This window comes from Coffea arabica, chromosome 3e, assembly GCF_036785885.1.
Source record: "Coffea arabica cultivar ET-39 chromosome 3e, Coffea Arabica ET-39 HiFi, whole genome shotgun sequence".
NCBI classification, from domain to species: domain Eukaryota; kingdom Viridiplantae; phylum Streptophyta; class Magnoliopsida; order Gentianales; family Rubiaceae; genus Coffea; species Coffea arabica.
Genome location: NC_092315.1, coordinates 47,933,545 through 48,005,633, shown reverse-complemented (window position 1 = coordinate 48,005,633; position 72,089 = coordinate 47,933,545). Strand labels below are relative to the sequence as shown.

The 72,089-nt window shown below is 35.3% G+C and overlaps 4 protein-coding genes and 1 long non-coding RNA gene across 9 annotated transcripts in view; 1 reads left to right on the top strand and 4 right to left on the bottom strand.

The window, feature by feature from the left end:
• The first annotated feature begins 600 nt into the window (after positions 1 to 600).
• On the top strand, positions 601 to 2,946 carry LOC113737828 (uncharacterized). Of its 2 annotated transcripts, none has more exons than XR_011842152.1 (3): positions 601 to 1,041; positions 1,130 to 1,193; positions 2,682 to 2,946. It is a non-coding gene; the product is annotated as an uncharacterized lncRNA (long non-coding RNA). The 2 variants fall into 2 exon arrangements; XR_003459987.2 differs by having other exon boundaries at positions 609 to 1,041; positions 1,145 to 1,193.
• A 532-nt stretch (positions 2,947 to 3,478) lies between these two features.
• LOC113737012 (2-oxoglutarate-dependent dioxygenase 19-like) lies at positions 3,479 to 5,739 on the bottom strand. The gene is made up of 4 exons (XM_027264258.2): positions 5,382 to 5,739; positions 4,866 to 5,134; positions 4,000 to 4,327; positions 3,479 to 3,889 (listed from the first exon to the last, which is right to left on the bottom strand). Exons 1-4 carry the CDS (start codon positions 5,595 to 5,597, stop codon positions 3,773 to 3,775), a joined length of 930 nt encoding a protein of 309 aa, XP_027120059.1. The 5' UTR covers positions 5,598 to 5,739; the 3' UTR covers positions 3,479 to 3,772.
• Positions 5,740 to 30,243: 24,504 nt separating this feature from the next.
• On the bottom strand, positions 30,244 to 32,171 carry LOC113737011 (anthocyanidin 3-O-glucosyltransferase 2). Its single transcript, XM_027264257.2, has one exon. It carries the CDS (start codon positions 32,054 to 32,056, stop codon positions 30,611 to 30,613), a length of 1,446 nt encoding a protein of 481 aa, XP_027120058.1. The 5' UTR covers positions 32,057 to 32,171; the 3' UTR covers positions 30,244 to 30,610.
• A 19,426-nt stretch (positions 32,172 to 51,597) lies between these two features.
• LOC113736210 (anthocyanidin 3-O-glucosyltransferase 2-like) lies at positions 51,598 to 53,357 on the bottom strand. The gene has a single exon (XM_027263066.2). It carries the CDS (start codon positions 53,265 to 53,267, stop codon positions 51,822 to 51,824), a length of 1,446 nt encoding a protein of 481 aa, XP_027118867.1. The 5' UTR covers positions 53,268 to 53,357; the 3' UTR covers positions 51,598 to 51,821.
• A 12,709-nt stretch (positions 53,358 to 66,066) lies between these two features.
• Positions 66,067 to 72,089, bottom strand: part of LOC113737010 (pentatricopeptide repeat-containing protein At5g27270-like) — a 6,083-nt gene continuing 60 nt past the window's right edge. The window contains exons 1-8 of one of the 4 annotated variants that reach the window (XM_027264253.2): positions 71,373 to 72,089; positions 69,718 to 71,119; positions 69,250 to 69,561; positions 68,680 to 68,793; positions 68,519 to 68,606; positions 68,309 to 68,430; positions 67,818 to 67,882; positions 66,067 to 67,414 (exon numbers count right to left, since the gene is read on the bottom strand). The exon at positions 71,373 to 72,089 is cut by the window's right edge and continues 60 nt beyond it. In XM_027264253.2, the coding sequence (XP_027120054.1) occupies positions 66,866 to 67,414; positions 67,818 to 67,882; positions 68,309 to 68,430; positions 68,519 to 68,606; positions 68,680 to 68,793; positions 69,250 to 69,561; positions 69,718 to 71,119; positions 71,373 to 71,957 (3,237 nt within the window). In that variant the 5' untranslated portion in view covers positions 71,958 to 72,089 and the 3' untranslated portion in view covers positions 66,067 to 66,865. Of the gene's footprint in view, positions 67,415 to 67,817; positions 67,883 to 68,308; positions 68,431 to 68,518; positions 68,607 to 68,679; positions 68,794 to 69,249; positions 69,562 to 69,717; positions 71,136 to 71,372 lie in introns of all 4 variants that reach the window. The other 3 variants (XM_027264255.2, XM_072083585.1, XM_027264256.2) reach the window with 3 other exon arrangements.

Sequence of the window (72,089 nt, the reverse complement as noted above, 5' to 3'; positions counted from 1 at the left end):
GTTTTTTCACATAACCCCCCAGTGGTTTCAAAAGCTATACATAACCCCCTTATGGTTTGGATTAAAGTGTCAAAGTGACGGAAATGATCATTCATAACGGCGTCATGTAAAATGTCAAAATTACCCTTATGTAAAGTTGAAAATTATTTATTAACCAATGGGGGTTATGTGTATATTTTAAAAATCATAAGGGGGTTATATGGTAAAGTACTAAACCATAAGGGGGTTATATGGTAAAATATAAAAAGCATACGGGGTTAATGTGTCATGTATTTATAAGGGTAATTTCGACATTTTTAAAAGTTCCGTTACGAGTGACTATTTCCGTCACTTTGACACTTTAATCCAAACCATGAGGGGGTTATGTATAGCTTTTGAAACCATAGGGGGGTTATGTAAAAAAGGGTAAATCACAGGGGGGTAAAATGTAATTTGCCCTTCATTCTATAGTTGTTCATCTTCGTGGAACTGTAAATTCAAAAGGAATCTGGAATCTGGCATATCTTTATTATTTATTTAAAGAATGTATATAAACCGGGAAGAGGATGCCAAAACATGGTCGTCCTCCATGTGCATTGCACGTGATTTTGTGTGAGAATTTTTTTGTTTTGATGAATATTCGTGTGTTGGAATCCAAAAGAGACTAATAGAAAGGCTCTTCTTTTGTTGTCTTGGAAGTTGGAACGAAAAAGGTTTTGCATGTATGTATGAAAAGCATAAAAAAGCAAAGCATGCATCTGTTCGGACTCTCTGTCCAATGTGCCAAGTAACACGTTTCACCGCCTCCCCTCTCAGAAACTTTCTCAAAGTCTCTCACTTCTCAAATTTTTTTCCCCTGCTCTTCGGTTGCCCACCAGAACAGAATAGAAAAAAGGCAGATGACTCCTTTGTCTCACCCATTTCTCCTCACTTCTTCGTTAATGGTCGATTCCTCTCAAGCTCTCTATTCAAATAATAGTAAAGAGGAAAGAAAGATGAAGGGGGAAGATGTTTGATTCATCTCAGTCATCTGAATCATTTTTTTCCCCAAATGTAATCATGGTAAACTTTCACCCTTTTTGCCTATGTTTAATGTCCCTGTTTTCTTTCTTTTTTTTCAGTAACATTTTCCTTCTTTGTTTTGATTCAGTCTCTCCAAATGCAGGAGCAAGAACCATTGTCCCTCTACTAAGATGTGGAAAAATCTGATATAGGTACCCAAAATATCTAGAATTTTTTCCCTTCATAAACAATTTTGTTGACAGATTTCATTTTTTGTGGGTTTTGTTGGAACTTTTTTTTCAGAAATATGTGTCCATTTATTGTTTATTTAAAGTTTGTGATTTAGGTTTGAGAATTTATTAAAAGGTAAGGTTTGTATGACCTCATTTCTTATTTTATTGCGCATATATTTTATCTATTTTTTTCTTTCTTCTACTTTCTCCTGAGCTTAGAGCATTTCAAACCATTAATGAAAAATTTTAGGAGGTCTAAAAGGAAAAAAGGGAAAAATTTGAAAGGTTCTTCTCACGTGAGTTGTTTACTATTTTTAATTTCCAATGGTAAAATTCAAGCTGAACAAATAATTTATTGTTTGACAAGTAAATATGAATCAAAATTTTTTCTTTCCATTATGCCCTAATTACTTACTCTCTTGCAGTATTTCCTAATATTTCTTTGGCACGTAGCATCTCAGACCATTATTGACAAATTTTAGATAATTTCTTCTCACGTGAATTTCTACCCTATTCTTATATATCAATGGTGGAATTCAAGTTTAAAACGTAATACCTTAACCTTTCAACCAATATTTTTTCTTCAGCAAGAATAACATGCAAATGTCTCGCTGTTGGAGATCCTGTTTTCTTGGCACCTTTTTTTTCCTTTTAGATTTGTTATTAGTTTTTTTTTCCAGTGTTGTAGTTGCATGTTTGAAGATTTTGTCATGGATTACTAACATTCCTTAGTGGATGAATGGTAAGTTTTATGGAACTGAAAAGTACTTGTTATATATTTTCTTTTGATCGATAAAGAAAATAGTTAGCCATCTTTCTTTAAATTTGAGGGATTTCTAAGGCTGTAAATTTTGGCTCTTGTGCAATATAGCAGAAGGTTACTCTATTCCCTAAGTTTGTTCTTGAGCATGGTAAATGTTCAATGCATTTTGGTTGGCTTTGCTTTAGGTGGTTTTACTCCCTAGCTCTTTGGAATGATCAAGAACAAATGGTCGTTTTTGCAAGGGGGCGAGGACCTTTTTGCTTGCATGGTGCTAGATAATTATCCCATTTACCAAGCTTTTATTGTCTCCAAACGAGGCTATAATCATTGGAGTTCATAGTCAGCTTTCCTAATACAACCTGAGAACCTATATTGTATCCTACCCTATTTCTTTAGCAAATGCTCTCTCTACCTCTCTCTACATCAGAGACACACACTACATCCTGTTTTTTTTTTATTTTATTTCCTTCTATAGTTTCCTTTTTTTCTGTTTTTAAATAGACTAATAGGTCATCTGCATGGTTTTCTAAACACCATCAAATGTTCAAACATGTTAGAGATGCTACTTCGATTTTGTTGACTTGATATATGATGAATCAAGAAGCCAATTATATTTTAAGAGATGCTATGCACCTACTTAGATCAGAAGTTGTAGTGGTTTTACTGAAAAATGTTGTTCACATTTTGGTTGTTGATTATTATAGAAATTGACTACTGTCACATTGGCTAAGGCCCTAAGGATGACTTGAGACGTGGTGAAGAGGAGGATGATGATGATGTTGCTATTCAAGAAAAGGCAAGGCAGTGAGATGATTGGAAAAATGATAACCTACATCGAGTTGGCAATAAGAAGCTCAATTCTTATAGAGATTATTTTCATGTGGATGGTAATTCTTGTAATGTTAGTCTTGTATCTTAAAGATAAATAGATAATTTTAACTTCAGTAGCAGTGAAAGTCTAATTATCCATTTCTTAGCTTTTATCATACATTTGTTTTAGTAAATAATAATTCAAATACAACAAACTTACTCCCTCCGTCCCACTTTGATAGTCCTGGTTCTTTTTTCACACAGTTTAATAAAAAGTAGTTAACTTTGTTGGAACAATCAATTTAGGTAGCTATTTTCCTAAAATACCCTCACATTAATTAGAGTACAACTTTATGGGAACTTGAATTGATGGTAAAAAAAGAATCAACTCTCATTAAATGAGGTAAGTTTATAGTAACAACAACTTACATTGAATAAGGGTATTTTAGGAAAATTAAAATACAACTACATTCTTCAATTGGAAAGTGGACTACAATTTGGGACAGACGAAAAAGGAAAACAGGACTATCAAAGTGGGACGGAGGGAGTATTTCTTTTCTGTGAATATCAAAATTGACCTGTGTCCAGCTATTATTCAATTGTGGATTAACCCTACTAAACATCCTATAACAAAAAATATTATTCTAATTTATGACTTAGTTTTTGTTAAAAGATTAACACATTAACACACTTAAAAAATATTATGCAATTTTTTTCATATATAATATTTATAACTATTAGCCAAAACTGGGTTGGGCATAATTATGATTTTCCACCATGCGCAAGCATGGTGAACATCTGCTAGTCGGAATAAGTATGGAGCACAAAATGTAGCGTACACAGGAAGGCAGGCACGAAAAAGGCGCCGGAAACAAAGATCATAAGCAGCTCATTCAATTAGTGAAACTTGAGCTGTTCCAAGGATTGAGTCTGGAACTCTGTTGCAGCTGCACATATTCCATTGGACCATTATGAGGGTGGAGTTTTATGCGGCAATGGTATCGGGTGATGGACCATTGCCCACCACCAAGGAAATTCTTGTCTTCTTGTTATTCAACACAGCTCGGTGGCAAACGCTCTTGTACTTTCCGTTGCTTATTATCTGTTAATGACCATCAAATCCACAAGTATAATATCAGTCTCTTCTTCCTGATATTTTTTTTTTCCAATTTAAATATCTACACGTTCAAACTATATATAATTCGAACTTACCTCAAGCTGATCCGCAGTGTTGACGAAAATGGCGCCCGGAATGCCAGTAAGACGAACCCACTTTCCCTTATTCTGTATCTCGAGGCCTTCAACTCCATTCTGAAGAAGAAAGGTCAAGAGGCCAGGATCGGTGTGGGGTGGAATGCCTATTGCTAAGTCCGGCTGGGGACAGGGAGGATAGTAGTTTGCGGCGAAGAGTTGTGTACCCGAGTCCAATTCCATTGCTTTCTCAATGTAATCTTCTTCCAGGCCAAGGCTTTGTGATATCCCTCTAAGTAATTTCCTCGCCAAATCTCGGGTTCTTCGAGAATATTCCAGTACAATGTCACTACAATAGGAGTAGAGGAGTCGAGGATTTTTTTATGAGCAGAAAATTAGTGTAGTAGTATGTATTAGTTTAATGGATAAGATATTGGGGAAAATCCCACTTTTCGTCCCTAAACTTTGAGTTAGGGACACATTTCGTCCCTAAATTTTTAGACGCATCACATTTAGTATATAAATTAATTATTTTGGGCCACATTTAGTCCAAAAATAGTAAAATATTCAATTTGGATGGAGAAAGCTGACGTAGCCGTTGATTTTGACTAAGCAATTTTTTTTTACTTAATGGCTACATGCTAAATACATGACTTTCTCCATCCAAAATTAAGCAATTTACCGTTTTTGGACTAAATGTGGCAAAAAATAATTAATTCATATACTAAATATGGTGCGTCTAAAAGTTTGGGGACGAAATGTGTCCCTAACTCAAAATTTAGGGACAAAAAGTGAACTTTTCGCTAAGATATTGGAACCCCAAAACTTAAAGGTCTTCTGAAAAAAAAAAGAGTGTAGTCGTCCGTACAAAGAAAGAGCATCTCTACCTCATTTCTTTGGGTTTAGTGGGACAGTGATACTCTGGATGCACGAAAAACCTCAAATAATCCCTCCATAACTTGACTTGCTGGTTGGGATCATTGCCACCAAATTGTTCGTTGTCATTCCCACCAGTGGTGCCAGACCTGACCGTGACGGAATATAAAGGATTTTTGTTGTCAAATTGCAACTTGTCCTCCTCCGGCATGTCAAAAAACTCGTTACACACATTAAACAATGCACTGATTAAGTTTTCCGGTATGCCATGATTTACCACCTGCATGGATGGAGATACTCAGGCACGCCAACCAATATGTTATAAAAACCATAACTAGCATATGCAAAGAGCAAATATTGGTTCAACAAACAACACTGGTAAGAAAGCATTCGCATGGATATTATTATTCTCAAGCAACAGCACGCATATATATATATATATATATATATATATATATATATACACACAAAAAAAAATTCACGATTAATGGTAATGAATTCAATGGAGAAGAGGGTTGGTTAATTACCAAGAAGAAGCCCCATTCCTCGCAGGCTTTACCAAGGTCCAGGATGACTTTGGCACGTTCATCAGGATTAGTTGAGCTGAGCAGCGAAAAATCAATGACGGGAACTGAAACGTCAGGTCCCGTTTGAATGGATTCTTGGGTATCCCTAAAATGAGCAAGATCAAAAGGGATGGACGTGAAGTCTCTTGCTTGAACAAGGGTTCTAAAACTTGCCATTTTTCTACAGGATGGTAATTATTAGCAAAGGAAGCCGGAATAATGGCAAATGGAGATGGGAGATTTGAGTGGAGTGGCAAGCATGAACGGAGGATGTGTACCTACTTATGCACAGCGTTATGCGCTCGACGAATCTGACTGTCAAGTGTGCAGGGTTTGGGAATTAAGGAAATGAGTACATGAGACAATACAACGAGTGACACGGAGTCAGGATTTTTTTCCTGAGGGGTCAAAATTTTTCTTAACAAAATTACTTTAATATGTTATGTTCAAAATAATTTTCATCTATTTAATTATATGACATCTTAAAACATCAAAATATTATCTTTAATTATAAAGGCATGTAAAAAATATATAAATTTTTTTGAAGAAAAAATTTAATTCAAAAGTGGTTAATTTATATATATATATACACACACACACATACATATACATATGAGTAAATCTTATATACATTGACAGTGTATATACTATCATCGTTTGATTCATGACATGCGTATAAAAGTTGAATTTCAAATTCAAATTTCACATAGTTATTATTCATCCAATACTGACAATGTATACACGGTCAGTGTGGAAAAAATTAATTCTATACACACACATATATATATACACACATATACATACACACACACACATATATATAAACTCTCATAATATAAATTAAAATTATAAAAAATTAGGGAGGCAAATTTGTTTTATACATATATTTACACACTATAAATTAAAATTTTTAAAACTTAGGGGGCACGATGCCCCCCTCAGCTCCCTGGCTCCATCATTGAACATAACATAACAGCCTCCCTAGTCAATAATTTACTCCAATTTCGCTTTCAATCTCACTTTTCAGCTTTGTCCAGCACTAAGACTCATCTAGAATTCTGGGTATTGATAATTTTGGATGGCCGAGACGGAACAGCTTATATTTAACAAACAAAAAACTACAAAACGTTTTGTAGGGAATCAGAAGCAATGAGCTCACTTACTTGTTGTACGATGTATCCCAGCAGCTACGGGTTTTGTTTTTGTTTTTGTTTTTTTTTTTAAAGTTATAACAAAGTTGTGATAGTTGATCAAACTCAAGAAAACTCCGCAGGAATCATTTTCTTGTTTTCTAGCGGGACTTTTTTTTTTTGGTTTAGTGACGAGGTTAGAACACTTTGGCCCCTTATTCTCCTTAGACTTGGCACTTTTTCTTTCCCTCACATCCACTGTGCTGTTAAACGGAATGAGTAGTTCGAAAACTCAAATGGATTCGGCTCGATAATGCTCAAACTCGATTCATTAATTTCAGTAAACGAGTTGAGTTTGAGTTAAAAATATACTCGATTAATTAACGAGTTGAGCCAACTCGAATCGTTTGTTATTCGCGCACCTCGTTTGGATTCGATAAGAAAGAGCATATATGTCATTTCATAAAACTTGTGTGATTGAATTGTGACATTTGTATGAATATATATCACCAAAATTGACAATAAAAACTGTCTGAGATATTGAGTTCAAGCTCGAACTTGTATGAGGTCGGCTCATATGTGATAAACTAGTCGAGTTCGAGCGAATCATAAGTCCCATTCGTCGAGCCGATCTTGAGCACACTTCAAGATTCGTCCACTTAGTTGAGCAAACTCGAGCCTGACTCGATAGAAGCACGAGTCGAATTCGAGAATCAAATACTTAACTTGACTTAATTCGATTAACGGCATTACCGCTAGGTCATCAAGCTGGTAGATGAGATTTTATTAGTCCCATCTGTCTCTGCTCATCAAGCAGGTAGATGAGATTTTATTAGTCTCATCTATCTCTGCGGCGTGACATGTTTTTATTTGTCGCATTGCCGGGGGGCCATCAAAGGTTGCAGGAGCAATTTTATGAGGATCTGAGATTGTAGAGAACAAAATCAGGCCAACAAAGGTGTACTTTGAATATCTGGATTTTTCTACAACCAAAGAAAACCGAAAAAATTCGTAAGGAATTGTTTGGTAACTAAAGAGAAACGTATCTAGTAACGATTGATAGCATGATCAGCAGCTTCCAAGTTCTGTATCGATTTCCTTAAGAAATGAATAAAATCCCACTTTGTGACCGGAAGTTTAGGTCGAGCAACTCGCGTACGAGAGGCTTCACAATAAATGTCCCATTACTGCAGGAGGCAATTACCAAAAAAAAAATAAAAAAATCGAAATAGCTAAACTACCTTTCAGAAAAATGTCAATTTTCTAATGCAGTAAGATTGAAGTCTATAAGTGGTTAGGTTTCCCCACTAATAATAAATGTCAAAAATAGAAAGCTTCATTTCTGCCTCCCGATTTTAGGTTTTTAGGTCCCTCCATACACCCATTCTAGGAGCAACGTAACTAAATAGCAGAAAGGGTAAAAATCTACAATAATTAGTGTACTACTGTCAACTTTGATAAAAGTATGCACCCACGTCCACGTCAAGTGCAATAGAAGGATATAATTCCTCGAGTCAATTTCACTCTATGCTCTTTAACTAAAAAAGAAATCCACCTAAGTCGGTTGCAATGAAAAAAATTCAAAAACAATATCAGAACACTCATTTGATTTAATTGAGTGTGTATACCTGCTAACCCTTTTATACAATCTCCTTAGATTCCTCCTCCATGTAGAATAGAATAAATTAGATTATCGAATCTAAAATCTGTTCCACTTCCTCAACAATCTTACTTAAATGGGACAAAATTTATAATTTAGGAACTAAAGTGTCTCGCTTTAAAGTTTAAGGATCAAAGTGAGAGTTGGGATATAATTATAAGGTGCAAACTGGAATTAACTCTAATTCTCCTAGTGAAATCAATTTATTTTTTTTTTCAACAATCGAAATTAATTGAAACAACACAACAAAGTTAGATTAATACTCAGAGGTAATCGAAATCTTGGTGCAAAGCACAATCTAAGGTGGAGCCCACAAACCAACACTATCCAACCAATTGGTAACTGGAAGTGCGACTGAGAACCTTAAACCCAAGATAACTACCCCACAATCTTTCGATGTGGGATGGGTGACCCATCCCCTCCCAACCAACACCATTCAGCCAATTGGTAACTGGAAGTGCGGCTGAGGACCTTTAGTGAAATCAATTTATTTGCTTGCGCGCTTTCTAGGACCAAACCGTCTTTACTGTGCATGAAGTTGCCCACGTATACAATATACCTTCAAATTAATGAATATGATTGGGGGATATTTTGTAAACATCTTCCACCACAGGGCGCCAACTGGAGCCCCTCAAACACAAAGGCCCTTGCCCGTAAGATCTAAAGTCTCTATTTTTGGAGAAAAATTCTAAAATGTCAAAATTTAAAAGTGAAGAGGATAATTGGAGATCTAATATATACTTGTACCATATAAACGAAATAATAAACTTCGCTCCTCGTATTACATTTCCATTTGGTTTTTTTCCTAGAACCCACCGTTGTAGGTTTATCAATTTCTGTTTTAAAAATCATTCTTATAAACCAGAAAAGTCATCAAGTCTTTTTCTTTTTCTTTTTTGGTAAATCTTTTTCTTTGTAAATATCATCAAGTCGTTATAGTCTTCCAAGACTATTATGCTCCATGAAGCGAAAAGTCATAAACCTACGACGTGAAGGACAAAACCGTCGGCGAAGGATTGAATGGTGACGATGATAGTAATGGCATTTGCAACAGAAAAAGAAAAACACTACAAAATAATTCATCATAATTGACATTACCATGTCAATCACTTTCTCATCAGGTAGGTCATGCGGATGGGCCTACAAAATAATTCAAACATTCATGCATAAAGGTTCAGCTTTTCTCAAATGCATTTCAAAACCAATATCAGGTAGTAGTCATTATTGAAATAAAAAAAAATTCTAATCCTTCACGTTCACATTTCTATTTTCTTGATGTTGTTCATATCTACACGATGAGCAGTGGCAGGAATATTCCATAAGTCGTAGAGAGGGCATGATATATAGTGCGATGCAAGTTATAGGGAGGGAAGAACTATGCCATGATTTCTTCTGATAAAGTTGAATTATTTTGAGGAGCATTTCTGCCATGGATGGAAAGGTTTCATAATTTTGAGGGCACGATTACACAGTGTTTCACAAGCTAAAGAGATTGCAGACATATACGGTATCATTATCATCAACAAAATTGGTGAGGTTTCATAAGTTAAAAGGTTGGCACAACCATATTGCCATTTTTTTTTATTGTAACCAGTAACAGGTCATGTGCTTTGTGCGTGATTATAATATCATAAAATATAATATTTCGTATACATTAAAATTTATTTGTGAAAATTTTAAACAAATTTAATATTTGCATATTTTTCTATTTTCTTTTTATTTTTTTTAATAAGTAGGAGGTTTTAAATCTAAGACCTTCTACTTATAATCCCTTCCATCTTACTGCCCAACCCAACTCTCTCTCTATTTTCTTTTTTGTTTAATTTTTCATCTTCTTTAAATAATTGTCCTTAAAACCATTATTTTAAAAGGAAACAAAATGGTTCACTAAATGTTGTAGCAATTCATATAAAATCTCTAGAGGACTTTTAACAAATGGGATACATTTCTTTCAATTTATAATAACGGTTTTAAGGACAATTAAGTAAAGAAGATGAAAAATTAACATTTAAGAAAATACAGATTTGACCAAATATGAAATGATTTTTTTTTTGGGGTATCCTGCAGGGAGTGGACCCCGCAGACTATTTCCCATCCTCCATAATTTGCTGGCAGCAAGGTTCGAACCAGGAACCTAAGGCTCCATCTTCATCAACCTTAACCGCCAGACCAAGCCCTGAAGGGCAAAGAAAAGGAGGCTACGAAGGTTTTTTTTTTTTTTTTTTTTAGGGGTGTCTCGCAGGGAGTGGACCCCACAGACTATTCCCCACCCTCCACAACTTGCTGGCAGCAAGGTTCGAACCAGGGACCTAAGGCTCCATCTTCAGCAAGCTCAACCGCCAGACCAAGCCTCGGAGGGCAAAAGTATCAATATTTTGAATGGTAGTACAATATTGATAATAATAATTATTTCTTTTGGTTTTTCTTTTTTCCAAGACAAATAAATTATGATAATACAACTTATTTTTTTATTTTTAATTAGATATATGAATAGTTTTTATTTTTCGTTTGGAGTTAGGATGACCTAAATTTGCATGCTAACCAAAAGTTAATTGTTTTCCAACCATTGGGGTGGACCTAATGATCAGAAGAGAGTTTTTAGAGTTCTCTCTAATGTCAGGTTCAAGATTCGAATCCTATACCTAATAATTAGGGATGAAAAAGAGTGTAGGGAGGGATGGGAGCTAAAAATGAAATAAAAATAATTGTTTACAAAATATTAGTTGCATGCACTACGATTATTATTTTTCATGTTACATAAGTTGAATTTGTCAATTGCTTGATGAAATTCCTCAATATGAAATCTATTTTTGAAAATTGAAGAGATATATATTTTTTGAAATTGAACTCTTTGTATTATTTTGTGTACTATTTCTATTAACAATGGAGTGTAAATGTTCCACCATATATAAATTTTTCCATCTAATTGTTCATTTCTTGATAATTAAAATTTTATTAGTAGAGATAATTGAGTTTTTCTTTTCTTTTCTTTTTGAATTTTTTGGATAGAATCCAACATAAAGCACAATCGACAAAGATTCTTTATTTTGAGAGCACCTTATTTTTGTATCAATAGTAATATTTTTGATGATTTGAAAATTTAATTAGGCTGTGACTAATCAAGAATTTATAATGGAAATGAAAAGGTGAAAATAGAATGCAAAGAGACACATTAGTTTGGAGTGTTATATTTTGTTTATTATCTTCATAATTCAAATTTAATTAAGGTTACAATCTTTTTTCGTAACAGCTATAGTTATTGCTATTATTGAAATGCAATAAATCTAATTATGAGGAAGAAAGGTATTTTGGGCAAATAGAAAATAAAGACCAGATTTTGTTTAGCCTCTAATGCTTGACATTTTATCTTGTCATCAACCATTATTTTCCCTTAAATCAATAGCTATGACATAATGAATTTTAATCATCATAATAAATTAAAAACTAAAAAGTTCATAATGTAAAACTTCAATCATCAATTAATAAGGGCATAATTGGATTAATAAAAACTAAGATCACAATAATGCTTACACTAACACTCCAAAGTGCTAAAATTCATCTTACTTTTTGTATAGTAATAATAATGAACCGTTACTTTCTCCTAAATCAATAGATATTATATAATGAATTTTAATCATCATAATAAATTTTAAAAGAGCATAATATGAAACTTCAATTATCAATTAATAAGGGTGTAATTGAACTAACAAAAACTAAGATCACAATAATCCTTATATTTGCACTCTAAAGTACTAAGATTCATAATACCTTTTATATAGTAATGCTTCCTCAATATGAAGTTATATGCACCATTTTTTTGGAAAAATGAAGATATATATATATATATATACATATAGCGTTGGAAGTTGAACTCTTTGTATTTTTTTGTGTGCTATTTCTATTAACAATGGAGTATAAATCATCCATCACATATAAATTTTTTCTGTCCAACTATTCATTTTTTGAGAACTAAAATTTTATTGGTATAGATAATTGAGTTTTTCTTTTTTTTCTTTTGTTTTTTCATCTTTTAATTTTTTGGGCAAAATCTGGCATAAAGCATAAATGACAAAGATTCTGTTATCCTAAGAACACCTTCTTCTGATATCAATAGTAATATTTTTGAAGATTTAAAAATTTAATTAGGCAGTGACTAATCAAGAATTTTTAATGAAAATAAAAAACTGAAAATAGAATGCAAAAAGACACATTGATTTGGAGTATTATATTTTGTTTAGTGTCTTCATAATTCAAATTTAATTAAGGTTACAGTTTTTTCGCAACCACTACAGTTATTGCTATTATTGAAATGCAATAAATCTAATTACTAGGAAGAATGGTATTTTGGATGAATAGAAAACAAAGACAAAATCATGCTTAGTCTCTCTTAACATTTTGTCTTGTCATCAACCATTATTTTCCTTTAAATCAATAGCTATGATGTAATGAATTCTAATCATCATAACAAATTTAAAACTAAAAGACCAAAATATGAAACATCAATCATCAATTAATAAGGGCATAATGAGATTAATAAAAACTAAGATCACAACAATCATCATAAAAAATTAGAGTATAATATGAAACTTCAATCATTAATTAATAAAGATATAATTGGAATAACAAAAACTAACATCACTTACATTTATAGTTAGAACTCATGGTACCTTTTATATAATATATAGTATGAAGAGATCTATATTTTTTGAAATTGAACTCTTTTTATTATTTTGTGTTATTTTTATACCATTTAGGAGTCTTCGGTCAAGAAATATTGATGAATTAATGGTTGGTCTAATTGCCTTGGCTCTTGGGCACTTGGGCTGTCATCCAGTTGTAGATTCAGGCAAAACATATGGATATGAGTTCAGAATTACTAAATTCAAATGCAGTCTAATACTCCCCCGTCCCATTGAAAGTGTCATACTTTTTTTTTTATTTGTCCCAAAATGTATGTCATATACCCAAAATGGAAAACAAAATCTCTCTTGTTTCAATTTTTACCCTTCAAGATTTCCTCATTCTTTACTTTTATTAGTGGGTCCCTTGATTTTCATTTGCTATTAACAAAAGTTGCAAGACATTCGTGAGATACACACAAGGTTTGAAGTGATGCGTGAATATCACTCTCGTTGGTAGATTGGACTTCTTGTAGGTAGTTTTGAGCCCACATGTCATTCATGTCTCCTTGACCACTACTAACCACACATTCTTGTTTCTAACAGTGATTTTGAAGTGGCAAAATTGGAAAACAAAGCTGAAACTTAGTACTGTACATAAAAAATTAAACTCCCAAAGCACGACAAAGTTTTTGGGACGGAGGGAGTAACACTTACTAAAGATGTCTTCTTCAACAAAAAAATTTGAGTAAAGGCCACAATAGTCTCTAACTATTTATCAAAAGATGCAATTGTCCCTAAACTTTAATTGAGGCTAATTTAGTCGCTTAACTGTATATGTCTAGCCAATTTAGTCCTTTATAGCGTGAGCCACCAATGACACAAAATTCACTGGTGGACTGAGGGGCAAAAAAGGATGCTTACATTCCATGCCTCATTAAAGTTATTAAAAAAAGTTTTAATGGGACAACGTTTTTTTTTTTTTAAAGAAATTTTGCAATGTTTGCCCTGTCATACAAGCATTCCCAAACAACAACCAAACATATAATATCCCTAAATTAACATATTGAACAACAATCATAAAGAATAATTGCATCAGCCACCAAATTTAGTATATTATTTTTGCATCATCAAAGTAGTATATAATTTAACAATGCATATAATTCTGGTCATCAGAATATAAGTTTATATGCCAACAAAATAAAGTCTGTATTCAATTTCGGTTAAAATCCACCAAAAATATGCATAACTATAGGGAGTAATACAATGTCATAAACATATGTCAAAGATTTATAATTACAATAGAGTTTCCACTTCTAGCCAAAACTAAATTTCCCTTATACTGCAAATTGTTGGAATTTAGTTTGTAATATGAAAATTTATCATGACTTGTGACATGATCTTTCTTTTCATGTCTAGAAGTTTGATTTATGAATTTACTACAAGATTCATTAGTACATTGATGTATCTTTTCAAGTTCATTAGTTCATTCATGGAACCATTCAATACTTGTCTTTGGTATACTAAATTCATCAATGGACATTAAGTGAAGATACCTTGTTGTATCTTTTCAAGTTCATTAGTTCATATATGGAACTGCTCAATTCATGAATTTGGTGTACTAAATTCATGAATGGATATTAAGTGAAGTTCATGTACTTTTGCTCTTGTATTACCTATAAATAAGAGGTGGTCTTACCTCTTTTATTGGAACTTGTGCTTAAGGTACTTTGATTTGCAAAACCAACTTCTTGCATCCCTTTCTTGTGAAAACTAACCTTAAACTTGCTATAGGTTAGTTTTTGTTTCCATTGTATTCTAGAGGTAATTTGCCATTTCAACCCGGTTAGCAAGATAGTGGAAGCAAATAATACCTTAAGGTGAATGACTACGTGCCTTAAAAACTCTCTTGAATTCCCAAAAATTGGTTTAGTCAACTTTTTGAAATTATTCTTGTAATAGCTTTGTAGCAGATTCCATACACTTGTAATTCCCATTTTCTCCAACACAAATTTGTAGTTTCTGGACACTCATATCAAGATCGGTGCCAACATGTTTAATTAATACCGACAAATTCATTATTTCAGCATTACATGCACCTAAATTCTCAACATCTCCACTGGCATATTTATTGGTATTTTCCCCTACAACTACCCCACCATGATGTACAAACATTAGAGCTGTACAGTCTAGGACCATGAAAGCAACAAGGCTTAACAAATAGTCACGTGCCGTGGACCACAAATAATAATTCACATTTAACTCAATGATGGGCTCCTTTTACCTGTTACAAACGGTAGACATGTACAATCCAGGACCAATTTGTCTTAAAGAATATGACCATGAAAGCAACAAGAAGGCTAAACAATTAAACAAATAGTCACATGTCGAGGACACAAATAATAATTCATATTTAACTCAACTTTCGACCCACATCATACCCAGTCCCAGATCAATAATCATCAACATTGCCCCAAACCTAACACAGATTAACACAACCTTGTCATACTAAAAATTAAATATATTGATATTTCTAGTTACTTCTTTTGTTTTTTCTTTTTCTCATGACAAATAAATTATGATAATGCCACTGAAATTATTTGATTTTTAATTAGATATATGAACAATTTTTTTTTATTTTTTTGGTATTGGATGACATAAATTTGCATGGTAAGCAAAAATTAATTATTTGCTAACCATTGGGGTTAGCCCAATGATCAGGAGAAACCTATTCACGGTACTTGTTATATAATAATAATAATGATTAACCATTATTTTCTTCTAAATCAATAGATATGATATAATGAATTTTAATCATCTTAATAAATTAAAAAGAACATAATATGAAAGTTCAATCATCAATTCATAAGGGTATAATTGGAAAAACAAAAACTAAGATCACAATGATGCTTATACTTACACTCAAAAGTACCAAGACTCAAGGTAGTTTTTATATGGTAATGATAATGATAATAATTGTGAACCATTTGAGAAGGATTCTTGCCATGGGTAGAGTAGGTTTTGTAAGTCAATGCGTGGGCACAACTATAAGGTAACGATTGTACCTCTATATAGCTAAGAAATGGCTTGGTAACGTGATTATCCATTTTTCTCGGTACAAGAATACAAATGCTGTTGTGAAGATTCATATAACATAGAAAGCAAAACAGCCTCTACATTTTAATACTTTTAGATGATTAGGTAGAAGTTATATATCATGTACAGCTGAAAACAATTTGTGTTGTTTAGTAGGAGAAACTCAATTCATGTTCAATTCTTGTAAATTTGCTATTGGCTAACCCTCAATATGTTGTTAGCTGTCCTGATATATGTCATTATCTAATGAAGGAAATAATTTGACTCCCAGTGGTTAGGGGAGGACTCTTAGTGTTCTCTCCGTTACTAGGTGTAGGGTTCGAATCTTAGACTTGACAGCTAGGGTGGAAAGGGAATGGAAAAGGGAGGGAGGGGGAAAAAAATGAACTAACTTGACAATTGACATAGCTTGACAAATAATTAATCTTGTTGGCTAATAAAGGAAGAATTTGAGAATCGAACGAAGGACTTTATGATTACCTGCCTGATATCCCCACCAATTAGTGGGTTTTGGGCACATAAGTAAGGTAATCCAATGTTGGCTTCACGTTCTTGGCAATCCACATAATATTGGGTGAACCAACATTAAATATTTAATGTAGTTGTTTTGCTTGAGTGGAAGATCACTAAGTGATAAGAGTATATTTTACGTATTTTTAGTGTACTTTATTAATTAGTTTTGGTGTGTTTTATTTAGTTTTATAAATAATTAACTAAGATTCTAGTGAAAATATGCATTTTGTGGTTAAAGTGTGAAAATTGCATTTCTATTGATTTTTATGGTAAAAACTTCATATTTTGTAGGTTTAATGATTCAATCATCAAATGAAGTGCATTGAGAAGATATTTGGATGATTGAAGATGGATTAAAATGGTGAAAATAAAATATGAAGTGTAAAAGGAGAAATGCAATTTGAATCAAGAAAAGTCAGCTTTGACAACTCTGACACGTTTTGGTATTTTAACTATATCTAGAGCTACACAAATTGGATTAAGGTGATATTTATACCATTTTGAAGCTAAGAGATAGATCTAAATTTGGTATGAAGACATCAGAATCTAATTCAGCCGTTTTCATAGTCCAAAAGTTGAAATACCGAAATTCAACTCAGCTGAGAAATGCAATTTAAGAACAAAAGAATCAAACAAAAGTCAGCTTTGGCATCTGTTGGTATTTTGGCTATATATTGAGCTACATACATTGGATTGAGATGATTCTTGAACCATTTTTGAAGCTAAGAGACATATCTACATTTGGTATGAAGACATCAAAGTCCACTTCGGCTGTTTTCCTGGTCAAAATGTCAAAATACAGGAGTAAAAGTCTGCTGCTGAAAGCTGAAAACGCGGAAAACGCGGAATTGACCAGTCAGTGGTATTTTTATCATATCTTGGTCCTCAGAACTCCAAATTGGATGATTCTTGATGAATTGGAAAGCTAAGTCAAAGAACTACAACTTTTATGTTTTGCACAAGAGCCAATTCAGCTGCAATCATAGAGAAAATAATAGTTGAAGTAGCCAGATTCTAGTCAGAAATAGCTGCTCTCCACTGGTACAACCTGTTTTCTCCTTCAATAATTTACAGCTATGGATGAACGTATGACAACCAATTAGCAGATGTAAAAGGGATGTTTCAAGCCTCATTTCCTGATTGCATTCACCTATATATAGTCATGGACTTGCAAGATTCAGAATAACTTGGGAGAAGGCTAGAGAAACTCACCAGAAATGTAGTTTTCACTAGAGTTTCCTTTGTTCATTAATATAGTATAGGTAGAGTAGTTTATCCATCTTGTATTTGTAGTTAGATTTGGATGAAGATTGAGGAGCAAAGATGGAGAGGTTGATCTCATGTGACAAGGGTGATATCTCTTCTACTACTTTCTCTCTTGTATTGGATTTCATATTTAATTATAATACAAGTTGGCTTTGTGTTTTTATTATGTTTAGTTAAAGTTTATGGCTAGAGTTATGGTTGAACTTGCTATATTTTGTTTGTGATGTTTACTTGACTACTTGGTGATATTATTTTGAGAAAGTTATTTATCACTTTTGATTTTCTAATCATAATTAACTGGCCATTAATTGTGATTATCTAAAGGTGTTAAATTTGCAATGAGAATTGGAATTTAACACTAGTTCAAAGAAGTGATAAACCTAGGGAGTACACTCACGAGAGTAGAGGTGCACCAATGTGGCTTAAGTGATTTGTTCATGTAATTTCATAGAAGAAATGAGCTTGTATTTAATTCATAACCACGAGAGTAGGTATGACTTATTTACAAGTATAGATGATTCACTACGAGAGTAGGTTTCACATACATGAGGAAATTACGCCATAACTAGCCAAGATAATAACATTCACTTAATCGATAATTTCATTTGCAAGAGTAGTAAGGAATTCCATATCTCTAGGAGTTTTCTAGTGTTATTTTCATAAATTTTATATTTGTGGTAGTCTAAATAATAAAAGAGTTTGAAAAACACCGGTAATTGCACTCTTCCCTGTGGGATCGACCCTTAATACCCTATACTCGCTCACGATTCGTATACTTCCGATAAATCGCTTGTGGGGTATTTAGGAGGTTATAAATGTAAAACTTGATTGTGAATGAACTTATTGTATAAGTATACCCCGCGCACGTCACTAAGCTCAGGTATTAGCTATTCGTTGTAGTTACAACCACACTTGTTAAAAACGCATTAAGTGTATCAATTAATTATCAAATACCACTACAAATGGATGAACCTTGAATGAGTGGAAGAAAGTAGAAAAGAAATGTGCATGGCGTGGTTCATGACAATTGATGCTGCACGTAAAATTCTATTACATGTATGGCTTCTAGAGCAAGTTCGAATTTTTTTTTTAAGATTTTGAACTTCGTTCCCTGCTTGAAGATACAGAGCATATTACTATATATAAAGTTGCCGCAGTCTTATGGTATGAAGATGTACAAAGTTGAAGCTGTGGCAATTGCTCCATCTGAGGTCTAACAGTGATACAGGTGTAATAGGAACATAGTCTCCGGCAATCCAATGTGTGTCTCAATGTTTAATCAAACCAAAGTACACTCCAGAAGAGTCAAAACAACCATTGTACTTGTCACCACTCGATCTATGTCATGTTTTTGCACCATATATGCAGAGGGGCATTATTTTTGCAAAACCTCCAGGACATGACACTGATGATAATGAGAACCAACTTCAAGAATTCAAGAAGAAGCTCAAGGAATCTCACTCTCTCACCCTTGTTCATTTCTATCTATTAGCAGCTCATCTTGTGACAAGTGTCCATTTTGCCTAATAGATCATGCATATTTTAGTTTATTTATAACTAATTTTGAGTTCCTAAAACAATATGAATGACCATTTTGGCAATATTTGATGCTTTTGAATAACTTTGAGAAGACTTATCCTGTTTTACCTGTTAAAGTTTATTATTTTTTATAGGAATGAAGGAGCAAGAACAATCCAGGACCGGTTACAAAAAATCATCACCAGATTGGATGAGAGTATATGGGACTTGACAATGATTTTCGAATTAGACCCCAAACTAGATACCCGCTAGAAAGTTTTGCAATAGAAAGGGTGTTGAGCAATATATGACATTGGATAGAAGGAATCAAGCTAGATAATAACACCAGATACTCTTCAAACGACTTTTTGAAAAAGAGTGTTTAGTAGTATACGACACCGGATAGTGAAATTCATTTCACATATCGCGTCGGATACTTGAGCGGGAAACTTTTGCAAGTTGCGCAATTTGCACAACTTGCGGCTAGGTTTCATCCTTCTTTCTTCCAGCATCTATAACGTTTTGGCAGCCACTTTTTGGACCCAAAACATCAACTTTTGTCAACTTTATGTCACTCCATTGCACCTTTTTGACTCTTCAAGACAAAAAGAAAATTTTTGTGGAAGAGTTGGGAAGATTATAAATAGATGAAGCTTTGTTTAGTAAAGGAGTTTTTAGTTTCTAGTTAGTTTAGAGAGAGAGATAGCTTTGCAGAAAAGAAGGAAAACCAAAGGGGTTGTGTCTTGCCCTTTAAGGCAAGACACAAACCATCAACTAATGTAGCTCTCTCCACATTTTCTTGTTTTAGTGTAGGATATTCTAGTTTGTGTTCATCCACTCTTGTATTGCTTCAACAAGAAGGCCAAGGGAGATGAAAATGGAGAGGTTCAAGAAGCTCTAGTGACATGGGTTTTTTCTTCTCTCTACCTTTTTATCTTTGTATTGAATTCTAAGTTTTGTTAATACAAGTTTTGGATATTATGTTTGTGATGTTGTTTTAAAGTTTATGTCTTAGATATTTGGATGAACTGTTTATGATTGCTATGTGTTGATTTCTTAGTTATTCTGGACTATTATCTTGATACAGTTATTTAGTACTTTAGTTTTCAAAATCATGATTAACTGGCCATTAATTGTGATAATCTCAAGCTGTTGGATTTGTAACGAAAATTGGAATTAGACACTAGCTCATAGAAGTGCTAAATTTAGGGAGTACATTCACGATAGTAGAGGTTCACCTTTGTGGCTTTTTTTGTAGTAATTTCATAAAAGTAAATGAGCTGGTAGTTAATTTCATAACCACGAAAGTAAGTATGGTTTAGTTATAGGTATAATTGGTACACCAGCGAAAGCGGGTATCATGTACATAAGGAAATTATGCCATAATTTAGCCGAGGTTTTAGTACTAATTTAGTTGAAAAGTTGCACTAACATGAGTAGATAGAGATTCCCTTATTCAGGGAGTTTTCATTTGTATTTTTCTTTCCATAAGAAGCTTAGATTTGTTTGTTTTAATTTGTCTATAGTCTAAATAATAGAGAAATTTTAGTAGTGCTGGTAGTTATCTGTCTTTCCTGTGGGTTCGAACCTAATTAGTTTATATTCATTCACTATCCATGTACTTGCGAAAAATCACGTGTGGAGTAGTTTAGGAAATTATAAATTTAAAACTTGACAGTGGATTGAGTTTTATTATTATATTCATACCTCATACTCGTCAAGTTTTTGACGCCATTGCCTGAAAAGATTTGTGGCAATATCGGCGTGAAGAGTGACTCTATTAGTTTAGAGATTTTTTTTATTGATTTCTTATGCTATTTTTGCCCTATTTTTTTTCATTTGTGTTTGTGTGTAATTTGTTTTATTGTGTTTCGTTTTGCTCATGTGTTACTAGTATCTATCTTTCTTGCCTAATCTTACTTTTGAGGTATTTGAAGGCATTTTTATGAAATGAGGAAGATAGGTCATTTTGAAGGACAATGAGTGAGAGAAGCAATTTGGGAGCATGATCCACGGAACTTTCAATGCACAATGCATGATAATGGAGTGCAAGGAAATCTCGTAGGTTTGACCTTTGATGATGGCATGTTGAGGTTAAATGCTAAATTGGACAATTTGATACATTTTGTTGAAAAATATAGGAATGTTAACGCCTTGAATTCAAATCATATGGTTTGTGTCTCGTGTGAAGATTATCATGTTGATTACCAATATAAGCAAGCATAATATGTGGGTCATTTTGACGAATTTGGGCATTGCACTTCTTATGTTTATCACTATGACTCTAATTGGGGTAATTTGCATGACTATGGTTGGTATGACCATTTTGCTTCTAATGATTCTTTAAGTTTTTTATGATTTCCATTCCTATCCTATCCAATATGATTCAAAGCCATCATGGGAGTTACCTATAGAAAGGCTACTGAGCGATTCTGATCAAGTCATAGAAAAATTAGCTTATGGATCTAAACCACCTTGGGAGCGAACTATAGAAAAATTTGCTAATAAAGTGGATAATGTGATATCCGACCATTTTGCAATGATTGAGAATAGAATAGAAGAATTGACTTTGCACTTTGGTAAAATACAAGACCAATTACATGAATTATGTGAAAATATTTCATCTAATTCTATGCAATTTGTTTCTAGAAATAGTGGTATAGGTATTGCATGTGGAAGTAACTTGTGTTTTGAAGATGATTATGATATTACTTCCATCCCTCCATCCCTTGTGATATTGTTTTTGGGGCTGATTTGAAATTCAAGAGGTAACCTTGAATGATACATTTGTTACCTCTCTTGAGGAATATTTAGTACCTACATGTTCCAAAGACATGATTGAACACGTAATTCCTGCAGCATATCCTTTGAAAAGTTCTCAAGTGACGTATAAACAAGGTGAAATCTATGAAACATTGGGACAGGTATATTCCTTCCTACTCTCTTATCTTTCGGATATGTGGCTTATTCATTCGAACCACCATTTGTAGATCCACCACGACCTGAGTTGGTGGATTACTCTTTAACAAAATCTCCTTAATAATGAGGTAAAATAATCAAGTTAATGACTATAAACAAGTGCTTGTTGGGACACAACCCAATGATTTGTTAAATTTTTTGTATTTTGGGTGTGTTTTAAGTGTATTTGTTTTCATTTTGTAGATTTGAAGAATAAAGGTAAAGTGAGCACTTTTAATAAAGACTTGGAAATCAACGGTGCGTAACCACGACAAATCACCTACTATGTTAGGGGTGTATTCCTTTTCTTTTCCTTTACTTTTTTACATTGAGGACAATGTATAATTTAAGTGTGGGGGTAAGGTTGGTTGGAATTGAATGCATCCCTTCGTATTCATGTGAAAATTGATATATTTGTTGAAAGGCCTCTATTTATAGAGATAATTCATGCAAGAGACAAAGTGTTTAATCATCCCTTGAACCCACAAACAAGTTAGAAATGAGTTGTAAAGCTTTTTTTGCAGCGGTCTTGGGTTGTTTCCACCGATATTCTTGCAGGAAAATGGTTCAAAAAAAGTTATGTGAACAAAACACAAGTTGTAGAGCAATTTGCAGCCGAAATTGAGGAATACGCGACTTCAAGCCACGTATTCAGGAGTCGCGTTTTCACTTATGTTAATTTGACACTGCTTCAATTGCTATTTTCTTGATGATAGTGGCCGAACTAGCTCTTAGGCAAATATGAAGGTTGTAGCCCTATGAGTTAGCTTTCCAATGCCTCAAGAATCATCCAATTTGCAGCTTTGTGGACTGAGAAATGATCAAAATGCCCTCAACTGGTCAGAGCTCTGTTTCAGCTTTCGACAGGAGAGCTGTATTTCTGTACTTCGACTTTTGGACCAGGAAAACGACCGAACTGGATTTCGATGTTTTCATACCAAACGTAGATCTACTCTTAGTTTCAAAATGGTATAAGAATCATTTCAATCCGAAACTTGTAACTCAAGCTATAGTCGAACTACTAAAAGGTGTCAAAGCTGTGAAACTTGCTTTCCTTTATTCTTGATTGCATTTCCTCTCTTGCACTTCATATTCTCTTTTTATCACTTCAAACCATCATCAATCATCCAATTATCTTCTCAAATCACTCCAATTGATGATTGAATTATTAACCTATAAAAACATGAAGTTTTTACCATTAAAATTCATAAAAATGCAATTTTTATACTTAAAAACCATAAATGCATATTTTCACTAGAAACTTAGTTAATTAGTTATAAAAGTAGTTAAAACATGCCAAAACTAACTAATAAAACACACTTAAAACACGTAAAATATACACTTATCAAAAAGACAAGGAAGGTAAAAAACTTAACAACCATAAATAAAACAGAATATGAGCAATGTGTTAAGGAAAGATCAAAATATCTAGGTTTTGACAGTCTAAGAAGTGTTAAAGAAATGGCAAAATCAAACATTTGACATTAACAAAAGATCGAATCACCTTGTAGAACCTCTTGCAGACTTTCTTGGTAATGAACCTATCCCGCATGGTATTTGTAGAAGGCATGAAAGACAAGAAAATATCAGAAATAATCAAATAACTTGCTATGTTTAGCTCATAAAAAGGGAAAATTATTGGACACATAAAATATGCGAACAAACTGCACTAGAATAGGAATGTGATGATAGTGAGAGAGGCAAAACAGAGGCAAATATTTCTGGCTCAAACCATTTCCTCTGAGGGAGAGAAGTGAAATAATGCATTTTGTTAAAAGCGACAAAGAGAATGGAGGATAAGGGTTTCAGAGAGAGATTTTGATAGATTTGTTTCCGATTTTTGGGTTAAGCCTAGTGTTAGGGAAAAAGAAGATAAGAGCCAAAGATGAATGTAGAGAGAAAGCTGTGGAACTGGAATGTATTATTTCAAACCTAACTCTAGTTGTACCATACTCAACAGACCAGATCAAAAGGAAAAGGAAAAAAAAAAGACAAAAAGAAAAACCACGTGCAGGAAGAGTAGAAGTATGATTATATATGTGTTTAGTTATCAATTTGGTTGGGGATTATTATAATTAAGTTGATGATAAGAGCACTATAATTTCGTGGGTATAGCAAAAAAAATGTCCAATATTATCCCAAGAATAGCTCATGGTTGTACGGTTGTAGCAATATTATTCCAAAATATAGCAAAAATTACTATGTACGGTTGCAGAATAACTCATGGTTACATTGATTTATCTTGTTAAGTGATGATTTTTCTTTGTAATTAATTGTTTCCCCTTTGTAGCAACTATGGGCCATTTTGGGCATGCATCTCTAAAACGTGGGCAGTTTAGCCGTTACATTGCCTTTTTAAGCGTGTTAACAAACTTGATGTTTGACTGGATCAAAGGGTAGTAAAGTAACTTAACTACGGAGAATGTGAAGAATGTAACTTAACTTGATGTAGGACTTGCTGGAGAATGTGAAGAATTTTACGGAAAGAATCAAAAACTGGAACAGGGAGATATTTGGTAACATAATCAGGAGGAAGAGAAGATGTCAGGCTAGACTTAATGGAATCCAAAGGAGCCTCTCACGGGCGCCATCACATCGCCTACAAAAACTTGAAAAAGAGCTAATTGTTAAGTATAATACAATTCTGGAACAAGAAGAAATTATATGGCATCAAAGGGCAAAGGTTGAATGGTTGAAATACGGGGATGGGAATACGAAATTTTTCCATCTGCCAACTATTATTCGCAGAAGAAAAAACACAATTCAGAGTTTGAAGGATGAACAATGGAGATAGCAGGAGGACCCTGACACGGTGAGAAGCATTGTGGTGAACTTCTTTAAGGATCTGTATAGCGACAGAGACCAACATAGAAATGTCAGTCAATTTCATAGCTTCGCAACCCTGTCAAATAGAGAGGGGGAAAGCTTGATCAGACAAGTAGATGAAGGGGAGATTAAAAGGGCGCTGTTTGGGATAAAAGGAGATAAATCACCAAGCCCAGATAGGATACCCGCGAGCTTCTACCAAAGATGCTGGAACCATGTAAGTGGCTCTTTCATAAAGTACATTCAACAAGTATTTAGAGAGAAAAAAATCCCAATAGGAATGAATAGTACATATATTGCCTTGATACCTAAGGTGCCACATCCTGAAATGGTAGCTCAGTTAAGACCAATATCCTTGTGCAATGTCTGCTACAAAGTCATTACGAAGATTATTGTGAACCATTTGAGACCCCTGCTAAAAGATTTGGTTGGCCCAAACCAGGCTAGTTTTTGTGTTGGACGATATACAACAGACAACGTCATAATCATTCAAGAAATGATCCACACAATGAAGAGAAAAAAGGAAAGAAAGGTTATGTTGCAATAAAGATGGATTTGGAAAAAGCGTATGACCGTGTGAGATGGAACTTTTTACAACAAAGTCTGGAATTTGTGGGAGTCCCCCAAGATTTGATAGCCTTAATTATGAATTGTGTGCGGGTGGAAAGCATGGAAATACTTTGAAATGGGAAAAGATCAGAAACGTTCACCCCGCAAAGAGGGATTTGGCAAGGGGATCCCATTTCCCCTTATTTGTTTATTATGTGTATGGAAAGATTGAGCCACATAATTAATAGAGCAGCTAGAGAGATGAAGTGGAGAGGGCTGAAGGCATCAAGATCAGCGCCAGAAATCACTCATCTTATGTCTGCGGATGACCTTTTTCTCTTTGCGGAGGCAAGTATTGAACAAGCAGTGGAAGTGGGGAAGATATTGCAGGAGTTCTATACTCTATCCGGACAAAAAGTGAATGTGTGTAAATCAAAACTGTTTGCATCCTCAAATGTCTCACGGCAGGTGGTAAGGGAAATGTGCAGATTGACAGGAGTTAAAGAAACACAGGATCTTAGGAAATACTTGGGCATGCTAATTCTTCATAAAAGGGTGACCAAGGAGACCTACACAGAAATGCTGGATATGGTAAGGAGCAGATTGGCAGGATGGAAAAGGAAAAATCTGTCCTTTGCAGGCCGAGCAACGCTGATTAAGTCAGTAATTACAGCAATTCCCAATTATTCCATGCAAACGAGCTTGCTCCCATATTCAGTGATGGAGGAGATAGAGAAAATAGCCAGAGGCTTTCTTTGGGGGGGCAGCCCGGATGAAACGAAAATTCACCATGTAGGGTGGGGGAAGGTAACACAACCCAAAGCCAGAGGAGGGCTAGGGATCCGAAGGTTGGGTAAAGTGAATAGGGCACTACTAGCTAAAATAAGCTGGAGGTTTATGGATAGAGAGGAGACACTATGGAAGAAAGTTTTGAGAGAGGAATATTGCGGAGGGTAGGGAGACATTTTCACAAAAAAAGCAGGGGAATCCCATACTTGGAAGAGCATATGTGAAGGCAATAAAGTTATAGCTCGAGGACGGAAGTGGATGATCGGAAACGGAAATTCTACTCTTTTCTGGATAGACAGATGGTTGACAGACACACCACTACTTGAAGAAATTGAAGTGGAGTTGAAACCAGAGGAGTTGGAAAGGAAGGTAGATGAGTGCTGGAGGACAGGAGTAGGATGGAAATGGGAAGAGCTGGAAGGGGACTCTAGCCAAACTTAAAGGCTATTGTGTGGAACAAGGCGAGGACAATCCAGATGTAACGGTTTGGAGCCTAGAAACAAGAGGGGGCTTCACGTCAGCTTCAACATATGAACTCATACTAGAAGAGGAAGAACTCCTACCAGAGAGGTGGCAATTCCTGATGTGGCTGGTTAGACATGGCAGACTACTCACACAACGAGAGAAGAAATGAAGACATTTGGCTTTGGATGATAAATGCCCAATATGCAGAGAGCCTGCTGAAACTACACTTCATGCACTTAGGGACTGTACCTGGATAAAGCCCATTTGGAAGAGATTGGTGTTCCCACATTCCTGGGAGGATTTTTTCAGCAAAAACACAATGAATTGGGTAGACTGGAACCTAATGCAAGATGATATAGGAGCTGGGGAGAGAGTGACGTGGCAGTTGACTTTCCAAATAACGGTATACCACGTTTAGAGGGCTAGAAACAAATATGCTATTGAAGATGAGAATCACCTCCTTAAGGTCCCTCCAGCGGCTTTGAGGCAAATGGCAGAACAGGCAAAGCAACTACTCTTTAATGGGAGAGGCAGAGTCCCCAAACAAGAGTGTCTTATACCATGGATTCCGCCACCTGAAGGTGTTGTCAAAGTCAATGTGGATGGCGCCTCGGAAAGGAATCCTGGAAGAGCAGGAATAGGAGGGCTCATTAGGGGTGAGACAGGGATATGGTTAGGAGGTTTTGCAGAGAGTGTAGGGAAAGCAAACAATATAGCAGCTGAGCTGTAGGGAATTCTTAAAGGGATGCAGTTGGCTTGGGGGAAAGGCTACAGAGATGTAATCATAGAGTCAGATTCAAAAGTAGGATTGGAGTTGATAGAAGATGCAGTGGCCACATTGCCTTACCATAACTTGATTAAGCATATTAGAAGCATGAGGAGCAGGGAATGGTCATGCAAGTTGCAACATATCTGGAGGGAAGGAAATAGATGCGCAGACTAGCTGGCAAAGGAAGCAATCAAGCTACAGCTACCAGGTGGACCAATGGAAGAACCACCGACAGGACTAAGGGAAATGTTAGGAGCTGATATAATTGGGGTTACAACCCCATGCCTAGTACAATGTTAAAAGGCAGTTTGCGTCTCCTTTGTATTAAAAAAAAAAAAGTAACTTAACTACTCATTGATCGCTTTCTTAGATGTGTTGCTACTGCTGCGAGGCCCAAAAGTTGTAAACCAGTCCCAAGGGTCAAGGCCTGCATAGTGGGAATAGGCACCTGTGTAGTAATTTTTCTCGTGAATTATGGGCCTCGTTTGGAACTTGAGTTTTTTTGAAAGTTTGTCTAAAACTTTACTGTAGTGCACTGTAAAAGTTTTTGAAAATTTTTTTTAAGATGATAATGTTTTTTCCTTTTCTTTTTTTTTTTTTTCTTTTTTTTTTCTTTCCTCTCTTCTTCTTCTTTTTCTTCCTTCCCCCTCCCCCTTCCCTCCCTCATCACCTCTGCCTCCGACATTGAAGAACCAGTAGATGGTTCAAATTTTTTTTCTTTTCTTTCTTTTTCTCTTTCTTTCCTCTCTTCTTCTTCTTCTTCTTCCTTCCCCCTCCTCCTTCCCTCCCCCGCCACCTCTGCCTTCAGCGTTGAAGAACCAACAACCATGGTCCCAAATTTTTTTTCCTTTTCTCTTCCCCTCTTTTTCCTCTCCCTCTCCCTCTCCCCTCTACTCTCTTTCACCCTCCCCCTCTCTCTCCCGAAGCCAGAGAACCAGCTGCTTGCATCAATAGCGATGTAAACGACATCGTGTCAAACAGTCCTTCTCCTTCCGCCGGAAATATCTCATAGGGTTCCTGCTTCGGGAATTGAGACCAGGCAGTAGTCGGAGAACTATTAGAGGCAATAACGGTGGAGGAGGTTTCCGAGGTGGACGGAAGGTGAACATTTCGAAGCAGCCACTCCACCGTCTGGCCGTTTGTGCGATGGCCGGGCTCGCTGGAAGATACGGGCGGCGCAGGGCACTGGCAGCCGCACACGGTGGCCACCTCTGGTGGCTTTCAGCTTGTTTTTACTACGGCCGTCACCGTTTCCATGCTCGTTGTTGCTGTTAGTTCTTCTTCTCCTCTTCTGCTCGGAGGAGCGGAATGGTGAGTTGGGAGCTAGTTGACTCGAGCGAGGTTTGATGAGTTGGCCCTCCTGAGTCGAAAATGAGGGTGGGGTTGAAACACCACCATTGTTGGAAATGGTTGTGAAGTAGTACTTAGTCGCCGTCGCTGTCGTTGGAGGAGGAGAAGGAGGAGCGGGAGGAGTGGTAGTAAAAGGTTGGGCCATAGTCATTGGTAAGGCTCTGGAGAAGACCAGTTTGTTTGAAAAGAAAAAAAAAAAAAGGAAGGCCGGCGCTGGAATAGGTGACCGGCGCCGGAAGCAGCGGCGGAGATGGTGGCCGGCGATAAAGGTGTGGTGGATCGGAGTGGGGGAGAAAGAAGAAGAAAAGAGGAAGTTTTTTGTGTATTAGATATTTTGAAGTGTGTAGGTTCAAAATTTTGATAAAGTTTTTTGGATTCCTGTAACTAAAGTTGTTAAAAAACTAGTAGCTAAAAAATTTGGTAAAAAACTCGGATTCCAAACAGGCCCATGGTTTCAAGATAAAATAAAAGATGATTAGAATAATGACTAATTTATAGGGGATGGGAATCGGTGAATTATGGTTTCTAGATAAAATAAAAAATGATTAGAATAATGACTAATTTATAGGGGATGAGAATTAGGTTCGAACATAGGATAACGGGTCAGGTTGATACCCATATGTTCTGGACAACCAGTCAACTCGAACGCAATTCGAAAAATTAAATGAGTCAACTCTCCTGACCCGAACACGACTGGCTAATTTTGCAAATTGCTTGAATCCGATCTAAATAACATGTTTTCTTAGCTTCTTTTTTTTTTTGACCTTCTCACCTTGTGGTAAGATGAACTTTTCTATAATGGAGTTTCCATAAAAATATAGAAAGTTGCTACCCAATCCTAGATTTCGCATAAGGTACTTATAGTAATTTTTTTGTTTCCTTTTTTAATAAAAAAGATCATGGATGAAAACAAAACTATGATACTTTCACAAATAAAATATCTTGATTTTGCATAATACTCATGATTCTATTCTTGTAATACTAATTAATAGCCTTGGTTAGTTTTTTATTTAATGCATGCTTCCAATTTATTTAGTATATTATAAACTTACACATTAAATGAGTTAATCGGGTTTAGGGTCAAACTTAACACACTAAACGCGTTAGTCGGGTCGAACAAGTCAACCCATGTTTGATCTGATTTGGATTTGTTTGCTTTGTGGGCTATACTCACTAATCTAGTGTTAGATTTGAGCTTTGCTTTCGAATCGTGTCGAGAATTGCCACTCCTATGAGTAATAGGTAATTAGACTAACAATATATATTGAACAAAAAAAGAAGGTAGCATTTGTCCTATTGTTTCCACTTTACAATATTCACTGAAGAGGCTTTTGCACTTATTCACTGTGGCGAACAAATTAATGGAAAAGGAACAAAAACAATACAATAAGCCCATCCAAGGATGTGTTTTTTTTTCTTTAAAAAAAAAACAAAAACAAAAACAAAAACTTGCTCATTATTTGCATTCAGCAATTTACTTGTCCTCTTGATATTCTCTCTAGCTGGAGCTTCCTTTCCAATGGGGAGCAACAAAGAAATCCACCTGCTGTGGTGGGGATTTCAGCAGACCCCTACCGTTTGTTGACAGTTTTAATCAAACACATGTAACTTTACAAATAGAGCAAATTAACATTTCAGTTCAGCACACAAGTTTCACCCTTCAAATCCCCAAGTTTAGCAATTCAAACGCCAGACTTAGGAAGGCTGCTGCAGATAGTATGTATGAGATTCTCAAAGGTCACATGAGATGATCCACCTTCCTTGATAGCCTGCCTACTTTTCTCACTAAGCTCTTTCACCCTTTTCCGGACTTCGTTCTCACCATCCATCACTTCCCTTATTCCTTTCTCTATTTGTCCTGCTTTCACCAATGGTTGATGCTCATTGGCTTCGTTGTAATCCAAACTAATTTCCACAGCTATTCCTAACTCTTTCACCAATTGGAAGGCATTCAATTGTTCATCTGCAACCAACGGCCATGTAGCAATTGGCACACCACACCAAATACTCTCCAACGTTGAATTCCAACCACAGTGCGAGACAAATCCGCCCACAGCCGGGTGTGACAAAATAGCCAATTGTGGAACCCAGCTGACAACCTTTCCAATCGAAGCTGTTCGATTCAAGAATCCTTCTGGTAGAAGAGCTCCATGATTCTCAACTTCCCCTGCAAATCCTATTTTTATAGCCGAGGGCCTCTTAAGAACCCAAATAAACCGATAGCCACTTTTTTCAAGGCCCAGTGCTATTTCTTTCACTTGATCTAATTTGAAACTTCCTGTACTTCCAAAACAGATGAAAAGCACCGACTTTGCAGGCTGATCATCCAGCCAATAAATCACTTCTAAATGGCCTTTAGTGGATTCTGCCTGGATTTGAGATCTATTCAGGATTAATCCCACAGGATAGATGGTTGGCACTCCTGTTGTACCGTAAGAATGTTTCATTGACAAAGTATCAATAGCCTGAGATTCAAAATCAGCAAAAGTGTTGATAATGATTCCCTTTGCTCTTCTATAATTGCGAGTATGCTTCAAGAACCTGCCTGACCAAACTCTCTCGGAAGTTGTAAATATTGGGAGTACACCAATTGGAACTTCGTTGGTAAAACTAGGAATGACCAATTTAGTTTCTCTCTGGAGTAAATGCAATGTTTTTATAGTTTGCTGATCTTCAAGTGCTTGGAAATGGAGCATAACGCCAAGACAGGCCGCACTACAAGTGAAAAAGATGTAGCTAGGAACACTGAGCTCGTCAGCTATATCCATCATTGGCGTGTTTATCATGTCAACAATAATCCCTGCAAAACCTTTGATTTTAGAGACTGTTTCTCGTACATTAGACTTGTGAAACTCGGTGAGTTGATGAAGGTAGATTCCTTGATGTGGAATATTCCATTGAGAGATGTCTGGCATCGGAAGGTGACGGAAATGAAGGCGATCAAATTTGCACGAGGCAGTGAGAGACTCGATTTTGGCAGTGGCTTCGGGGTCGAATGTTGAATTCATCATGAGGAACGAGATTGAAAGACAATTTGCTTTTTGAAGCATTATCTTCGCTAGCTCGATGGCTGGTACTAAGTGCCCCATCATTGGCGCCATGACCATCACTAGTTCAATTTTCTCCATAAATACTACTATTTGGTAAGGACAGATTGAGATTGGGGAGCAGAGAGTAGAAGCCTGAGAGGGATCTTTTATGAACTCTTTCTCTGGCTTCCTAAGGATGAACAATTCAATGTTGAGAAATAGGGAGGCGTGCTGTATATATACCGTTGTAGGTAACAGACAACTTGCGAAGTATTCTTGGACAATCATGATGCACTTAAAATGTGCATCACATTTTCATTAGACAAATACAATTGTCACAGCTATTCGTTAATATCTCCCATCCACATCGGTAAATTTTACGGGATGATTGAGACTGGAGAGAAATGAGGCTCCTACAATTGTAAGTTTTAATTGCATAGAGCAATGTAAGCACTAAAACAGCAATACTAAGGAAACATAGGTAAAAAAGAATGATAACGGGCAAATTTATAACAAGTTTCATTTGTATTTCAAACTCAATCTCATCTTCTAAATTGAAATTGGCCCTACATGAATCATTCTATGCAATCACAGAGGTGATTGCAGAGAACCATTCAGACACGAGAGTTGAACTGAGCATTATTGAATATTCTGATTAGGCAAGACTTTCCTAGTTATTAACATACTTGTTTCTTCCCATACAAGTTACGGCATTTTTAACAATGATTGAAGGATCCAACATTTTTAACACTAGTGCATGTTTTCTTCGGAACATGAACTTTTGTCAAATCAGAGTCTCAGGTAGGGCATGTGGATCCAACTACCTTTTTCTGTGCCTAAATTTTGTCAGATCAGATAGTCTCAGTGTCAAAATGGGTGATTTGGGCGGGTTTGGATTGGCTAAAATGGGTAATAGGTATTAGTGAGTCAACTCATTCATATCCATTTAATTAGATGGGTATAAATGGGTAAGTCAAAAAATGAATTGGATAACCCAATTACTCATTTATAACCTATTTATTTTAACTTTTTATAAACTTATTTAAATTCATTTTTGCAAACTAAGTTATCAATTTATACCACCATTTGCACTCATTATTAGTTTTAAATATTTACTTATAATGTTCAATAAACCTAATTATCAATTTTTTTCCATCCGTACTTTATGTTTCAAAATTACATACTATTTAATAATTGAACAATAAGAATATAAAAATTTAAACTAAGTACTATAAAAGTTAACATAAAAACTTAATCCAAAATTGTGAACCCCTAACATTTTTTTTCCTTATATAAATTTAAAATTTCATTTTGCAAAGGTAAGGAAAGAGGCTAAAACTTGTCATAAATTGGTAATGCTGAAAGATGAGCAGGTTAAAATTAAGAGAAAATAAAATGATAAGATAAAACTAAAAAATAATAATAATAATGAAACAAAAGCAGTTAACATCATGACAAATTGAAAAATCTGAAAAGAAAATGGGTGGGGAAAGAGAAGAGGTTTGGGGAAAGATATATAATACTAAATGGGTTAATTGGATTTGATGGGTTGTCCAACAATACTCATTTAATAAATGGGTATTATTGGACAACCCATTTATACCCATATGTAAAAACTTAAGATACCTATACCCATCTATTCATGTATGAGTATGGATAAATTTAGTTAATGAATTTGTTTGACACCTATAGTCTCAGGTAGGTCATGCGGATGGGCCTACCAAAAAATTCGAACATTCATGCACAAAGGTTCAGCTTTGCTCAAATGCATTTCAAAACCAATATCAGGTAGTTGTCATTATTGAATTAAAACAATTCTTCACGTCCACATTTCTATATTCTTGATGTTGTTCATATCTACACGATGAGCAGTGGCAGGAATATTCCATAAGTCATAGAGAGGGCATAATATATAGTGCGATGCAAGTTATAGGGAGGGAAGTACTATGCCATGATGTCTTATGATAAAGTTGAATTATTTTGAGGAGCATTTCTGCCATGGATGGAAAGGTTTCATAATTTTGAGGGCACGATTACACGGTGTTTCACAAGCTGAAGAGATGGCAGACGTCTACGGTATCATTATCATCAATATAATTAGTGAGGTTCCATAAGTTAAAAGGTTGGCACAACCATATTGCCATTTTAACTGGTGTCACGTGCTTTGTACATGATTATAATATCATCAAATATAATATTTTGTATGCATTAAATTTTTTTTGTGAAAATTTTTAAACAAATTTAATATTTGCATATTTTTCTATTTCTTTTTTACTTTTTTTTTTTTTAATAAGTAGGAGGTTTTGAATCTAGGACCTTCTACTTATAATCCCTTCCATCTTACCACCCAACCCAACTCTCTCCCTATTTTCTTTTTTATTTAATTTACCTTCTTTAATTAATTGTCCTTAAAACCATTATTTTAAAAGGAAAAAAAGGTTCACTAAATGTTGTATCAAATCAAATAAAGTCTCTAGAGAAATTTTAACAGATGAGGATACATTTGGTCTCTTTCAATTTATAATAACGGTTTTAAGGACAATTAAGTAAAGAAGATGAAAAATTAACATTTAAGAAAATAAAGATTTGACCAAATATGAAATGATTTGACAAAAATATCAATATTTTGAATGGAATGTACAATATTGATAATAATAATTATTTCTTTTGGTTTTTCTTTTTTCCAAGACAAATAAATTATGATAATACAGCTAAATTTTTTTATTTTTAATTAGATATAACATTTTTTTTATTTTTCGTTGGAGTTAGGATGACCTGAATTTGCACACTAACCAAATGTTAATTGTTTTCCAACCATTGGGGTTGACCTAATGATCAAAAGAGAGTTTTTAGAGTTTTCTCTAATGTCAGGTTCAGGATTCGAATCCTATACCTAACAACTAGGGATGAAAAAGAGTGTAGGGAGGGATGGGAGGCTAAAACTGAAATAAAATAAAATCAAAAATAATTGTTTACAAAAATACCAGTTGCATGCACTACGATTATTATTTTTCATGTTACATAAGTTGAATTTGTCAATTGCCTGATGAAATTCCTCAATATGAAATCATATGCAGTATTCATTGAAAATTGAAGAGATATGTATTCTTTGAAATTGAACTCTTTGTATTATTTTGTGTACTATTTTTGCTAACAATGGTGTGTAAATGTTCCACCACATATAAATTTTTTCTGTCTAATTGTTCATTTCTTGATAATTAAAATTTTATTGGTAGAGATAATTAGTTTTTCTTTTCTTTTCTTTTTGAATTTTTTAGATAGAATCCAACATAAAGCACAACCGACAAAGATTCTGTTATTTTAAGAGCACCTTGTTTTTGTATCAATAGTAATATTTTTGAAGATTTGAAAATTTAATTAGGCTATGACTAATTAAGAATTTATAATGGAAATGAAAAAGTGAAAATAGAATGCAAAGCAACGCAATAGTTTGGAGTGTTATATTTTGTTTATTATCTTAATAATTCAAATTTAATTAAGGTTGCAATCTTTTTTCGAAACTGCTATATTTATTGTTATTATTGAAATGCAATAAATCTAATTATTTGGAAGAAAGGTATTTTGGGCAAATAGAAAATAAAGACCAGTATTTAGTCTCTAATTCTTAACATTTTATCTTGCCATCAACCATTATTTTGCCTTAAATCAATACCCGTGGCATAATGAATTTTAATCATCATAATAAATTAAAAACTAAAGAGTGCATAATATAAAACTTCAATCATCAATTAATAAGGGCATAATCGGATTAATAAAAGCTAAGATCACAATAATGCTTACACTTACACTCCAAAGTGCCAAATTCATGTTACTTTTTATATAGTAATAATAATAATAATGAACCATTATTTTCTCCTAAATCAATAGATATTATATAATGAATTTTAATCATCACAATAAATTTAAAAGAGTATAATATGAAACTTCAATCATCAATTAATAAGGGCATAATTGAAATAACAAAAACTAAGACCACAATAATGCATACATTTACACTCTAAAGTACCAAGACTCATAATAATACTTTTTATATAGTAATGCTTCCTCAATATGAAGTTATGTGCACCATTTTTTGTAAAAATGAGAACTCTTTGTATTATTTTGTGTGCTATTTCTATTAACAATGGAGCATAAATCATCCACCACATATAATTTTTTTTTTGTCTAACTATTCATTTTTTGGGAGCTGAAATTTTATTGGCAGAGATAATTGAGTTTTTCTTTTTTTTTTCTTTTGTTTTTTCATCTTCTAATTTTTTGGACAAAATCTAGCATAAAGCATAAATGTCAAAGATTCTATTATCCTCAGAGCACCTTCTTTTGGTATCAATAGTAATATATATTTTTGAAGATTTAAAAATTTAATTAAGCTGTGACTAATCAAGAATTTTTACTGAAAATAAAAAACTGAAAATAGAATGCAAAAAGACACATTGATTTGGAGTATTATATTTTGTTTATTATCTTCATAATTCAAATTTAATTAAGGTTATATTTTTTTAGTAACTACTACAGTTATTACTATTATCAAGATCGGTGCCACATGTTTAATTAATACCGACAAATTCATTATTTCAGCATTACATGCACCCAAACTCTCAACAACTCCACTGGCATATTTATTGATATTTTCCCTACCACTGCCCCACCATGTTTAATTAATACCGACAAATTCATTATTTCAGCATTACATGCACCTAAATTCTCAACATCTCCACTGGCATATTTATTGGTATTTTCCCTACCACTACCCCACCATGATGGACTACTTTTAACTGTTATTACAAACATTAGAGATGCACAATCTAGGACCAAACAATTAAACAAATAGTCACGTGCCGCGGACCACAAATAATAACTCATATTTAACTGAACTTTTGACCCACATCATACCCAGACCAACAATCATAAACACATTGCACCGAACCTAACACAAATTAACACAACCTTGTCAAAGTTGTCATACTAAAAGTGAAGTATATCGATATTTCTAGTTACTCCTTTTGTTTTTTCTTTTTCTCATGACAAATAAATTATGATAACACAACTCTAATTATTTGATTTTTAATTAGATATATGAACAATTTTTTTATTTTTTTTCGAGTTAGATGACCTAAATTTGCACGGTAAGCAAAAATTAATTATTTGCTAACCACTGGGGCTGGCAAAGTGATCAGGAGAAACCTATTCATGGTACTTATTATATGGTAATAATAGTGATGAACCATTATTTTCTTCTAAATCAATAGATATGATATAATGAATTTTAATCATCTTAATAAATTAAAAAGAGCATAATATGAAACTTCAATCATCAATTAATAAGAGTATAATTGAAAAAAAAAAAACTAAGTTCACAATGATACTTACACTTATACTTCAAAGTACCAAGACTCATGGTAATTTTTATATAGTAACCTTAATGACTGTGAACCATTGGAGGAGGATTGTTGCCATGGGTAGAGTAGGTTCTGTAAGTCAATCGGTGGGCACAACTATAAGGTAATGATTGTACCTCGATATAGCTAAGAAATGGCTTGGTAACGTGATTATCTATTTTTCTCAGTACAAGAATACAAAGGCTGTTGTGAAGATTTATATAACATAGAAAACGAAACAGCCTCTACATTTTAATACTTTCAGATGATTAGGTAGAAGTTATATATCATGTACAGCAGAAAGCAATTTGTGTTGTTTGGTAGGAGAAACTCAACTCATGTTCAATATGCTGTTGATTGTCCTTCTATATGTCATTACCTAATGAAGATAAGGAAATAATTTGACTTCCAATGGTTAAGGGAGGACTCTTAGCGTTCTCTCCATTACCAGGTGCAGGGTTTGAATCTTAGACTTGAAAGCTAGGGTGGAAAGGGAATGGAGACGGGAGGGAGAGGAAAAAAAAGGAACTAACTTGACAATTGACATAGTTTGACAAATAATTAATCTTGTCGGCTAATAAAGGAAGAATTTGAGAATCGAATGAAGGACTTTATGATTACCTGCCTGATATCCCTACTAATTAAGTGGATTTTGGGCACATAAGTAAGGTAATCCAATGTTGGCTTCACGTTCTTGGCAATCCACATAATATTGGGTGCACCAACATTAAATATTTAATGTAGTTGTTTTGCTTGAGTAGAAGATCACTAAGCACAGGTATTAGCTATTCGTTGTGGTTACAACCACACTTGTTAAAAACTTATTAAGTGTATCAATTAATTATCAAATACCACTAGAAATGAATTGTTGGGATATCAAGCGTGAATCAATATCCCACATCGGAAAGAGATGAGTAGAATGAGGAACATATAAGTGGGAATGATCCATAGACCCAATGCCTCAAGGTTTTGGGTTGGATGTGGTGTCAAACCAATGGTTGTGGTTTCCATTCTAGCTCATGGTTAAATTTTCCCCGAATTTGGCTCTCTCAGAGCCCAACAAGTGATATCAGAGCCGATAGTTCGGCTGGGCAGTGACTCCAGGATAAAAAGTCAGTGGGAGTGGTAAGGCGTGGCTTGGATAAGAGCGGGGGAAAAAAAACATGCAGACTTGCAGTGAGGCAAGGGCATGTGGGCTCTTGAGCAAGAATCGTACACTCCAGATTGAAGTAGGCTTGATGGAGTGGATGGGTTAGGGAGAGAGGTTCGATGTGGAAGAGATTCACAATTGAGGGGGAGATTGTTGGGATATCAAGTGTAAATCTATATCCCATATTGTAAAGAGATGAGCAGAATGAGGAACATATAAGTGGGAATGATCCATAGACCCAATGCCTTAAGGTTTTGGGTTGGATGTGGTGTCAAACCCATGGTTGTGGTTCCCATTCTAGCTCATGGTTAAATTTTCCCCGAGTTTGGCTCTCTCAGAGCCCAACATGAATGAACCTTGAATAAGTGGAAGAAAGTAGAAAAGAAATGTACATGGCATGGTTCATGACAATTGATGCTGCACGCAAAATTCTATTACATGTATGGCTTCCAAAGCAAGTTTGAATTTTTTTTTTAAGATTTTGAACTTCATTCCCTGGTTGAAGATATAGAGCATATTACTATATATAAAGTTGCTGCATTCTTATGGTATGAAGATGTACAAAGTTGAAGCTGTGGCAATTGCTCCATCTGAGGTCCAACAGTGATACAGGTGTAATAGGAACGTAGTCTCCGGCAATCCAATGTGTGTCTCAATGTTTTATCAAACCAAAGTACACTCCAGAAGAGTCAAACCAACCATTGTACTTGTCACTACCCGATCTATGTCATGTTTTTGCACCATATATGCAGAGGGGCTTTATTTTTGCAAATCCTCCAGGACATGACACTCATGATAATGAGAACCAACTTCAAGAATTCAAGAAGAAGTCCAAGGAATCTCACTCTCTCACCCTTGTTCATTTCTATCTATTAGCAGCTCATCTTGTGACAAGTGTCCATTTTACCTAATAGATCATGCATATTTTAGTTTATTTATAACTAATTTTGAGTTCCTAAAACAATATGAATGACCATTTTGGCAATATTTGATGCTTTTGAATAACTTTGAGAAGACTTATCCTGTTTTACCTGTTAAAGTTCATTATTTTTTATAGGAATGAAGAAGCAAGAACAATCCAAGACCGGTTACAAAAAATCATCACCAGATTGGATGAGAGTATATGAGGCTTGACAATGATTTTCGAATTAGATGCCAAACCAGATACCCGCTAGAAAGTTCTGCAATAGAAAGGGTGTTGAGCAATATATGACATCGGATAGAAGGAGTCAAGCTAGATAATTACACCAGATACTCTTCAAACAATTTTTTGAAAAAGAGTGTTTAGTAGTATACGACACCGGATAGTGAAATTCATTTCACATATCGCGTCGGATACTTGAGCGGGAAACTTTTGCAAGTTGCGCAATTTGCAGAACTTGTGGCTAGGTTTCATCCTTCTTTCTTCCAGCATCTATAATGCTTTGGCAGCTACTTTTTGGACCCAAAACATCAACTTTTGTCAACTTTATGCCACTCCATTGCACCTTTTTGACTCTTCAAGACAAAAAGAAAATTTTTGTGGAAGAGTTGGGAAGATTATAAATAGAGGAAGCTTTGTTTAGTAAAGGAGTTTTTAGTTTCTAGTTAGTTTAGAGAGAGAGCTAGCTTTGCAGAAAAGAAGGAAAACCAAAGGGGCTATGTCTTGCCCTTTAAGGCAAGACACAAACCATCAACTAATGTAGCTCTCTCCATATTTTCTTGTTTTAGTGTAGGATATTCTAGTTTGTGTTCATCCACTCTTGTATTGCTTCAACAAGAAGGCCAAGGGAGATGAAAATGGAGAGGTTCAAGAAGCTCTAGTGACATGGGTTTTTTCTTCTCTCTACTTTTTTATCTTTGTATTGAATTCTAAGTTTTGTTAATACAAGTTTTGGATATTATGTTTGTGATGTTGTTTTAAAGTTTATGTCTTAGATATTTGGATGAATTGTCTATGATTGCTATGTGTTGATTTCTTAGTTATTCTGGACTATTATCTTGATACAGTTATTTAGTACTTTAGTTCTCAAAATCATGATTAACTGGCCATTAATTGTGATAATCTCAAGCTGTTGGATTTGTAACGAAAATTGGAATTAGACACTAGTTCATAGAAGTGCTAAATTTAGGAAGTACATTCACGATAGTAGAGGTTCACTTTTGTGGCTTTTTTTGTAGTAATTTTATAGAAGTAAATGAGCTTGTAGTTAATTTCATAATCACGAAAGTAAGTATGGTTTAGTTATAGGTATAATTGGTACACCAGCGAAAGCGGGTATCATGTACATAAGGAAATTATACCATAATTTAGCCGAGGTTTTAGTACTAATTTAGTTGAAAAGTTGCACTAACATGAGTAGATAGAGATTCCCTTATTTAGGGGGTTTTCATTTGTATTTTTCTTTCCATAAGAAGCTTAGATTTGTTTGTTTTAATTTGTCTATAGTCTAAATAATAGAGAAATTTTAGTAGTGCTGGTAGTTATCTGTCTTTCCTGTGGGTTCGAACCTAATTAGTTTATATTCATTCACGATTCATGTACTTGCGAAAAATCACGTGTGGAGTAGTTTAGGAAATTATAAATTTAAAACTTGACAGTGGATTGAGTTTTATTATTATATTCATACCTCACGCTCATCAAGTTTTTGACGCCATTGCCTGAAAAGATTTGTGGCAATATCGGCGTGAAGAGTGACTCTATTAGTTTAGAGATTTTTTTATTGATTTCTTATGCTATTTTTGTCCTATTTTTTCATTTGTGTTTGTGTGTAATTTGTTTTATTGTGTTTCGTTTTGTTCATGTGTTACTAGTATCTATCTTTCTTGCCTAATCTTACTTTTGAGGTATTTGAAGGCATTTTTATGAAATGAGGAAGATAGGTCATTTTGAAGGACAATGAGTGAGAGAATCAATATGGGAGCATGATCCACGGAACTTTCAATGCACAATGCATGATAGTGGAGTGCAAGGAAATCTCGTAGGTTTGACCTTTGATGATGGCATGTTGAGGTTAAATGCTAAATTGAACAATTTGATACATTTTGTTGAAAAATATAGGAATGTTAACGCCTTGAATTCAAATCATGTGGTTTGTGTCTCGTGTGAAGATTATCATATTGATTACCAATATAAGCAAGCATAATATGTGGGTCATTTTGACGAATTTGGGCATTGCACTTCTTATGTTTATCACTATGTCTCTAATTGGGGTAATTTGCATGACTATGGTCGTTGGTATGACCATTTTGCTTCTAATGATTCTTTAAGTTTTTTATGATTTCCATTCCTATCCTATCCAATATGATTCAAAGCCATCATGGGAGTTACCTATAGAAAGGCTACTGAGCGATTCTGATCAAGTCATAGAGAAATTAGCTTTTGGATCTAAACCACCTTGGGAGCGAACTATAGAAAAATTTGCTAATAAAGTGGATAATGTGATATCCGACCATTTTGCTATGATTGAGAATAGAATAGAAGAATTGACTTTGCACTTTGGTAAAATACAAGACCAATTACATGAATTATGTGAAAATATTTCATCTAATTCTATGCAATTTGTTTCTAGAAATAGTGGTATAGGTATTGCATGTGGAAGTAACTTGTGTTTCAAAGATGATTATGATATTACTTCCATCCCTTGTGATATTGTTTTTGGGGCTGATTTGAAATTCAAGAGGTAACCTTGAATGATACATTTGTTACCTCTCTTGAGGAATATTTAGTACCTACATGTTCCAAAGACATGATTGAACACGTAATTCCTGCAGCATATCCTTTGAAAGGTTCTCAAGTGACGTATAAACAAGGTGATATCTATGAAACATTGGGACAGGTATACTCCTTCCTACTCTCTTATCTTTCGGATATGTGGCTTATTCACTCGAACCACCATTTGTAGATCCACCACGACCTGAGTTGGTGGATTACTCTTTAACAAAATCTCCTTAATAATGAGGTAAAATAATCAAGTTAATGACTATAAACAAGCGCTTGTTGGGACACAACCCAACGATTTGTTAAATTTTTTGTATTTTTGGTGTGTTTTAAGTGTATTTGTTTTCATTTTGTAGATTTGAAGAATAAAGGTAAAGTGAGCACTTTTAATAAAGACTTGGAGATCAACGGTGCGTAACCACGACAAATCACCTACTATGTTAGGGGTGTATTCCTTTTCTTTTCCTTTACTTTTTTACATTGAGGACAATGTATAATTTAAGTGTGGGGGTAAGGTTGGTTGGAATTGAATGCATCTCTTCGTATTCATGTGAAAATTGATATATTTGTTGAAAGGCCTCTATTTATAGAGATAATTCATGCAAGAGACAAAGTGTTTAATCAACCCTTGAGCCCACAAACAAGTTAGAAATGAGTTGTAAAGCTTTTTTTGTAGCGGTCTTGGGTTGTTTCCACCGATATTCTTGCGGGAAAATGGTTCAAAAAAGTTATGTGAACAAAACACAAGTTGTAGAGCAAGTTGCAGCAGAAATTGAGTAATACGCGACTTCAAGCCACGTATTCAGGAGTCGCGTTTTCACTTCTGTTAATTTGACACTGCTTCAATTGCTATTTTCTTGATGATGGAGGCCGAACTAACTCTTAGGCAAATATGAAAGTTGTAGCCCTATGAGTTAGCTTTCCAATGCCTCAAGAATCATCCAATTTGCAGCTCTGTGGATTGAGAAATGATCAAAATGCCCTCAACTGGTCAGAGCTCTGTTTCAGCTTTCGACAGGAGAGCTGCATTTCTGTATTTCGACTTTTTGACTAGGAAAACGATCGAACTGGATTTCGATGTTTTCATACCAAATGTAGATCTACTTTTAGTTTCAAAATGGTATAAGAATCATTTCAATCCGATACTTGTAACTCAAGCTATAGTCGAACTACTAAAAGGTGTCAAAACTGTGAAACTTGCTTTCCTTTATTCTTGATTGCATTTCCTCTCTTGCACTTCGTATTCTTTTTTTATCACTTCAAACCATCATCAATCATCCAATTATCTTCTCAAATCACTCCAATTGATGATTGAATTATTAACTTATAAAAACATGAAGTTTTTACCATTAAAATTCACAATTTTTATACTTTAAACCATAAATGCATATTTTCACTAGAAACTTAGTTAATTAGTTATAAAAGTAGTTAAAACATGCCAAAACTAACTAATTAAATACACTTAAAACACGTAAAATATACACTTATCAAAAAGACAAGGAAGGTAAAAAAATTAACAACCATAAATAAAACAGAATATGAGCAATGTGTTAAGGAAACATCAAAATATCCAGGTTTTGACAGTCCAAGAAATGTTAAAGAAATGGCAAAATCAAACATTTGACATTAACAAAAGATCGAAATCACCTTGTAGAACCTCTTGCACACTTTCTTGGTAATGAACCTATCCCGCATGGCATTTGTAGAAGGCATGAAAGACAAGAAAATATCAGAAATAATCAAATAACTTGCTATGTTTAGCTCATAAAAAGGGAAAATTATTGGACACATAAAATATGCAAACAAACTGCACTAGAATAGGAAGGTGATGATAGTGAGAGAGGCAAAGCAGAGGCAAATATTTCTGGCTCAAACCATTTCCTCTGAGGGAGAGAAGTGAAATAATGCATTTTGTTAAAAGCGACAAAGAGAATGGTGAATAAGGGTTTCAGAGAAAGATTTTGATAGAATTGTTTCTGATTTTTGGGTTAAGCCTAGTGTTAGGGAAAAAGAAGATAAGAGCCAAAGATGAACGTAGAGAGAAAGCTGCGGGACTGGAATGTATTATTTCAAACCTAACTCTAGTTACACCATACTCAACAGACCAAATCAAAAGGAAAAGGAAAAAAAAAGACAAAAAGAAAAACCACGTGCAGGAAGAGTAGAAGTAAGATTATATATGTGATTTAGTTATCAATTTGGTTGGGGATTATTATAATTAAGTTGATGATAAGAGCACTATAATTTCGTGGGTATAGCAAAAAAATGTCCAATATTATCCCCATTATAGCTCATGGTTGTACAGTTGTAGCAATATTATTCCAATATATAGCAAAAATTACTATGTACGGTTGCAGAATAACTCATGGTTACTTTGATTTATCTTGTTAAGCGATGATTTTTCTTTGTAATTAATTGTTTCCCCTTTGTAGCAACTATGGGCCATTTTGGGCATGCATCTCTAAAACGTGGGCAGTTTAGCCGTTCCATTGCCTTTTTAAGCGTGTTAACAAACTTGATGTTTGACTGGATCAAAGGGTAGTAAAGTAACTTAACTATAGAGAATGTGAAGAATGTAACTTAACTTGATGTAGGACTTGCTGGAGAATGTGAAGAATTTTACGGAAAGAATCAAAAACTGGAACAGGGAGATATTTGGTAACATAATCAGGAGGAAGAGAAGATGTCAGGTTAGACTTAATGGAATCCAAAGGAGCCTCTCACGGGCGCCATCACATCGCCTACAAAAACTTGAAAAGGAGCTAATTGTCGAGTATAATACAATTCTGGAACAAGAAGAAATTATGTGGCATCAAAGGGCAAAGGTTGAATGGTTGAAATATGGGGATGGGAATACGAAATTTTTCCATCTGTCAACTGTTATTCGCAGAAGAAAAAACACAATTCAGAGTTTGAAGGATGAACAAGAAAGATGGCAGGAGGACCCTGACATGGTGAGAAGCATTGTGGTGAACTTCTTTAAGGATCTGTATAGAGATAGAGACCAACATAGAAATGTCAATCAATTTCATAGCTTCGTAACCCTGTCAAATGGAGAGGGGGAAAGCCTGATCAGACAAGTAGATGAAGGGGAGATTAAAAGGGCGCTGTTTGGGATAAAAGGAGATAAATCACCAGGCCCAGATAGGATACCCGCGAGCTTCTACCAAAGATGCTGGAACCATGTAAGTGGCTCTTTCATAAAGTGCATTCAACAAGTATTTAGAGAGAAAAAAATCCCAATAGGAATGAATAGTACATATATTGCCTTCATACCTAAGGTGCCACATCCTGAAATAGTAGCTCAGTTGAGACCAATATCCTTGTGCAATGTCTGCTACAAAGTCATTACAAAGATTATTGTGAACCGTTTGAGACCCCTACTAAAAGATTTGGTTGGCCCAAACTAGGCTAGTTTTTGTCCTGGAAGATATACAACAGACAACGTCATAATCATTCAAGAAATGATCCACACAATGAAGAGGAAAAAAGGAAAGAAAGGTTATGTTGTAATAAAGGTGGATTTGGAAAAAGCCTATGACCGTGTGAGATGGGACGTTTTACAACAAAGTCTGGAATTTGTGGGAGTCCCCCAAGATTTGATAGCCTTAATTATGAATTGTGTGTGGGCGAAAAGCATGGAAATACTTTGAAATGGGAAAAGATCAGAAACGTTCACCCCGCAAAGAGGGGTTTGGCAAGGGGATCCCATTTCCCCTTATTTGTTTATTCTGTGTATGGAAAGATTGAGCCACATAATTAATAGAGCAGCTGGAGAGAGGAAGTGGAGAGGGCTGAAGGCATCAAGATCAAGGCCAGAAATCACTCATCTTATGTTTGCGGATGACCTTTTTCTCTTTGCGGTGGCAAGTGTTGAACAAGCAGTGGAAGTGGGGAAGATATTGCAGGAGTTCTGTACTCTATCCGGACAAAAAGTGAATGTGTGTAAATCAAAACTGTTTGCATCCTCAAATGTCTCACGCCAGGTGGTAAGGGAAATGTGCAGATTGACAGGAGTTAAAGAAACACAGGATCTTGGGAAATACTTGGGCATGCCAATTCTTCATAAAAGGGTGACCAAGGAGACATACACAGAAATGCTGGATAAGGTAAGGAGCAGACTGGCAGGATGGAAAAGGAAAAATCTGTCCTTTGCAGGCCGAGCAACACTGATTAAGTCAGTAATTACAGCAATTTCCAATTATTCCATGCAAACGAGCTTGCTCCCATATTCGGTGGTGGAGGAGATAGAGAAAATAGCCAGAGGCTTTCTCTGGGGGGACAGCCCGGATGAAAGGAAAATTCACCATGTAGGGTGGGGGAAGGTAACACAACCCAAAGCCAGAGGAGGGCTAGGGATCCGAAGGTTGGGTAAAGTGAATAGGGCACTACTAGCTAAAATAAGCTGGAGGTTTATGGATAGAGAGGAGGCACTATGGAAGAAAGTTTTGAGAGAGGAATATTGCGGAGGGTAGGGAGACATTTTCGCAAAAAAAAACAGGGGAATCCCAGACTTGGAAGAGCATATGTGAAGGCAATAAAGTTATAGCTCGAGGACGGAAGTGGAGGATCAGAAACGGAAATTCTACTCTTTTCTGGACAGACAGATGGTTGACAGACACACCACTACTTGAAGAAATTGAAGTGGAGTTGAAACCAGAGGAGTTGGAAAGGAAGGTAGAGGAGTACTGGAGGACAGGAGTAGGATGGAAATGGGAAGAGCTGGAAGGGGTGCTAACACAAGAAACTCTAGCCAAACTTAAAGGCTATTGTGTGGAACAAGGCGAGGACAATCCAGATGTAACGGTTTGGAGCCCAGAAACAAGAGGGGACTTCACGTCAGCTTCAACATAAGAACTCATACTAGAAAAGGAAGAATTGGATTCGAGAAGTAAAGGGTGGGAGAGGATTTGGAAACAGGAAGGTCCAGAGAGGTGGCAATTCCTGATGTGGCTGGTTAGACATGGCAGACTACTCACACAACGAGAGAAGAAACGAAGAGATCTGGCTTTGGATGATAAATGCCCAATATGCAGAGAGCCTGCTGAAACTACACTTCATGCACTTAGGGACTGTACCTGGATAAAGCCCATTTGGAAGAGATTGGTGTTCCCACATTCCTGGGAGGATTTTTTCTGCAAAAACACAATGAATTGGGTAGACTAGAACCTAACGCAAGATGGTATAGGAGCTGGGGAGAGAGAGAGACGTGGCAGCTGACTTTCCAAATAATGGTATACCACGTTTGGAGGGCTAGAAACAAATATGCTATTGAAGATGAGAATCTCCTCCTTAAGGTCCCTCCAGCGGCTTTGAGGCAAATGGCAGAACAGGCAAAGCAACTACTCTTTAATGGGAGAGGCAGAGTCCCCAAACAAGAGTGTCTTATACGATGGATTCCGCCACCTGAAAGTGTTGTCAAAGTCAATGTGGATGGCGCCTCGGAAAGGAATCCTGGAAGAGCAAGAATAGAAGGGCTCATTAGGGGTGAGACAGGGATATGGTTAGGAGATTTTGCAGAGAGTGTAGGGAAAGCAAGCAATATAGCAGCTGAGCTATGGGGAATTCTTAAAGGGATGCAGTTGGCTTGGGGGAAAGGCTACAGAGATGTAATCATAGAGTCGGATTCAAAAGTAGGATTGGAGTTGATAGAAGATGCAGTGGCCACATCGCCTTACCATAACCTGATTAAGTAGATTAGAAGCATGAGGGGCAGGGAATGGTCATGCAAGTTGCAACATATCTGGAGGGAAGGAAATAGATGCGCAGACTGGCTGGCAAAGGAAGCAATCCAGCTACAGCTACCAGGTGAACCAATGGAAGAACCACCGACAGGACTAAGGGAAATGTTAGGAGCTGATATAATTGGGGTTACAACCGCACGCCTAGTACAATGTTAAAAGGCAGTTTGCCTCTCCTTTGTATTAAAAAAAAGTAACTTAACTACTCATTGATCGCTTTCTTAGATGTGTTGCTATTGCTGTGAGGCCCAAAAGTTGTAAACCAGTCCTAAGGGTTAAGGCCTGCATAGTGGGAATAGGCACCTCTGTAGTAATTTTTCTCGTGAATTATGGGCCCCATTTGGAACCTGAGTTTTTTTTGAAAGTTTGTCTAAAACTTTACTGTAGTGCACTGTAAAAGTTTTTGAAAAAATTTTTTAAGATGAAAATTTTTTTTCCTTTTCTTTTTTTTTTCTTTTTCTTTCTTTCCTTTTTCTTTTCTTTCCTCTTTTCTTCTTTTTTTTCTTCTTTCCCCTCCCCCTTCCCTCCCCCGTCACCTCTGCCTCCGACATTGAAGAATCAGTAGAAGGTTCAAAAATTTTCTTTTCTTTTCTTTCTTTTTCTCTTTCTTTCCTCTCTTCTTCTTCCTTCCCCCTCCCCCTTCCCTCCCTCGCCACCTCTGCCTCCAGCATTGAAGAACCAACAGCCATGGTCCCAAATTTTTTTTTCCTTTTCTCTTCCCCTCTTCTCCCTCTCCCTCTCCCTCTCTCCCTCTACTCCCTTTCACCCTCCCCCTCTCCTTCCCGAAGCCAGAGAACTAGCTGCTTGCATCAATAGCGATGTAAACGACATCATGTCAAACAGTCCCTCTCCCTCCGCCGGAAATATCTCATAGGGTTCCTGCTTCGGGAATTGAGACCAGGCAGTAGTCGGAGAACTATTAGAGGCAATGACAGTGGAAGAGGTTTCCGAGGTGGACGGAAGGTGAACATTTCGAAGCAGCCACTCCACCGTCTGGCCGTTTGTGCGATGGCCGAGCTCGCTGGAAGATACAGGCGGCGCAGGGCACTGGCAGCCGCACACGGTGGCCACCTCTGGTGGCTTTCAACTTGTTTTTACTACGGCCGTCACCGTTTCCATGCTCGTTGTTGCTGTTAGTTATTCTTCTCCTCTTCTGCTCGGAGGAACGGAATGGTGAGTTGGGAGCGAGTTGACTCGAGCGAGGTTTGGTGAGTTGGCCCTCCTGAGTCGAAAATGAGGGTGGGGTTGAAACACCACCATTGTTGGAAATGGTTGTGAAGTAGTACTTAGTCGCCGTCGCTGTCGTTGGAGGAGGAGAAGGAGGAGCGGGAGGAATGGTAGTAAAAGGTGGGGCCATAGTCGTTGGTAAGGCTCTGGAGAAGACCACTTTGTTTGAAAAGAAAAAAAAAAGGAAGGCCGGCGCTGGAATAGGTGACCGGCGCCGGAATCAGCGGTGGAGATAGTGGCCGGCGATAAAGGTGTGGTGGATCGGGGTGGGGGAGAAAGAAGAAGAAAAGAGGAAGTTTTTTGTGTATTTGATATTTTGAAATGTGTAGGTTAAAATATTTGATAAATTTTTTTGGATTCCTGTAACTAAAATTGTTAAAAAACTAGTAGCTAAGAAATTTGGTAAAAAACTCGGATTCCAAACAGGTCCATGGTTTCAAGATAAAATAAAAGATGATTAGAATAATGAGTAATTTATAGGGGATGGGAATCGGTGAATTATGGTTTCAAGATAAAATAAAAAAATGATTAAAATAATGAGTAATTTATAGGGGATGAGAATCAGGTTCGAACATAGGATAACGAGTCAGGTTGATACCCATATGTTCTGGACAACCAGTCAACTCGAACGCAATTCGAAAATTAAATGAGTCAACTCTCCTGACCCGAACACGACTGGCTAATTTTGCAAATTGCTCTATTCGGATCTAAATAACATGTTTGCTTAGCTTGTTTTTTTTTTTTTTGGACCTTTCTCACCTTGTGGTATGATGAACTTTTCTATAATGGAGTTTCCATAAAAATATAGAAAGTTGCTACCCAATCCTAGATTTCGTATAAGGTACTTATAGTAATTTTTTTGTTTCCTTTTTTAATAAAAAAGATCATGGATGAAAACAAAACTATGATACTTTCACAAATAAAATATCTTGATTTTGCATAATACTCATGATTCTATTCTTGTAATACTGATTAATAGCCTTGGTTAGTTTTTTATTTAATGTATGCTTCCAATTTATTTAGTATATTATAAACTTACACATTAAATGAGTTAATCGGATTTAGGGTCAAACTTAACACACTAAACGCGTTAGTCGGGTCGAACAAGTCAACCCATGTTTGATCTGATTTGGATTTGTTTGCTTTGTGGGCTATACTCACTAATCTAGTGTTAGATTTGAGCTTTGCTTTCGAATCGTGTCGAGAATTGCCACTCCTATGAGTAATAGGTAATTAGACTAACAATATATATTGAACAAAAAAAGAAGGTAGCATTTGTCCTATTGTTTACACTTTACAATATTCACTGAAGAGGCTTTTGCACTTATTCACTGTGGCGAACAAATCAATGGAAAAGGAACAAAAACAATACAATAAGCCCATCCCAGGATGGGTTTTTTTTTTCTTTTAAAAAAAACAAAAACAAAAACTTCCTCATTATTTGCATTCAGCAATTTACTTGTCCTCTTGATATTCTCTCTAGCTGGAGCTTCCTTTCCAATGGGACCATCCAGTATATTTATACGATAATCATCACAATAAGCTCTTACAAATTAGCAAGGACGAATAAAAAAATCATACTCTAAAAATTGAAGTCTAGAGCTACCCCTTGGTGTAGACCTTGAGTAGCCATGAGAATGATTCAGAATTTAGACCCATTATAATTTTCAATTGAGTTGATTGTCATTTCATCCACCAAAACTCTCCCTACAAATCAAACTTAGAAAACCATAAACATGAGTAGCATGATTGGCACACTTAAACATATAGAAGTTTAAAAAAAAAATGTAGCAATGAACACCAAGTTCGTCAGCTACGTCCATCATTTATGTGTTTATCATGTCCACAATAATCCCTGCAAAACTTTTGATCTTAGAGACTGTTTCTCGTACATCAGACATGTGAAACTCTGCGAGTTAAGGTCGATCCCTCGACGTGGAATATTCCGATGAGAGAGGTCTGGCGTCGGAAGGTCACAGAAATGGTGGCGATTGTCTTTGCACGAGGTGCTCAGAGACTCGACTTTGGCCGTGCTATCGGGCTCCAATGGCGACTTCATTACTAGGATTGAAATTGATAGATCATTTGCTTTGAAACTCAATCCTAGTCATGAAGTCACCATTAGACCGGGAGGGCACCAACGGTAGGGCACTTATGAAATACCATATTGGTGCCACAACCTGTTAAAATATGTGCAACCTGCTTTTGACTTGATTAACATGAATAGGGTCCATATCTTACTTTCTCATATGCTACCTACAGTTTATCTTCAGCTACAAAAACCAAGCGCTGAAATTAAAACCAACACGTTACATTTTGAAACCAAGCACTGAAGTAATTTAGTGATAATGCTAAAAAAGAAGAAAAAAAGTTGAGGTCCCATTTAATTGTTCGTCACTGTCGTTTTTAAGGTAGAGGTTCCCTTTATATGAACAGGAAAGAGCCAGAACTTTTCCATTGAAACTGAGACAGCAAGAACAGAAATAGGGAGCAACAAAGAAATCCACCTGCTGTGGTGGGGATTTCAGCAGACCCCTACCGTTTGTTGACAGTTTTAATCAAACACATGTAACTCTACAAAATAGAGCAAATTAACATTTCAGTTCAGCTCACAAGTTTCACCCTTCAAATCTCCAAGTTTATCAATTCAAACACCAGACTTAGGAAGGCTGCTGCAGATAGTATGTATGAGATTCTCAAAGGTCACATGAGATGATCCACCTTCCTTCATAGCCTGCCTACTTTTCTCACTAAGCTCTTTCACCCTTTTCCGGACTTCGTTCTCACCATCCATCACTTCCCTTATTCCTTTCTCTATTTGTCCTGCTTTCACCAATGGTTGATGCTCATTGGCTTCGTTGTAATCCAAACTAATTTCCACAGCTATTCCTAACTCTTTCACCAATTGGAAGGCATTCAATTGTTGATCTCCAAGCAACGGCCATGTAGCAATTGGCACACCACACCAAATACTCTCCAACGTTGAATTCCAACCACAGTGCGAGACAAATCCGCCCACAGCCGGGTGTGACAAAATAGCCAATTGTGGAACCCAGCCGACAACTTTTCCAATCGAAGCTGTTCGATTCAAGAATCCTTCTGGCAGAAGAGGTCCATGATTCTCAAATTCCCCTGCAAATCCTCCTTTTATAGCCGGAGGCCGCCTAAGAACCCAAATAAACCGATAGCCACTTTTTTCGAGTCCCAGTGCTATTTCTTTCACTTGATCTAATTTGAAACTTCCCGTACTACCAAAACAGATGAAAAGCACCGACTTTGCTGGCTGATCATCAAGCCAATTCATCAATTCTAAATGGCCTTTAGTAGATTCTGCCTGGATTTGAGATCTATTCAGGATTAATCCCACAGGATAGGTGGTTGGCACTCCTGTTGTACCGTAAGAATGTTTCATTGACAAAGAATCAATAGCATGAGATTCAAAATCAGCAAAAGTGTTGATAATGATGCCCTTTGCTCTTCTATAATTGCGAGTATGATTCAAGAACCTGCCTGACCAAGTTCCCTCGATAGTTGTAAATATTGGGAGTACACTAATTGGAACTTCGTTGGTAAAACTAGGAATGACCAATTTAGTTTCTCTCTGGAGTAAATGACATGTTTTTATAGTTTGCTCATCTTCGAGCGCTTGGAAATGGAGCATAACGCCAAGACAGGCCGCACTACAAGTGAAAAGGATGTAGCTAGGAACACTGAGCTCGTCAGCTATATCCATCATTGGCGTGTTTATCATGTCAACAATAATCCCTGCAAAACCTTTGATTTTGGAGACTGTTTCTCGTACATTAGACTTGTGAAACTCTGTGAGTTGATGAAGGTAGATTCCCTGATGTGGAATATTCCACTGAGAGATGTCTGGCATCGGAAGGTGACGGAAATGAAGGCGATCAAATTTGCATGAGGCAGTCAGAGACTCGATTTTGGCCGTGCATTCGGGGTCCAATGTTGAATTCATCATGAGGAATGAGATTGATAGACAATTTGCCTTTTGAAGCATTATCTTAGCTAGCTCGATGGCTGGTATTAAGTGCCCCATCATTGGCGCCATGACCATCACTAGTTCAATTTTGTCCATAAATACTATTTGGTAAGGACAGATTGAGATTGGGGAGCAGAGAGTAGAAGCCTGAGAAGGATCTTTTATGAACTCTTCTCTGGCTTCCAAAGGATGAACAATTCAATGTTGAGAAATGGGGAGGCGTGCTGCACATGTAAGGTTGTAGGTGACAACTTGAGATGTATTCTTGGACAATCACGATGCACTTAAAATATGCAAATCACATTTTCATTAGACAAATACAAGTTTCGTTTGTATTTCAAACTCAATCTCATCTTTTTAAATTGAAATTGAGGTGATTGCCGAGAACCAATGAGACACGAGAGTTGAACTGAGCATTATTGAATATTCTGATTAGGTAAGAAAGAGAACACTTTAGCCAAAATCTTTTGAAAGGGTAAGCGGATCCAACATTTTTAACACTTGTGCTTGTTTTCTTATGAACATGACCTTTTTCAGATTTCGATCCTACCAACTACCTTTTTCTGTGCCTAAATTTTGTCAATAAGATAGTCTCAAGTAGGTCATGTGGATGGGCCTACAAAATAATTCAAACATTGATGCATATGGGTTCAGCTTTTTGCTCAAATGCATTTAAAAACCAATATCAGGTAGCAGTCATTATTGAAATAAAAAAAAAATTCTAATCCTTCACGTCCGCATTTCTATATTCTTGATGTTGTTCATATCTACACGATGAGCAGTGGCAGGAATATTCCATAAGTCATAGAGAGGGCATAATATATAGTGCGATGCAAGTTATAGGGAGGGAAGTACTATGCCATGATGTCTTATGATAAAGTTGAATTATTTTGAGGAGCATTTCTGCCATGGATGGAAAGGTTTCATAATTTTGAGGGCACGATTACACGGTGTTTCACAAGCTGAAGAGATGGCAGACGTCTACGGTATCATTATCATCAATATAATTAGTGAGGTTCCATAAGTTAAAAGGTTGGCACAACCATATTGCCATTTTAACTGGTGTCACGTGCTTTGTACATGATTATAATATCATCAAATATAATATTTTGTATGCATTAAATTTTTTTTGTGAAAATTTTTAAACAAATTTAATATTTGCATATTTTTCTATTTCTTTTTTACTTTGTTTTTTTTTTTAATAAGTAGGAGGTTTTGAATCTAGGACCTTCTACTTATAATCCCTTCCATCTTACCACCCAACCCAACTCTCTCCCTATTTTCTTTTTTATTTAATTTACCTTCTTTAATTAATTGTCCTTAAAACCATTATTTTAAAAGGAAAAAAAGGTTCACTAAATGTTGTATCAAATCAAATAAAGTCTCTAGAGAAATTTTAACAGATGAGGATACATTTGGTCTCTTTCAATTTATAATAACGGTTTTAAGGACAATTAAGTAAAGAAGATGAAAAATTAACATTTAAGAAAATAAAGATTTGACCAAATATGAAATGATTTGACAAAAATATCAATATTTTGAATGGAATGTACAATATTGATAATAATAATTATTTCTTTTGGTTTTTCTTTTTTCCAAGACAAATAAATTATGATAATACAGCTAAATTTTTTTATTTTTAATTAGATATAACATTTTTTTTATTTTTCGTTGGAGTTAGGATGACCTGAATTTGCACACTAACCAAATGTTAATTGTTTTCCAACCATTGGGGTTGACCTAATGATCAAAAGAGAGTTTTTAGAGTTTTCTCTAATGTCAGGTTCAGGATTCGAATCCTATACCTAACAACTAGGGATGAAAAAGAGTGTAGGGAGGGATGGGAGGCTAAAACTGAAATAAAATAAAATCAAAAATAATTGTTTACAAAAATACCAGTTGCATGCACTACGATTATTATTTTTCATGTTACATAAGTTGAATTTGTCAATTGCCTGATGAAATTCCTCAATATGAAATCATATGCAGTATTCATTGAAAATTGAAGAGATATGTATTCTTTGAAATTGAACTCTTTGTATTATTTTGTGTACTATTTTTGCTAACAATGGTGTGTAAATGTTCCACCACATATAAATTTTTTCTGTCTAATTGTTCATTTCTTGATAATTAAAATTTTATTGGTAGAGATAATTAGTTTTTCTTTTCTTTTCTTTTTGAATTTTTTAGATAGAATCCAACATAAAGCACAACCGACAAAGATTCTGTTATTTTAAGAGCACCTTGTTTTTGTATCAATAGTAATATTTTTGAAGATTTGAAAATTTAATTAGGCTATGACTAATTAAGAATTTATAATGGAAATGAAAAAGTGAAAATAGAATGCAAAGCAACGCAATAGTTTGGAGTGTTATATTTTGTTTATTATCTTAATAATTCAAATTTAATTAAGGTTGCAATCTTTTTTCGAAACTGCTATATTTATTGTTATTATTGAAATGCAATAAATCTAATTATTTGGAAGAAAGGTATTTTGGGCAAATAGAAAATAAAGACCAGTATTTAGTCTCTAATTCTTAACATTTTATCTTGCCATCAACCATTATTTTGCCTTAAATCAATACCCGTGGCATAATGAATTTTAATCATCATAATAAATTAAAAACTAAAGAGTGCATAATATAAAACTTCAATCATCAATTAATAAGGGCATAATCGGATTAATAAAAGCTAAGATCACAATAATGCTTACACTTACACTCCAAAGTGCCAAATTCATGTTACTTTTTATATAGTAATAATAATAATAATGAACCATTATTTTCTCCTAAATCAATAGATATTATATAATGAATTTTAATCATCACAATAAATTTAAAAGAGTATAATATGAAACTTCAATCATCAATTAATAAGGGCATAATTGAAATAACAAAAACTAAGACCACAATAATGCATACATTTACACTCTAAAGTACCAAGACTCATAATAATACTTTTTATATAGTAATGCTTCCTCAATATGAAGTTATGTGCACCATTTTTTGTAAAAATGAGAACTCTTTGTATTATTTTGTGTGCTATTTCTATTAACAATGGAGCATAAATCATCCACCACATATAATTTTTTTTTTGTCTAACTATTCATTTTTTGGGAGCTGAAATTTTATTGGCAGAGATAATTGAGTTTTTCTTTTTTTTTTCTTTTGTTTTTTCATCTTCTAATTTTTTGGACAAAATCTAGCATAAAGCATAAATGTCAAAGATTCTATTATCCTCAGAGCACCTTCTTTTGGTATCAATAGTAATATATATTTTTGAAGATTTAAAAATTTAATTAAGCTGTGACTAATCAAGAATTTTTACTGAAAATAAAAAACTGAAAATAGAATGCAAAAAGACACATTGATTTGGAGTATTATATTTTGTTTATTATCTTCATAATTCAAATTTAATTAAGGTTATATTTTTTTAGTAACTACTACAGTTATTACTATTATTTATGAGCTTATTCATGTTAGATTTCATGTCTACCTAAACTACTTGCTCTTAGGGTAAAGGTGAACTTGTAGTTTTTATATATGTGTTAACTTGTGTTGATCTTGGTTATCTCGTGAAACTTGTTAGTTCATAAATATATACTTTATATTGTAGTTGCTTGATCACCAACTATGAATTATCCAATCATTTATTGTACATTAAATGTTGCCATACAAGTGTAGACCAAGATTCACGAACCCTAAAAATCATATTCATGAAAGTAGGAAATGTATTTAGGTAGATTTGATTTTACTACTTCATAGATCTTAATGAACTTGTATCAAGTTAACTTGCTATGAGTATGTTTGGGTAAAGCATTATTTGAATAAAATTGGAAGTATATCCTTGATGTGTTACACATTAACGGTCTAAATCAACCAAGTTAATTTCTTATCTTGAGCTACAAGGGATTCAAAAATCCAAGGAAATTCCTTCTACTAATTTGAACCTTGCCATTTTGCTAGCATTACTTTTACGTAAATGCTTGATTGTTTAGGTAATAGTGCAAGTTAAAAATCCATAGCAATTACCCTATATCTTGTAGGATCAACTAAAATTATCACTATACTTATTTGACCCATATACTTGTGAAAAATTGAAGTAATCGGACTTAATTGATTAGATAATTAGGAATTTTTAACTTGAAAACCTACACAATGTCAAATTTTTCTTAATTTCTTAATGTGGACAATAGATGAATTGATTTATAATTAACTAATTACAACAAACAATTATATATTGTTTTTCCAATTTTTTAAGCTAGAGAATGGATATCCTACATTTTATGTGAGAATGAATTATAACACATAAAAGAGAGAAAAATTAACATAAGATCTATACATAGAAGGAAATAATAATAGAATATAATTTCACTAAAAATTTAATTCTTTGATGAATAAAAATTTTAAAATGTTTAATTGGTGGATAGATTAATTTTTATTTACTCAAAAATAAAAATTTGAAAAAAGAAAACTAATTTAAAAGAAGATAGAAGAACGATGAAAAGAAAAAAAAAAGTCAGCATAATAGAGGGATAGTTTTGTTTTGTGAGTTAATTGACATAAAACAAGGTGGGGAGTAAACTAAAAATTGGATTATCCGTTGAGAGAATAAATTATGATTAACCAATTTACATATGAAGACACTCTGATTGAACTGGATACAACAATTCATACATGTAAGAGAGGCTGCATCGAAAGAGAAGGCGATGGAGACTGGCGACTCCTCACAGCAAAGTACTGGAATTACATCTGATGTGGCAAATGGTGCGCTCGCGAAGGTAGACCAAATTCATGATCCACGTGATGTTGTGTCAGTTGGAGACACACCCTTTGTGGGTACAAGTACAAGAACAGAAACGAAATTCTCTATGCCTCAAAAGCCACAGATTAAAGATGTACCACAATTTAAAGATGTGTTCGAAGAGTTTAAATGGGAGAAAATACATGGTAAGATCCCCCTCATGTATCAAAAGCCTTTTCGTCATTCAAGAACAATATGCAAGGATGACAAAAATGAAGAAAAAGAAGATGATTCACAACGCGATAAAGACATAGATCAAGACCAGAACCTAGTTCACGAGCAATTTACCCAAGTTATTTCAAAGAAAGCGAGGAAGCAGCTCTCAAAAACAGGTAAAACAATGCAAACACGTCAAGATGTTAAACCAAATTCCCATGCTCACTCAAAATCCCACAAATGTGGGGCACCCTCATGTGGATGATTTCTTTCAATTCATCTATTCTGTGTTTAGAATAGCAGTTTTTCCATATGTGCGTATTACCTTAGCTGTCTCTTTTACTTTAACAGAAGTCAGGTTTGGCCCTCCTTCAATTCGATGTACTCTTTCTCGATATAAATAAATTAAGGGATGGCATCCCGACCCCAATTTGGGGCTTTGCCCAAAAAAAAAAAAAAGATAACTATATCTGGTCAATTGTAAAACGAGATGACAGTGATATATAATTGCTTCGTTTTTAACTATATCCAACAAATTTATACAAGTTCAAAACATACACTAAAGTTAATAAACCATCCAAAATAAACATACACTAAGTTATTTGGGTAATTCACAAATGATTTAGTGCTTTACAACATACAAATAGCGTAAATCATTACAAAAGAATATCAAATACACCACCAAAATATGGCAGTAAGCTCTTCTATGCAAAACCTAGGAAAATTGTGAGGAAGATTTCTTGAACATAGCCAAAAAAAGTGAGAGAAGAGAGACAGTAGGCAGAGACATGTATAATTTTTTCGACGAGGCTTGAGTGAAAAGATTATTTTGCCCCTAAGATAACACAATACCCCCAAAATGCATAGAGGACCATACACCTTTAGTAGTAAACTCCTACTTTTTCTATAGTAAGATAAGATTTGCTAAACTATAGTAAATTTTTAGTCAAATCATTGTTTTTTAATATGAATTCTTGTACTAATCATAACTTTGAATGTTACAGACATAAAATTCTCTTAATCATCACTTTCTATCACTTGAGATTTTAAAGATTTGTGTGCTAAAAAATTGGGGGTGGAGATACCTACAAAATTAGCGTCGAGAAAATAGAAGCAATATGCATATAAAAATTAGTGGTTCACAATAATGTGTAACTTTCAAGCTAATAGCATTTCCATAACTTTCATATTTTCATTTGATAATATTGGTGAGAGTAAGAGAATTTAGTAAATTTTAGTGGGGTCAACTAATATACAACTTTAAAATTTTCTAAATTTCCTAAACTTAAAAACTAATTTTCCCAAAGTTAGGTGGAGTCAATTGACCCCACTTGCTTGCACGTAGCTCCACCACTGTTTGCAAGTGATATGAAGCTTACGAATAAAAGATTCTCTAATAAGTCTTTTAGTTGCAATGTTTGTTTCTATTTATTTGTATTCATACATAAACAATCTAAACGCTTTTTGATCAAACTACAGAAAGAATCTTTAAAGAATTTTGTTATACAGCATTTATAGGTTCCAATGAATATCTTCTATAACGTTGATACAATACTTAGGTTCCTCAAAGATTAATATATATGCGTTGTGAAAAGAAAAATTACTATATAACTCCGCGACAACTTTTAAAAGAAAAAATTATTCTACAGTACTGTACTTGAAAATGGGATCGTTTAGTTTGATATATCATATATGAAGCATATAGGAAAACTATAAGAAGAAACTAAATCATATCTACATGGTTAAGATTCCAAAACCAAGTAAAGACAATGTTAAGAATTCTATCATTCTAAATTTAGGTAATCTTCCAACTAATGACAGTGTTCATAAAGAACTCGGTCGCCCGTTAGGGATGATTTTAGCTGCACTGTATTAAGGCATATTACTGTTACAAGAAACATTTTGAGGTAAACCGTCAACCACTACACCATGCTTTTTAAAGCATGAACTTGAGCTTCCACAAATAAAGCTCCCGAGTCATTACAATCAACGAGAAGACCAGCTTCGTGAATCCTTCCTGCTAAGGGATAATACTTAGTTAAAACATCAGATAAAGGCTGCTTTAACTGATCAGAAATTTGGAAAAGATTATCCATAGTTGGCATGGTATAGAAAAAAACACGAGAAGCATAATATGGAGGATAAAGTTGGTCAAGGTAAGATAGTCTGTGATGTTTTAAGTGATGGGGAGTTGGAGAATTTGGTTTTATCAACTCTTTTGAGATAATCTCTAATCTGGTGCCCGTCTGTGTATGCCAAAATTCTAGAAAATCTATGGTGTCAGTCCTCTAGTGTTCAGTGTTGATATCGGGAAAGTCCAAGGTTCATAAAAACGTATGTAACGGAAATTTGACTCGTCGTTCCAAGTGCAAGATGCAATTCATGTGATGGCTATTAAAGCCCTCACTAATCATGTGTGTGGTTATTCAAATTACTATGCCTTTGTACGCATGAAAACCCCCTCATGTTTTTTAATTCACATGAATTTGAGCAAAAGTATGGAATATTTTATAGATGGGAAGTGTTTGTTTTAAAAGCTAGCCTTGGTTGCTAGAGAATAAGAGAAGATATAGAAAAAGACAGATGTTCAACGTTGTCATCAATTACTTGCACGTGTTTTACAAGTGTTAAAATGGTGAAAAAGCTCAAAACCAAAATCATAAAATAATTGATCAGTTAGTCTTGGTTGCTGGAGAACAAGAGAAGATATAGAAAAGATAGATGTCCAACGTTTGTCATTGATAGGGTGCATTTTAGTGAGATATTTTACTAATATTTCATAATTGTTTTGACTAAATGTTGTACTATCTGGGGATTCTACTCAGGTTTTATGTTTGATGTTAATTGCAGAAAGCGGTGAAGAAAAGGTGCTGACAATCAAATTCCAGAAGACTTCCTAACAGTTAGGCATGAGCACGCCTAACTCCAACCTTCAAAGCCGGATTTGTGGGATCAGTTTCACGTGGGAAGTTTCAAAATTGAGTGAAGTAGCTGGTTACAAAATGGGAAAGCAGTGGGTTCACTCCAAAAGGAAAGCAGAAGTTGAAGAAATTTGAATTGTAAAAGGATTGCTAGTTAGGAAGTGTTTGGTAGTCGGATACCAATTTTTTAGGAGAAAAACTAGGACTAGGGTGCGTCTCTTTCTCTAGTGGGCTTGGCCAAAAAAAAAAAATCAATTCCTTCACCCTTTTTGGTGGCTACCAACGTAGAGAGGAGATTGTACTCCTTTTGGTCTTTGACCTTTTGCTTCTTACACAATTTGAGAGAAAAACAAACGAAAAGGGCCACCATTGTTGACTTGGCTATTGTTCTTTTTGACCGAATTGAAAAGCGTCAGACTCTCTCGTATGCTTTTATTAGAGGCAATAGAAAGCAACAATTTTTCTTGTTCCTCTTTCTCTGATTGGCCGAATTTGGGGAGACAAGAGTTGACGGTTTTTCCTCAATTGCTTTACGTGGCGTGTTCTCCATTAATGGAGAACTAATTTCTTAATTCTAGTCAAGGGAAAAATTGAAGATTTGGTTTGATAATTACCGTGAGATCTAAATTATTTTAATTATTTCCTCCATTTATTGGTATTTATATGTTTTCTGCTTTTAATTATTACAGTTTTTGTGTATGATTGAATAGTGCACAATATTTAATTATTCATGTAGGCTATTTTGCTAATTGGGGGTAGTTAAATCCGTAATTGTTCGATTACCTCCGTCCCGGTAGCAACTGGCGTAATTGAGTTTATGTCAGGAAAACATACGATCTAACTTAAACTAACCCTCGTAGCGTGTTTGTTAATTAGGATTGGGTCTTTCTAATTCTTAATACAGTCTAGAAATTAAATCCTACGATCGTACCTAGGATTGTTTCCGGATTAGAGAAATAGTTAACGGTCGTACCTTAACTATCGAGAAATTAAGGAAAGGCTGGTTGTTTATCACGTGCATGACAACTATAACCAATCTATTAATAAATGTTGGAATTATACTTGAATCGATGATCAGTTGCATGAACCATTTCTGAAGTATACCATTGGTTAGAGTTCTCCCAATTATTTCTTTCAATTAATTGTTATTTTTTGCATTTAATTTATTTAATTAACAATTCATTAGCATTAAATCCTAAATACCCCCGTTTGTCGTGACTCGAAAGGAAACGAACTTTTCCCCAGTCCCTGAGGAGACGACCTTGCTTGTCACTGTCTACTAGTTAGTAAATTCTGTCAGTTAATTAATTCGAGTATATCGGATTAAGCAAACTTTTCGGGAACAGGGTGAATCAAGTAACCCATTGCACATCTAAAGTCCCTGCTCCAGTACCTAGAATTAATTATTAACTGCTTTTGGTGGTAGTTAGGTTTTATTATTATTATTGTACAGGCTCGACACCTGTCAGTGATCAATCACTTACACATGTTTTACGAGTATTAAAACAGTGAAAAAGCTCAAAACCAAGTCATAAAATAATCGGTGAGCTAGTCTTGGTTGTTGGAGAATAAGAGAATGTATAGAAAAGACAGATGTCTAACGTTGTCATCAGTCACTTACACATGTTTTTCCAGTGTTAAAACAGTGAAAAAACTCAAGACCAAGTCATAAAATAATCGGTGAGCTAGTCTTGGTTGCTGGAGAATAAAAGATGATAAAAAAAAGACAGATGTCCAATATTGTTATCAATCACTTACACATGTTTTGCAAGTGTTAAAACGATGAAAAACTCGAAACCAAGTCATAAAATAATCGGTGAGCTAGCCTTAGTTGCTGAAGAATAAGAGAAGATATAGAAAAGACAGATGTCCAACGTTGTCGCCAGTCACTTACACGTGTTTTACAAGTATTAAAATGATGAAAAAACTCAAAACCAAGTCATAAAATAATCGGAGAGTAACACAATAAGAGCAAACATATTGGACAGGTTCCGAAAATGACACCTTATCTAAAGACTTTGATCTTGAGGTCTTCGGAATGCGTAGCATGCGAGATCAAACGGTCCCAACCACTTACAGAAATATAAAAGAAAGATGTGACAAAAGAAAAATAATATGCATACAGCTCTTATCTCAGTAAAAGGATAGAAAACCTTGAATCCGTCTTTTTTGCTTGATCATCAGATTTTATTCCGGAGATCAAGTCCCATCTATTTTTATAGGTTGTCTACCAAGGAAATATCAAGTCTGATCAACATCAAAACAGGATTGCAGAACTCAGCATCTACAGTCACTTTCTGAAACAACTTTAGCTTTCCCATGTATTAAAAACTAAAGCATGTTTTCAATTTCTTCAACCAAGAAACTATGAATAGTAGCAATTTTATGGCCTTTAATACCATAATAATTGGATTAAAACGGAGACAAAAAAATAATTTATTACAAACATGTGAATATGCTATAGTCACATATAAAATCATACTCATGATACGACTTGGTATTTGAGCGTGATTCGACCGGCTGCACATGAATATACTTTTTCAAGATATAAAACCTTTAATATACTAAATTTCTTTGTAAACTTTTGATTATTGGCATAATATAAACTAAGAAATTATATAATGAACAAAATTAAGCAATTGTTAGTTGTACAAAATGCTTATTGTATACAAAGCAATTAAAAGTTTATTGTGCATTCTATAGTTATAAAAGTCTGAAGATGGAAGATCATCATATTTAACCTAAGTTATTGGTATAATATTGATTAAGAAACTATATAATAAACAAAACAAAGCAATTGCTAGTTGTACAAAATATTTATTATATACAAAGCAATCAAAAGTTTATTGAACTCTAAAGATGGAACATATTATGTCAAAACTAAGTTGCATGTTTTACTTGGATTGTGACAATAAGAAGAGGAAATTTTCTATGTTGTGTCAAACGAGTGCACACAACAAAATTTGAGCAAAATACACATTAAAACATTCTAATTTGGATATGACAAATTTTTATCAATTTCAATAGTTGTAAACCTTTTTTGTTATATTTTTTATAATTATCGATATTTTTTTTGGAGTTTTCTTAAACAATATGACATAATATAGTGAATTTAATCATCAATTTAAGCTTTTTGTTTTCTTGTGAACTATTTATAACTTTTTGTCTTCTTATTAATCATGATTTTTTTTCTAAAACAATATGCATATAAAATGTAGTTAACTTTAATTATCACACACAACAATATAATAATTGGAGAAAATTTTAACACATACAATATTCGGAGATAAGGGAAACGATTGGTGAATATGGTTGTAAATGAGCAGTTTTTAATTTCAATAACCAACATTTTTTAGATGTAATTTATTGAAACTTTTCATTTTTCTTATTAGTGTCATGATTGAAATGCAATAACTCTAATTTAAAAAAATGAGCATAATTTAGGTATAACAAAAACTGAGATAGAAATATGCTTACACTCTTATACTCTCTATTGCCAAAACTCATCATACTTTTTATATAGTAATGATAAAAATAGGAAAGACTTTACGAGAAAAAAGAAAAATCAACAGTTTGTCTAATGTCTAAGCCTAAACAGCTAGGGGACCAAGTATCAATTTCTTAAAAAATGGGATTAAATAACAAAATGAATAAACACTTACACAATGGGGTAATACTTGTATGTTATATTTGTGTAGGAAAAAAAAAACGAAAATGAGTCCATATCATTTCATCCAAACAAGGCCTTCGAAGTAATCGAAACTTTCACCATACCACTCACACGGCGTTGCATACAAGTTCCTGATGTACTGTAGGTCACTCTACCAAACATGGATTCTCCACGGCAGTGAAGATTCAACATGATCACCCCACCATCATTCATCTACGTACTAATCTTTCCTTGCCTTTTCATTTGCTTTCCATACATTCTGAACTTTCATACAAGTAGAAGTTTATGTTCTTTATTCTGTTATCAGCAAATATGCCCCGAGCTGACAATTCGACTGAAGTTCTTGGAAAAAGAAGAGTAGTGTTTGTCAATTAGGCAATTTGCAGTTTTATACTGAAGTGTCAATTAGCGAATTGTGAAATCACTGCCCCAAGTTGGATATTGTTGCGGTTAGTAGATTACTTTGTCCAATACTTAACTGAAAAAGTTGAATTCAAGTTCATAGATTGCTATATCTTGTATCAGACTTAAAGAAGTTGAACAGCATAACACTCACTGTAATATTCTTGAAGCTTCTCTGTATTTCCAGGAAAACCAATTTGATGACACTTATTTAACTTCGAATGGCTCTTTTCTTTTTCTTTTTTAATGTTCATGGACATTGGGAGATGGATATTGGCATTCTCATTCGTAGGAAAGCCAAATCTCCAACTGGAATTTAAAAGGCCAATTTGGCGTCTTATTGAACTTTACCCAAGACGTAAATTTAATACTGTGGTGCTGTGAAGAATTTTAGTAAATGAGGACTAGGAGCGGAGCAGATTTAGAAATCAATTTTGCACTTTCTGATATCCTGTGTTTAGCCCTCGGTTGAAAATTCAGTGCACATTTCCTTACATTTACTATTCATTTTTTCTTGAAGGAAACAACTGTGAAACGCAAGACCTTGCAGTAGGTCTCAGGCCATCAACCATCACAGCACACTGTCGAAGCAACTCCGAAGTCAATTTGATTTGGAGCAAATCCAATGTGACCTGACCTGCTGTGCCTTAATCTCTAAACTCAAGGCTCCGTTATGTTGGATGCAAGTTTTCTGTACTGAAGGATTAAATTCGTCTACCGATAACAGGCACTTGAGTGATAAGCTTTTCAGAGTACTGGACAGAATTTATGCTATATTTGGTGTCCCATAATAATCTGAATTTGGTAATGAAAAATTGCAAAAATAGCTCTTCCTTATCATTACAAAATCACTGATGTCATGTAATGCCGACAGCTCAAACATACTTTTATTGAACTAATTTTGAGTTCTAACGAATATTATTGAATCAATTGTATATCAAACTAAGGCAATTTGCTTCTAATTGTATTTCAAAAACCTTTTTGCTTATAAAGCAGAACTTGACTCAGCTTTAAGAACTTGATGATTACAGTTGGTTAAAGTTGACGAATCTTACAAATCAATTCTCAAAATCCTACTACCAGATTTTCTATCAACAGAATGTTCTCATGTCACGAGGTCTTCTCAGGTCATGTGGTTCCATTTGGGAGGTTACTGAAAAGCTCCCATGGAAAGTAAAAACAGAGCAGAAGCAAAAGAAGAAGCACTGGAGGCCACTTGCACGAACTGATTTATCACCTCTAACTCTGCATCCACATCCTACGAATCCAAGCCTATGGTAGAAACTATATACTAGTTGAAACACCAGTATCTAAGGCAGCAGAAAACCCCTCTAAGGTAGCAGAAACCCCCTTCTGCAGTCTGGCAGTCCAGTATACAATCATTTGCTGTCTCCTACAAAAGTAACAGAGTTCCCTGACTAAAGAGCTGCCCGATATGTTTACTTCCGCACCCCAACTCTCCTTTCCAACTGTATCATCTGAGATGATGCCGTCTTCAATGACCAGGCAAGTCATACCGTCTTTTTTCTCAATTCCATCTAATTAGTGATAGGGTAGACTGCAGATCAAATGTACAGGGATGAATCTTCATCAGGGTCATCTTTGGTTCATGATTAAGCACTGAGAGCTCATTTCTCCTGTGTAACACTTGAAGGAGTGGATTGACAGTGGTAAGCTTAAATCGTGGGGCAATTAGTCCTTGACCAGGTACTCTACTTCCCAGTGCCATTGCTGGGGTTGGCCTAAGTCCTCGATCCCACTACAAGATTTTCCAAGAATGGGATTCCCAAACTGCTCATAGACCTTAAAAGTTCTTCTGCGCTGTGCTCCAAGCCTGCTGACATGTAGAAGTGTATGGCTGCACTCATGATAAATCTGTCAGGCTCCACAGATTCACTAATCCTTTCAAAGAAAGAGATACCTTTTTCTATATGCCCATAGTCCAGGTAACCCCTAAGCATGATTCGGTTACTCTCAATGTCAGGGGTCAAACCAAATGTCATGAATTTTCCATAAAATCTTTCAGCTTCCTCAGTTAAACCAGCTTTTGCAAAAGCTAATAACAAGAGGTTGAGATGAGCACAAGAAGCACAAAGTCCTTCCTTCTGCATTAAAATAATGACCTTTTCTCCTTCTGAATATTTTAAACCCTGTGTGTATGCTCGAATAAGAGCAAGATGGGTGTAGGAATCAGGTAAACAGCCATCTCTCTTCATGCTGCAGAAGAGTTCCTCCGCTTCATTGTAAAGCCCAGCAGTGGCATATATATTCATCATAACATTGTAACTTACCTAAAATAAAACAACCAGATATAGATATCATATTGGTAGTTTACCAGGAAACATTCTTTATATGGTACAACAGGGTAATTTTAATTCATAAGCTACTTGTCAGCAACAAAAGCGCATCATTTTGAGATCATATGACATGGGGTCCAGAGAAATGAATTTTCACAAACACTTGAACAGGCAACCTTATAGTCACAAATCTCTGATGGGAACTTAAGGCAGACATTCCTTCGCACTTTAAAGTCATTCATCAAACCACACTTTAAGCACGTTAAAAATGGCAGGTAAGAAATGAAAACTGAACTATAGCACTACCATCAAATAGCAACCACAACTTCTAGAAAATTCTAAAATGCAGCACCCAGACTTATTAAATAATGAGTCATCTGATATATAATGCAACTACCTTCCCAGGTTTGATCCCTTCTTCCTGCATTTTGTTGAACAGAAGTGATGCTTCTTGAGTTCTATCTGCAAAGTTGAAAACATCAGAGGAATGTACCAGTAAATTAGGATCAAGTACAAGATATGGTTCATGTTGAATAAGTTCCTATAACCTAACTCTCACATCAATCCAGAAACCAGAAAACAACTGAAATGCATTCCAAACCAAAACCAAGTGCTCACTAAACCTAAAAAAATTACTTTTAAGTACTAACACCCACGTAGAAAGAACAGTTGTGACCTGTGTCTTAATTTGGGAAATGCTTGAAATTTTTTCTGCTATGAAATCCAAAACTCCAGCAATAATTTGGAATTTTAGTGAAAATGACTAAGAAGTGTGTCAAGTTTTCTTTCCACTTCAACAAACCACGTAGAAGTAACTTTGGCATTCTAATATGAAGATGAATAGCAGCCAACAACTTCCACTACAATAAAGTAATGTATATAACCTACCTGCCTTTCCAAGATAGCATATTATGTTCGTATATGTCTTCTCATCCAAAGACATGCCTCTGCTACGAGCCATGTCAAACATCTTTACAGCTTTGTCCAGGTTCCGGCCGCGTCCATAGACGCTGCATTGAGATGTACAATATAAATGTTGTTTAAAATCTATTTACTAATAATGAACACCTCTTTGCAAAATCAGAGAACAGCAATAACCTGATCATAGTGTTGTATGTCTGAAGTGATGGAGCAACATTCAGGGAAAGCATACGATCATAAATGCTAGCAGCAAAGCGCAGTTTACCTGTAAAATCACATGTCATTAGTTCTTCCTTTTTTTGGCTGATGGAACAGTTTATTTAAGGGCTGAGATAAACCTGCTTCAAGCATTGCCTTGATAAATGTATTATAAGCTACAGTGTCAAGCCCCAAAGCAGAACGTAAACTATTATGAACAACATCCTCTGCTTCACGGAATTTGCCTGCAAAAGCTTTAGAACCAACATCAAGTAGCAACAATGAAAAGCACTTTTTAAAATTACTACTGTCACTCAGCGACTCTTTCATGTTCTCATTTTTGGTCAACATGCAAAGCAAGCTGTTTCCAGATGTAAAATCATAAACATGTCAAACTCAGAGAATCTGCTTTTCCACCCCTACCCCCCCCCCCCCCCAAAAAAAGAAGGGAAAAATTTTCTCAGCAGCAAGTCAAGAATAACAACTTTCTCAACAGGATGCAACAGTACTGAATGATGAAAGCGGCTTGTATTTCTATCAGAAAGAAACTATTAAGCTTCTTGAGCCATTAAACCCAGAATATATATGCCAAGGATTCTCTATCTCAAACTCAAACAATTGCAAGAACTGCAATGTTCCAATTTGTCAACAACTTCAGTACCATAAATCAACAGAATCACATCACTCCAGTTTGACTTTCCACATCTTACCTCTATTAGCCAATGCATTTACAAGCATGCTAATGGCAACAGGACCAAAATTGTTTCCTTGCCGTGTCTCTTCTTTGTAAAACATGTATGCCTCCTCATGTTTATCACATTTGCTATAAGCATCAATCATCGAACTATGCAGCATTCCGCGTGTTTCAGAGGAATTTGCAACTGTTGCAAAGACTTTTTCAGCTTGTTTCAACTTCTGCTGCTTTCCATATAAACTAATCAAAGATCCACTTGCTGCATCCTTTGGCTTGTTACCCATCTTAATCAGTAGCTCAAAAAGATATTCCGCTTTTGCCACATTACCTGCATGTAACATTTAGAGTGAATTCCTGAAAATTTCAAGCATTGCCACTTTGTTGCATCTTTAGGCAATGAAGAACACAGTATCAAGGACTTGATTGACACAAACTAAACATGAACTGGTATCCATGATCTGACAGAAAGGAATAAGTTTCTTGCCTTGTTTGCAAAATTTGATAATAAGCTGACTTGCAACTAACAAACCATTTGCACTCTCAAGGAACAACTTAAAATTTCCCTCTAACCCTGCGGCATGTTGATTAGAAACTAAGAGAGTAAGAATCAGTTCCAGTGCCAAGGGGTCAGAATTGTCGAAGGGCTCAGAAAAAAATTCAGCTTCTGCTGGCCTGCTTCCATACAGGGCCACCAGAAAAGTCTGGACAAAGGTACAATCCAGAGACATCTTCGTTCTGCACAAGTCATCTATTAAATTCTTTGCATCAGTTATCATACCCTCCTTGCAATAAACCTTCATGACCGTCTTGAGAAGCTCCATATCAAATTCTACCTGGTCTTTCCTGATCTTCATAGCAAAATGCTTTGCTCTCTCCATCAAATCAAGTTTCATAAACAGATTAAGCATACAGTTGCAAGAACCAGCGTCTGGAGGCCCAGTCTTAGATAAAGCCTGAAATGTAGTTTCAGCAGATTCTAAATCTTCCTTCTTAACATGGCACTGTAAGAGGACAATTAGAGCAAACCTCGATGACAAAATGTTTGCAGATTTCATTTTCTCCATTAAGCTCAAAGCCTTGTCAAAACTTCCAAAATTGAGATGGACCTGTGCCATTGTCGTGTATGTTTTCTGATCACTCAATAGGCCAAGCTTCTCCACCTCTTCAAACATCTTCTGAGCATCCTCGTACAAACCAAGTTTTCCATATATTCTAATAAGTAAACCATAAATGACTTCATCTGCAACTATGCCATATCTTTCCATTTCAGAGAAAAGAGAAAGGGCTTTAGAATAATCCCCAATTTTGTAGTACAATGCTAGAAGGGAAGCACAAGTGAAATTACTTGGAACAATTCCTCGTGATCTCATGTCTTCATAAAGCTTGAAAGATTCAGTGCAGCTACCACTTTTAGCACTCAAAGCAATCAGAAGACTGTAAGTTGCCTCCTCAGGCACATATCCCATATTATTCATTTCAGCAAAAGTCCTGAAAGCATCTTCAGCAAGACCAACTTTGACAAATGAACTGATGACAACTGTATAAGTAAAATGATCAGGGACCACCTTATCATCCATCATTTGCCTCCATACATTCAAAACATGCTCATGAAGCAATTTCTTCTGTAATGATGAGAGCATAAAATTGAAGACTGCAGTTGGTGGCGTGATGCCCCTATCTCGCACAGCCGAATAAAAGGATAGCATGGCTTTATGGCGGCCCCATCTGGCATAGGCACATAACATGGTTCCAGAAGCAACTTCATCTGGTTCACACCCTGCTTCAAGCATCTCAAGGAAGACCTGCTCAGCAAGCTTGATTTTTCCAACTTGACCATAGGCCCGGAGAACAATTGTGTAGGCAATAACACTAGGCCGATAGCTTAACTGTCGAATCATACATCTAATATTACACCAAATCAATATCGCGAATATTATAAGAACCAAAAAATAAACAAAGCATCAGGGCTTAAAAAAAAAAGTACAAATGGGACATGCTTGGTGCCATTATTGACAGGGAAAGGAAATGCTACAGCATAGGAGGAATAATTGGTAGATACAGTTGTACTAAGTGATAATTTAGCTTTCCATAAAGAGACACAAGAGGAGAAGAAAAGAAAAGGGGAAAGGCAAGGGGCACCTGCAATTTCATCCAAGCAAAGAAGTCCCTAACTTGTCTCCAACCCTTCTGCTCCTTCAACACCACACACATTTCTCTGAAAGTCAGCTTGGCAACGAAAGAACCCATCACTTCCCTCATGTCATAAGAACCCTCAGGCTTCCCGGAGAGGCTCCTCACTCTCTTGATGGCAGCAACAACGTGCTTTCCGTACAAATGGCCATTCCTATCATCTTCCAGGTACTGGACCATCTGCTCAGGGGTCCTTTTAATCCACTTGGGAGTCTGAGCCCGGGAGCCCTGGTTGCGCCTCAACTGGCTCAAGTACTGGGCTTTAGCTTTGATAATCCGGCGGGCGTTGTCATCGGAGAGCCGATTCTTGGGGTTCTTGGACTTGGGTTTCGGCTTATTGCCATCGCTGAGGGTCCAGGGGTCCGGTGTGACTGAGCAGCGGCAGCAGAAAGTGGTGGCATTTGGTCTGGATTTGTGGGTATTGGACGGTGGTGGTTTTGTTGAAGATGGGATTTTGAGAGTGGGGTTTATGCCGCCGCCGCCGGCGGTGGTGGCGGCGATTGGGTACAGAAAGGAGGATTTTAGAGCTTCCATTTGGTAAAGAAATTGCCAAATTGGAAACTCTCTGTGTTTTGGTAAAGAAGACGATAACGTTGGCGGTAAAGAAATTGCAGAAAAATCTTTCGATTGAATTGACTTGAGATGAAACGACAACGTAGAACCAAT

What these genes read in the sequence shown, in the direction of transcription:
- LOC113737012 (XM_027264258.2), bottom strand. Translation starts at nt 5,597, where the DNA reads ATGGCAAGTTTTAGAACCCTTGTTCAAGCAAGAGACTTCACGTCCATC. An exon ending in ACTAAACCCAAAGAAATGAG is followed by an intron (nt 4,328 to 4,865) that starts GTAGAGATGCTC and finishes CTCCTATTGTAG; the next exon opens with TGACATTGTACTGGAATATT. An exon ending in ACACTGCGGATCAGCTTGAG is followed by an intron (nt 3,890 to 3,999) that starts GTAAGTTCGAAT and finishes GGTCATTAACAG; the next exon opens with ATAATAAGCAACGGAAAGTA.
- LOC113737011 (XM_027264257.2), bottom strand. Translation starts at nt 32,056, where the DNA reads ATGGAGAAAATTGAACTAGTGATGGTCATGGCGCCAATGATGGGGCAC.
- LOC113736210 (XM_027263066.2), bottom strand. Translation starts at nt 53,267, where the DNA reads ATGGACAAAATTGAACTAGTGATGGTCATGGCGCCAATGATGGGGCAC.